The sequence below is a fragment of the Echeneis naucrates genome, chromosome 11 (assembly GCF_900963305.1).
Source record: "Echeneis naucrates chromosome 11, fEcheNa1.1, whole genome shotgun sequence".
Taxonomy (NCBI): domain Eukaryota; kingdom Metazoa; phylum Chordata; class Actinopteri; order Carangiformes; family Echeneidae; genus Echeneis; species Echeneis naucrates.
Window position 1 is genome coordinate 6,329,464 of NC_042521.1, and position 68,772 is coordinate 6,398,235.

Here is a 68,772-nt window from a genome sequence, read left to right on the forward strand (position 1 = left end):
TTCCTCAAGCAGTGACGTCATGGAGCTATGACTTGCTTGATTGGCTAAGAAATAATGTGGTTTTAGGACCGGGAGGCGCCCAAGTCTGGCATTTGAATCTGAGCCATCTGGACCAATTGTGACAAGGTCCATTAGAGGAAATGATGAGTCACAGGAGCCAGCTGACAAACACAGATGCGGCTAGATGAGCATATAAAAACAAATGAAGTGAAGTGTCTGAGCAGGTCATGGAGGACAACACGAGCGGTCAAATATGTTCCTTTTTTTGCTAGGCACATCACATCCACTTCCTCTCCATCTCTTTGGTTGCCTTGATTTTACATGCATTACAGTTTAACAGGGCAGCATGGCAGCATAGTGGTTAGCACTGTTGGGTTCAGCTCCCAGGTCTGGGGCCTTTCTGTGGAGCGGGTTTCCTCCAGGTACTCCGGTCTCCTCCCACCGTCCAAACACATCATGTTTGGGTTAACTGGTGACTCTAAATTGTCTGTAGGTCTGAGTGTGAGTGTGCGTGTTTGTTGGTTTGTCTGTCCCTGTGTGTTGGACTGGTGACCTGTCCAGGGTGACCCCGCCCTCACCAAAATGTGAGCTGGCATTGGCTCCAGCAACCCCCACGGTCTGGAAACAGATAAAACACTGATGAAGGAATGATACAATTTACCACAGATTAGGCCTTTATACTTCAGTTTTTCCATGATCCAAATATATGCTGTAAAAAGTAAACTCAAACTCTGATCTGCAAACTACCCTGATGCAGAATCTCCCATTATTGGTAGGTCGACAAATTGTTATTCATTTCATGTTAACTGTAAACTTTATAGCCTCATTTGTGGCCTCATTTGTAATTGCACATTTTGTTTTGACTCAATTATCTCAACAGTGTTCATTTTAGTTTCTTGTCTTGATTGCGCATTTCCTTTCATTGTTTTCTCAGTTTTGTTTGCCTTTCACTTTGCATTTCAGTATTTGTTCTGCAGTGTAAAAAACACAACAACAACAATATTCTTGAATATTTTGACATACATCAGCGGCTCTGATGCAGTCTTATTGTTACTTCAGTTATTTTACTTTGTTTTCATGCTTTTAATGTCACTACATTGAGACTTCATGTGACCTGTTGGAAAAGAGGATGAATAGAAACCAGCCTTGACTGTACAACATTAGTGCTAATTGAAGCTCAATCTGTTACTGAAGGCACACATTATATATGAGAAGTATAAAGGAAAACTGTGTGCCACGATACAAGTAAAGTGGAATCTCACATCCCCTTGCCAAAGCTACAACACAAATAGCTTTCTTAGAACAATTGGCAAGGTTTTAAAATCAAATATATGTTGTTGTTTTTTTATTTAGAAATGTTTTTTTGCGTTGCTCAAGCTGGATCTAACATCCCATATCTGTCCTTCGACCCACATGAAGGTGAGACCAGACAAGTGGGAAATAAATAATTCTTTCAAGGCACAAGAGCGACATCTCCTGGAAAAGAAGAAAAGGACCCCTCTAGAACAACAGAGCAAAAACTAACAGGGGCTCTATGTGGTTCTCTTAAAGACAAAAAGAATCACATACAAAATGCATCATAATTCTTCTGTATTTGACTTGAGTTATAAACCTCAATTTGACTTCAAGGACATCAATTATTTTATTTAATGAAATTAATGGGAAGGAACATATACGACTTAGTTGAATAGTTGAAATTGCAATATGTAATGCATTCAAATCATCATTTTCCAAAGAACTATTGTTACCTGAGACTATTACCTTACACTTTAGTACTTCACAAATCAAATTCAAGTCACAAATTTGGAATAATCATTGCAATTTAGCACATTATTGGTTTAGAGGTTGTTGAAAGACTCACTTATTCACTTATTGTTTCTCAACAAATTATGATAAGGGCCATTTAGAAAAAGTCAAACAGGGAGGAATGATAATATTAAGTGAACTGCTGCAGAAATTGAACTGCATGCTCTGTTGCACAGTTTTAATATCTCATTTGATCTGAATGCATTAGACGTAACCCCCATGTTTTACAAATCAGGTGCAGGTACAGAGGGAATTACCGTCTTGTGGTTTTATGCCTCTGCCTTCCAGCTAAGTTGCAGGAAATATAGTCACCATCCGCCCTTCCTGAGATCCAGTATTGATTATTCCCCAGAGGTGCTTTCAGATAATATTAAGATGTCACGCTGAAGTTGGGATATTTTTATCTCTGCCCTTCATGACAATTTGACTTGAATGTATTCATTAGTGTATTAATGTGAACGTTATTATGGGGAAACTGAGCTGACCTTTGACCACCAAATTCTAGTCAGACTCTGAGACTATTTCAATATTTGTGCCAGATTTAATAAAATTCCTTATGAGTGTTTCTCACATCTTCAGTTCATCCTTAGAGACATTGTGTTCAAAAGAACCACCCAAATAACGAATAACCCCAATAGACCTCAGGACTTTATGAAGATAAAATTAAACACCCTGCAGTGACATCGACTAAACCGAGATGAAATGAATTAAAATGAAATAATAGGATAAATGGGCCAAAATGGACGTCCACGCGTGGCCACGCCCCCCCGTCGGTTCCACGTGTTTCTCTGCCGCAGCAGTCACATGACCTCAGCTGGCGGCTACTTCCTGAGCCTCAGCTGTTTTCCTGCAGAAGGAAGAAAAAAAATGACGGATGTGTTTTGATTTCCGGCGACACGACAAAGCTGCAGACCGGAGTGTGACAGTCAGGACTGCTGGGGGGTGGGAGGAGGGCGGGGATCGAACACTGACCGTCCGTAGCGCTGATCCGCGTACACCTGAAATCTGCTCTGCTGTTTTGCGACACTGTCACCGGAGGAGGGGCGAAAAAAACAAAAACAGCTCAGTGGATGAACAGAAACAACGCCCGCACTTTCGTTTTTTGTTTCTTTGTTTGTTTGTTTTTTGCAAAAAAACAAGCAAAACGCTGCATCTGATTAGGCAGGAACAGCGGTTTCCTCATCTCATCACCAAGCAGAGGGGCTGATTGGCATTACCTCCGATTTTCGAAAACAGCCAGCCATCACCATGTCCAAATACACGAGCTTTCCAGACCCGGTGGACGACCACAACCCTTTCCAGGTAGGTGCTACTGAAGACGAGAATAAAATGAGTGTCTGCCTGTCGTGCTGCGTTTGAGGGACTGAAGTCATTGATGCTGGCTCTGTGTAATATCAGGCGGTTAGCTCCTCATGTGACATGTGAGGCCTGACTGCCCCCACTAATCTGCCCACTTGTAGCTCTTTTTAACAATAAACAGGTTAATAAAAGACCCCCACCGCTGCCAAATGGGGATTCGTGCTCCAACAAGGCAAATTTGAAATCATCTCTTTGTGTGTGTGTCTTTGTTTTGTCTGCTACAGGACCCTGCAGTGACTCAACACAGCAGCAACACAGGATATGCCACACTGGACCTTTATAACCCATTTGACAACAACACAACTGGGGTGAGTCATTTATTTGCCAAATATGAGGTAAAAGAGGGGTATACTCTCATAATCTAGAGTACTTGGTGCTATCTGTGTCTCGATTTGTTGTAAGGATGATAAACACAGTTACATTCATAGATATACAATAAAGCAAAAGCCTGCAAAATAAATTATGTTAATGTTTAATCCAAGAGTTTTTTTTTTTTTGTTTGTTTGTTTGTTTTTGGGTCATTACATATTACAGAAACACAAATCATACTTTACAGAAGCAAAATGACCACAAAACTAGTACAAGACTTCGACAAAAAAGTGATTGCTATGACACGTACACAATGATGGTAAGGAGACACAAAGGCTAAAACAGCACGCCATTCATGTTTCTTTCAGTCTTTGGGGACTTATGTTGGACTGGTGGGAGGGGCTTTGACATGTCTCTCCCCTGGGTCCCATCGTCTCATAATCCGTCCATGCCTGCTGAGCAGTCACCTGCTCTGCCGGCATATTTATCCAATTGTCAGTGTGAGAACTGGATTGCACATGAACGCACTTCACTGCACAGTTTTTGTGTTTTAACGAGCTAAACAAAGTTACAGAAGCTAAAAGAGGACGTCCAAAAAAGCTGAAACACTGGCATGTGTCTGTTCCGCGTCTCAGCTGCATCATGAGATTAGACACGAGTGATTTTTGTTGCCATGAAACTGCTTGGGTCTAAGTTATAAGTCATGACATTGCGGTTTGTTGCTTAGGAACAGCTTTGGTCCACAGCTACTTCCTGTCAGCCGTCGAAGTAGCAAACACTGCCGCAGTAGGAACCAAACTCTGGCTTGGTCAGCATTTTGAAAGTGGACTATTCTTTGAGTCCATGTGCCCAAGCTTCATGCTCACTTAAATGTTCAGTCATCCATTTCCCTTCCTCAGAGTACGAACCGTTACGGTCGGTGCGTCCACTCGTTAGCCTTGTTGTAACGTTATAATACCCAGCCATTTGATGACAGGTTATTATTCCTAAGGCCAATATTATTTTCGATATCTGTCATCTGCTAAATATTTTCCAGCCTCCACCACCGTACGAAGCCACCTCCCCCTCTGCTCCGCCTGTGCCTGCGCAGACCCCACCCAGCAGGACAACGCCCACCGAGCCTCGCAACTATGGCTCCTATAACTCCCAGGTATGCACGATTCAATGTCGAGTCGGGCTCACCTTACACATCACTATTTGCCATTTGGGTTGGATCATACTTTGTAATTCTGTGTTTTTATAGACAAAGAATCAACCCACTCAATTTCTGTTTGTAGCTGAATGACTAATCCTCAAAACACAGAACGCTGATTGACGATTGATTAATACAGCTGATTTTATGGATCCCTCCATTGCTGCTTGAAACTGTTGGTGAACTTTACCGTTATACTTAACACTTAGGATTCATACACTTGGTAGCATCTATTTCATCCCCATCGGATACTAGGTCTTTTATATCCTTAATCCTTTTCATTATTTATGACATGCACACAAGCTTTCTCTTCAAAACTTAACATGGCTGCTGCATCATTTCCCCTGTGTGCTAGACTGCAGTGAATGCAACCACGGCTGAGCTCCTGAGGAAGCAGGAGGAGCTGGAGAAGAAAGCCCAGGAGCTGGAGAGGAGAGAGCGGGAGCTGGAGTCACACAGCCTGGGACCTGGAGCCTGTAAGGGGAGGAGGGTTGGATGGATGTTTGACTCAAAGTCAAAGAGAGTGTCGTCTAGAAGGAAATCTGGTGAAATAGATAGAATTCATAGTGATAGTTTTGTCTGGGGGGGTTAGATGACGTTGAAACTTACATGTTGTTGTTTCATGTAGCCAAGTGACCTATTAGAGCAGCCAGTATCATTTTGCCAGGACTTAGACACGTCTTTTATCCTACCAACACTCTGAACACAGACATAAGCCCTCTCTGACTACCCTATACACGGCTTTCTGATGTGTTCCCTCACACCCCTGTGAATTCCAGGATCTCTTATTTTACAAATTAAGCACTGCCTCTGACTACATTGCTATTTAGGAAATGTTGATTTATCACTTGTTAAATGCTGAGCTATGGGACTTAAGTAATAATTTCCCCCCTCCCACACTCCTCTAATCTCCAGCCCGTCAAAATAATTGGCCCCCCCTTCCCTCGTTCTGCCCTGTGGGCCCCTGCTTCTACCAGGACATCAATGTGGAGATCACCCAGCGTTTCCAACGCACTGTCACCATCATGTACTACTTCTGGATGTGTGAGTTCCTCTTATTCTTACTGCTGTTCTAATGAGAAAATTCTCAGCGTAACATCAGTGTCTTCATTTAACACAACGTATGATGTGTTGAAGCTCTCCAGGTAGCTTGGGGAACCAGTTGTAAATGTTATTTAAAAGAAATTCCTTGGGCTGTCTTCACTGAATGATTTGTCAGTTCAGGAAGAGCAAAGAGAATACATTAAGAAATTAAACCTAGAGCTGACTCATGCCTTTGTGCCATCTGCTGTCCTGTCTGGAGTACAAGCCAAAGTGTTTGCATAAAGATTCTGACACTTAAGTGCTAGATTGAGGGATGTGGCAGGAACCAGCTGAAATCAGCGCTTAGGAAACGAAAGGAGATTCAGCTCTCTCCACCCAGGATGCCAACACGTGAACTGAATAGAAAAGTTGAAAATTAATAAGTTGTTGTTGTCGTCCTGTTGTCGTCCTGTTGTCTTCACACCATCACTGAAAAGTTAGAGCAGGACTAACATTAGTCTGCCGTTGGGTTCGCCTGCATTCAGAAGGTTATGTTTTAGTTCTTGCATGATTTAATTTGAACATTTATTCCATTTTTGACAAAATATCAGAACTAGGGGATGAGAAACAGAAAATCAGCAGACAGTCACAAGGCATGAAACTAAAAAGAAACCCAAACTGGTGTGATGGATAATTAATGCAAAAACTGGCTGCAGTGGCCTGGTATCATTGTGGGAACTACTTCCCTTTAAAACTATTGAATTAATATCGTTCATGATGCTTAATATTTCATTGATCATGATGTTTACTATTAAAATTGTGTGCTCTGCTATATATTTTAATGCATTAAATGTTGATAATTCTATTATTTCGCTCTTAATTTTATCTTAGCTACTAAGATCAGCTACTTATGGGATGGGATTTGTGGTAAAGCAAAACGGCAGAATTTCAAAAGTCCACTCTTTAACATCAAACTATAGAATGATTTATAACTGCTTTTCATTTCTTATACATAAGCAAGAACAATTGTTGGATCATTGGATCCCCCCCCCCCCCCCAAAAAAAAAAGAGCCAAGTCTACCTTCAGCAGCAGGCAAAGAGAAGCGGTAACAAATAGCGTCACATTGCATCAGCCAAAATCCTGACGAACTGCCCTCGTCTGTCTACGGGGGGGATGGGTTTATAGGATGTGTGTTTCAGTCCACAGCTCTGTGTTAAAGCAACAAAGAGTGAGATCCCTAAACTCGGACTGCAGTGCTGTTCCCTCTTGCTTAATTACTTCCCCTTGTCTTTTTGCACCTGTGTCATCTTTTACGTCTCGCCATCAATGTCCAGTCTGTACTTGCACGCTGCTCTTCAACGTGGTCTCCTCCCTGGCCAATTTCTGTGTGAACCCCTCTAATGGTGTTGGCCTTGGCCTTGCCATCTTGTGGGGGCTCCTCTTCACCCCCTGCTCCTTCGTCTGTTGGTACCGACCAGTCTACAAAGCTTTCAGGTGCGTACCATCACCTCAATTTAAAATCCACGAGGGCCAAAATATCAAATTTTATTCTTCACTTGCTGTTTCAAGTTTTGGGTTTTGGCTACATTTTGACATGAGAGAAGCAAAGTAAAAGCCTTACTTTGTTTCTCTAAAGGTTCACCTCGGACCTATAAAAGACACTTTTATAATGAGGCTTGATAGATGTAAATCATTTGATGAATGGCCTGAAGACCCTGATGGCCTCATGTTTTAATGGGAACTGATTCTGAGACAGAAACCATTGAATGTGGGACCAGCTAACTAGGAGACAGGAGAAAATGGAGGCAACTAAACAACCAGAAAGAAAACACAACTGTTTTGTTTAAAAAGAAGAATAATTATTTAAAGACAACACATTTAACTGTCTTGATTTAATTTACTTTTATTTCCTCTCATTTAGATTTCTCTGGTTTCATATACAAGTTTTGGTTTTAAGGACATTCAACATAATGTATCTGCATTATAATGTGTACAATAAATTGATGCAACTGAGCCGTTAATTCAGCTCATGCTCATTGATGCTTTTTTTTTTTTTTTTTCCTCCCCTAGGAGTGACAGCTCCTTCAACTTCTTCGTCTTCTTCTTTGTATTCTTTGCACAAGTGGTTGTATATGTCATCATGACTATTGGCATCCCTGAATGGGGTTTCAGGTAAGAGAAATAGTGAGCCATCCCTTGTTAGACTGCCCATTTGACGGTTCTCACACCCTGTGACACGCCAGTTACTGTGATGAAGAAAACTGTTTGAAATTGGGATACCACAATATTTTCCAGAATACAAGTAAAGTTCAGTGCAGGTTTTTTTTTTTTTTTTTTTTTTCTGGCTAATATTATTAACTAGGTGTATACCTTCCTAATTTAAATTGAATACACTGAGAGAAGAAAGATAAAGAGAGCATAAATAATACCAGGAGTACACATTTACACACAGATTGTCCTTTAATTCCATGTGAAAACATCGATATCAACTGACTTCCCTCACTGTTCTTTCTTTCTGTCTTTTATTCTTCCCCCTCACTGTGCCTTTCCCTCAGCGGGTGGATTGTGAGCCTGGCTGCTCTGAAGAAGAGTGTGCCCGTTGGCACAATGATGATGATGAATGCTGTACTCTTTACTGCCCAAACTACCATGGGAATTGTCATGCTGAAGAGGGTGAATAAATTTGTTCCCATTCAGGAGAAAATGACAGATAGCAGCTTAAATTTAGGTTGAATTTTTTAGAAGTTCTTAGTCACGCGATCCCTGTATGGACTAATTAACAGGAGATTCGAAGAACTTTTCTAAAAATGAAATTCCATGGAGCATAAGTAAATGGGACAACGTTTGAGTCTTGCTCAGTGTCTTTGCATGTATTAATGCGTATGTGAGTATCCAGGTTGTGGTCTTATAGGAAAAAACTTGAAACAAGCAATTGAGATCATAAACTTGGCAGAAAAATATTCACTGAGGTAACAAGGTATCGGTATCAAGTGAAAAAAGAAGGGGCATTTTCCCATAGACTACAGTCAGAATACACTACATAGAATGCAGTCTGAGTCTCATTTCCTTGAAATAAGATAAAGGAAGAGAGTCAAGTTTAGAAACTTCTCTGTGCAAATACTGCCACCTGCCTTGCCCAGGTGGTCCCCCTACCACCAAGCAGTCAGAATTGTGAAGAATAGCCATGATATCAGGTTCTTGGTATAATTTTCTCCCTCACAATGAGCATGATATGATAATGAACTGCTGCATGTATCATGTGTCGCTGTGCTCTGCTCCTCCCGGCTCCAGGTCCACAGTCTGTACAGGCAGACCGATGCCAGCTTCCAAAAGGCCCAGGCTGAGTTCGCCACCGGAGTCATGTCCAATCAGGCTGTACGCCAGGCCACTGCCAACGCTGCCCAGGGGGCCTTCACTGCACCACGATAGAGTGGGACAAAAGGGGCTGGGAGGGTAAGAAGGGCAGGTGGAGGGCCTTATCAACTTGATGAAGGAGCAGTCTGGTATTTATTTCCCAATAGGCGATTAGGATATGATGTCGGAGGGCTGAGTTTTTATAATATCCCCAGCAGGACCTGAACTTAAAGCGCAGGTGCATGAGACAGAGGTGGGTTTGGCTGATTTCGAAATGTGTACAGGAGGCGCTAACTATATTTGCCAAACAGGTAGTTAATATATCATAAGTGTTGACTCAAGATGCAGAAAATGGCACAGGTGTGGTATAACCAGAGACCTGTGAAAACGGTAAGATGCTGCGACTGTCTGGAAGTCACTGCAGTCTCACAAGTGTGGGTGATTTCAGGGAAAAAGTTTTATATTAAAAGAAAAAGCTGTGTGCCAAGTGGGATATTACAAGTGTGGATATTTCCCAATTTAAATGACTTGGATGTATATTGTGTTTACGAGGAGCCATGTTTGCAGCAAATGTAAGAGTTGGAGCTGAACACTGAAACATTGTCAACCTAACATTGGCTCCAAAACTGAGCAGATCAACTTTGGCGGCAAGTGCTACTTTTTTAATTTTTTTCTTTTTTTTTTTTCCTCGCTTAAGTGTAAAACTAACAAGTTTTGCTGTTGTTGTTTGGTTTTGTTATAAGTCAAAATGAGAATGCTTACTTATCGCATCGCCAAATTCATTTCATACAGCAAAGTTTATGAACGTGTTGTTTTAGTTACACTATGCTTGTCACCGTTCTGTTGGTGCTGCTTGTGGTTCTTATGATTATTACGACTACAGGTCACTGTCTTGGTTATAAAAGAAATAAATTGCCATGCTTAAATAGTCAGCTGCAGTTATCGTTGCCTTATGTTGCTGATCAAAAACAAGTTATGTGCTGCAGACAAGAGCAACTCTTCAACAGGGTCCAGTAATTAGCAGCTCCCATCACACCATCTTCTTCGACAGATGGAGTCCCACAAGTTGCCATGGAAACGGCTTCCAAGGTCAGGAGTTATGGAGAATTTAAGTATATTCTGACAGCATTTGTGTTGTTATCAGGTGAAACCTCTGTCGTTAATGATGCTCAACATCTTGTTTCCACTGTTACTAAGCGATGGTTTTATACAAACAGTATCTTGGAACGCGTTGCTAGGGAACACTTTGGTCCAAGTTTCTGCACAGAGCTCAGCTTACAGATGTAATCTGGTTTAATATTATTATTACTATGATTTTAATAAGAGAGGACCTTTTTATAGCGACACCCAGCATCGTAAAAGGAAACTGCCTTGACGTGAGTCTGACAACTTGTTGCTTTTAAAAACTTCTTGTGGCTTCCTCATCCTCTCACTATTGACCGGCTGGGCATGTTAAAAAACAACAAACAAAACAAGTGGTTAGTATTAAAAAAAAACAAAACAAAGTTTTAAAGTCTTGCCCAACAAGTTTATTTGTAAACCGGTAATTGTCGGGAACGCGCTGGCTGCTGGTTGAATGATGACAATGTGCCATCTGCCGCCGGTTCCCTGACACGTCCCGGGAATCGCCGGACAGCACAGCGGGACTTTTATGGACTGCCACACCGACGTCAGAGCCCTCCCTGCGCCGTGAAGATGGCGGAGGCTGCGGAGGAACCACAACACCGGTTTTTCTGTCACTGCTGTAAAAGTGAAACAACCCCCAAACTCCCGGTGAGTCACTTTGGACGCTGTTTTTGTTCCACACCTGATGACCCGAGCGCGGAGGGAGGGGTGGCGATTATTGGAGATGTTTTTCCTTTTGAACGCACAAAGATTTATTCCAACTATTGATTCTATAATAACACCTTGTGGGGCGGGGAGTGAGGGGGGGTAATGACACATGTGGCAGCCCGGTGCTGGGTTTATTTTGTGCGCACAGCTTGATCTTCCATTACTGAGAGAAGGAGTGAAATCTGGCGACTCACGTTGCCATATTTAGAAGCGCCACTGTTGGGGACTTTGCGCCCAGTTGTCCGCTGTCAGCCGCCTGTGAGAGGCGGAACAGGGGCTGCTTGGGTGTCACCGTGTCACCACATGCACCAGCAGCGCGTAACAGGTTCTCCATGCACCCGTCACATGTCCTGCAGCCGCAAATAGTCCCTCCAACCCGAGCAGCCCCATTTGTTTTGTTCTCCTCCGAGCTTCATTTTGGGGCTTTTATTTTCTTGGCTCGGCCGGAGGGAGCGCACTTGTTGCGCAATTCAGAGCTTTTCACGGCACAATTACGCACCGATGTTGTTCTGAGAAACAGACATCACACAAAACAAACACTGTTTGCTTGTTATAAAACTGCACTAAAGGACAACAAAGCATATTACATTATTACCACAGTTATGTGAAAGTTGACTAATGTACTCAATTCAGTTCAATTATAAGATAAACTACCGGGTGCCTATTGTTTAGTAACTAATAATATATGAAAATGCCAATTTTAGATTTTGTGGCTATTCCAATTTCAATGTGACGTCATCCATAAGATTTTGTTAAAGTATATAATTTTCGCTTTCCTGGCTCAGTTCCTTCAGGGAGTATCTTCTGCATGTCACACCCACCAACCCCCTTTCAGCCTCTGTTCCTGTGGCTGAATACAGCCAGGTCCTAAAGTCTTGTCTAAAACTCTTTGCAGCAGAGTGGAGGTGGCTGCAGCACTAGACTGACAACCACTGTTTTCAAATGAGCAGTTTTAGTGGCCATAATCGAATGTATATGTATGTTTATTATTATTGTTGTTGTTATTTTGAAGGATTTCATCTGCCCCAGATGTGACTCTGGCTTCATTGAGGAGGTGTCAGAAGACTCCAGGTAAATTTACTGCACTTTTTTTTTTTTTTTTTTTTACAGTAAGTTGAGAAAGATACCTCTCTGGTTCATGTGATTTTTAACACATATTTCAGGATTAAAAATTACAACTATCATATCTGAAAATTAAAAAAATATATAAATTTTTAAATATAAATAGTAATATGTTTTACATTTAACAGATATCAATGTCAGCCCTTTCAAATTTGTGTATTTTATGTTGCTTTCCAGTCTCCTGCAAAACAGCACATCAGTGGCCAGTGAAGAGCCAAACTCATTGTTCTCAGAAGTATGTTCTCATAAATGGCACTTTTATAACAACGCTCCGCTTTCACAAAGGATTTGTTTGACATGTTGATTCTCTGGTCTCTCTCCAAGTTATGGCAGCTGCTGTTTATGGAACGCTCTGCTCTGCTGTCACATCCACCTTCCTCAGAATCCGGTTCAGACGACAGCGAGCAGGTATCAGCAGGTCACAGCCCGTCTTCCTCTGCAGAGGGTGGAGAACCTGAATCCCCTCCCCAGTCTGAAGAACGGTCCTCAAGGCCTGCAGTGGAAGGGTATGTGGACACGGTACACAGAAACACCACCAACGTGTGCTGCTGTTAGTGAATTAGATATTATTACATTTAGAAATAGTAATCGTATGTAAACAAAACCTCAGCGTATCAGCATACATTATAATTATATAAACATTTGTATTCTTGCACATAATTTCCATTGTAATTTGTAATGTACGACTACATGACAGTCCTTGGCACTGGGGTTCGATCACCTATTTGTTATTTTCATGCTACAGCAACAGTGCTTTGGGATGATAATAAGTATTGGGTAAAATGTTTGTAATATGGAGTAGAATATAAACACTGTTTATTATTAATGGTTGCATAATACCCATGAAATGCCCATAGTATGTAAAGAACCCTGAAATCATTACACATAACTATTATTCAGCTGATAGATGATAAAGTCGTAAAGTCCAGGCGTGAGATGAAACTCTTAATGATACCATGAAGTACATGTATTGCTGTCTGTTTTTGCACTTTCAAGGATCGTGCAACAATTCTTGGCTGGCCTGTTTGCCAACAGCGGGAACCCTGGTGTTGCACCAGCTGCACTGTAAACACATTTTATTTCACATCATTTATTTTTGATTTTATGTGAGTTTGTGTGACAACAGCCAATCGATCTCTCATGTCATTCTATTTGTCCCTCAGATCCAGTATGCTACAGTTATACTCAAACCCGGGAGACTATGCATGGGGTCAGGGAGGTCTGGATGCTGTTATCACAGAAGTCAGTGATGCTGATTGCTTGTTGTCACGTAGTTTCCATTTTCTCAGATTTTTATTTTTATTTTTTTTTTAAATCTATACTTTTTTCTTCTCTGTGTTCAATTTCTACACATTTCTACACAAATCTACACTTCTGCTATTTATTTCTCTGCATCTCGTCCAGTTGTTAGGACAGTTGGAGAGCACAGGTCCACCCCCTGCAGAGAAGGAGATGATATCATCTTTGCCAACAGTTTGCATTTCTCAGGAACAGACAGGTGATCAGTCCAACACGTTTCATATAGAGACTGGTTTGATGGCTTGAAATGTAGCTTTTGAGACTTGGAGCTTTGCACTTCACAGTGTGATATTTGTACCATCATTCTCCTTTATCTCCTTTCCTCTCCTTTTCTTTAAAATTTTCCCTCCTTTCCTTTCTCGTCTTTCCTTCTTTTACACAACCCAAATATCTACAAATCTTCTTTTCTTTTTGACATTACCGCTTTTGTCCTTCCTCTTTCACTCTCCCCTTTGGTCCCCACATCTTCCCTTTCCTCGTCTCATTTTATCTCTCCTTTCCTTCCCCAGTCCTCCATCTTCTTTCTTCCCATCCCTCCGTCATTCTTTTTCTCCTCTCACTTTCTCTTTCATTCACTCTTCTTTTGTTCTTTATTGCCATTCCTGTACTACATCTGTCCTTCTCCTTCTCTCATATTCACTTTCACCCTCCTTATTGTAAAGAGTAAAACATTTAGCCATGAACGATGCAGTTAAGAATCTGTTCTCTGTATGGATAAATAAAGGTAATATAGGTCTAATTCATAATATAATTGCTTTATTCCGGCATTAGAAAGAATATTCATGAAAAGAAAAACACAGTTTACGACTGTAAAATCTGTGCTGCTAAATCTTTATGAACAGGTTAGAATTACTATGATGGACTAAAATGGCTTGTGTAACTGTCTTGTAAATGTGTTTTTTTAAAAAGATTGATTTCTGTTTGTGCCCTCTTATTTTTCCTCTTAGACAGCAGACTGGAGTGTCCCGTTTGCAGGGAGGAGTATTCATTGGGGGAATCCGTTAGGAAACTACCGTGCCTCCATTTCTTCCACAGTCATTGTATAGTACCTTGGCTGGAACTGGTAAGGATGAGAAGTGGAGGTGGATTTTGTCATCAAGGTTTTAACAGCGTGTTACACATTGTGACTTGATGGCTGTTAAGCCACAGAATACAGAAACCTTTCAACGATTAAGTGATACTTTCTCAGATTGGACTGTAGTGTGAATGCAGTTGTGTGGCTGAATTTCTGCTGACATGAACAAGTTGTCTCTGCCACCACAGCATGATACCTGCCCAGTGTGCCGCAAAAGCCTTGACGGTGTCGACAACAGCCTCCCACCCACATCAGAGCCCCCAGAAGACCGTTCCGTCACAACAGAGCAACAAGAGAGGCAGGCGATCTGAATAACGGGCCAATCAGCTCTACCTCTTTTACTGTTTTCAAGAGACATGCCGTGCACCTCAAAGCTCTCCCTCCACATTGCCAGCTACAGTAGAATACATTAAATGCTTTGCAGTCATAGGCTGCAGTTTTACTTCTCACTTGATTCATGCATTGCTGCCAAAGACTTCTATATTTTCTCCACCAACATCACCATTTTATGATACGCTACACACAAAAGGACACAGCGGTTTGCTGACAAGGTGTGGCGGCGACATGTCCTTCTCGCTACATTGACCTCCTAGGTGGTTTTCTGAATGACTGACTTTGATCTCATGAACTAATCACCACTGAGCTGCCAGTGGTAGTCAAACTGATGGGAAATCACAGAGTTATGTGAGTAGCACTTTAGCATTGAGGCTCTGGCTTACACAATTCAGTATTTTCTGGTTTTCCAACCAATCTCAGTATTATCTCGTTTATATAAAGTTGTTATTAAAGCCTAACTCTGTGACCCTTGCCCTCTGCAACTTATTTCATCTCCCTCATTATGAGTTATTCAGATTCACAAGTTTGTGTATTCATGGCACATTGCAGACTTTTTATTTAACAGACCGTTTGCCATTTTGATTGACTCTGAGTGCAAATTTATGACTTTTCTCTCTGCCTTTGTATATTTTGGTCAGAGTTAATGTAACTACTTATCTAAAATATGGCAGGAGCCATTTTAATAGAATTAAATAAAAAAACTAAATTTGAATATGGCAGTATATGTAGAATACACATAGATATAGTATAATAGCAAAAAAAAGAGCAGTAAAAAAGACTATAAACTATAAAATAAAAAATTCTGTGTTATGTGTTATTTTTTTCTTGAAAAGACTGCCAATTATAATGCAGGGACTTTAAACGATAGTTATAAGTATGTCTTAAACACACTACGAACAAAACAGGTTCCACTTTGTGTAAGAATGCAAGAAAAATGTAACGAAAAGTTCATCCAGTGTTGATGCAATGCTTAAGCAGTCTCAGCTAACCAAATCAAGATGGGATCTCTTCAAAAAGGGAAGCCAGGGTGGAAGAAAACTGAATTTTCACTAACTGTGGTGCAAAGCATCTTCATAAATATCATTCAGTCTGCTTGGATAAAGAAACTTGAAGATGTGTCATTCCACTAAACATGATGATTTTTTTTATTTTTTTTTTTATAATCACTTCCATTGGAAAGGATCTGTGAAGAGGAGGCCAGCCCAGAGCTGCAAAACCAACAGACTCAAACAGCCGACTGATCAGAGGAGATGACGGTTTCAGCTGGAACACAAAAGAGGAACAAGGTCCTTATGTGTGGGCATGAATCCTGCACAGGCTCCCTTTCTGCCCTGTGCTGTTTATGTACTGTAACATAACGCTGACTGTTGCTGGAGCCGGTTTTGACAGTTGACTGTTGCAAACCACCAAAACACAACACGCCTTCAGACAGGCCTCCAATGGCTGCACACAGTGCAGCATAATGAAACACATATTTTTTTTTTATTTTTATTTTCTGTGTGTGTGTGTGTGTGTCAACGACCACGGAGGACCGCAGAGACCGCTTTACGACGACCGACATTTGCTCTCCTTTCCTCAGACTCCTCTCCTCCTCTCTGCGCCGCTCCCCTCCGCCCTCCCCGGGCCGTCTTCCTCCCTCCCCTCCCCTCCCCTCCCTCTCCGGGACCGAGAATGCCCGTGCTGTACTGACACAGTAGCGATACGGGCTGAGCAGACATGGAGGCCCGACCGACGAGAGAGGCCCGTGCTGACACATCCAGGCCCAGCTAACGGCGCGTCGGAGCGGATTTCGGAGCATCTCTGGAGATATCACGGACCCCAGTCGCTGTAAGGAAAAAAGGATTATAGCGCCGAGGAGGAAGAAATAGAGGGAGATCCATTTCGGGTCTCTGTTGATTCAACGCAGCCGCCATTTTGTTGACAGTTAGTGTGTGTTTTTTTTTTTTTTTTTAATAACCTACACGGCGCTGCATCTGTTATTATTATTATTATTATTATTATTATTATTTTTACATCGCTGGGATATAACCTCGCCACGTCTCTTCGTCTGTATTTCGGTGGATTCAGCTGTGCGTTTGTCTTTGGATCGACGGTCGGGGGGGCATTTTTCTGGTTATAGCTGACTTGCTAGTGCATCGTTAGCCGTCGTAGCTGAGATGTAGTAACACGAGTGCCTGCGAGAATGTGACGGAGAGGTAAGATTATGTGCATCACTAAGTCCGGGGTTGTGTCACATTCACTCGGTTTACACAAATTGTGTGAAAACCGGAGGCGTTTTCGGCTCGTTTGCAGCCCACACACAGTACCTGTTAAAGCCATGCACGGCGTAAATATGTCAAAATTGTCCCCCTAAAAACTGGCTGCTGATAGATGGCTAGTTAGCAACTGCCAGTGCCATTGATACAAAATGTAGCATTGGGGGCTATTATCGGACGGCTGGTCTGGACTAGCTTGTCACAAAATAAACACAAACCTCTCACAACGCAAAGGGATTATATGAAGCACAAAATCAGCCTCCCCTCGCCAGTTACACTCCCGTCTTGGCTGTTCTTGTTCTGAGAAATTATTAAAGAGGGTTTTTTATTTAATTTAATTTATTTTATTTTTTTTTTTTGTGATGGGATGGTTTTCGTGCTGGCACTCATCTTACACCGTCGCAACTTTGTGTTTTGGAGGGTTTCGTACGCGCCGTGAAGCTGAGCATTGATTTCTGATAGAGATTTGTGGTTGCGGTCAGTATAATTACATCGTTATAACCTATTTGATGTGTTATTGTTTTTGTTTTTTTTTTTCTAATCAGCACAAACATTTGTTAGGCGATTGCAGCGGAAATACAGGCGACAAAAATACTTATTTCAGCCGGTTCCTTATGACATTTCTTATATATATATATTTTTTTTTTTAATGTTTTGATTTTTGCCAATGCAGCACTTGGAAGATAAAATATGTGGCCACCACGTTGATACACACGAAGGGAAGACTCAGCCAAATAATGTGAACACCGTTTCTGGACAATTACAAAGGTGAGTGAATATAATATCAATATGTTGCATTATTATATTTATACATATTTTTTTTTATGATGCAGATTTCCTGTATCGAATTGCATGCTCGTATTTCCCCAATCTCTCCAGCGTATCTGAATGGTTTAATGTTGACGCTCGGGTAGATGTTTGTAAAATTGTGCAGCTGGTGCATGCAGTGCTAACCTAATGTCTGTCAAGAGCTAATCCTCAGAGGTTGTGTTACCTCAGTAATCATGAGAATGACTAACCAGGGGTGAACTGGCTGAGTTAACGCCAGTGCTAGCGGTGAAGACTGAGGGTGATCCGAAGGAGGGTTCATGAGTTGTTCCCTGGAGGGGCAGTGTTGACTGTACAGGAAACCGAGAGCAGATAACGTTATTTGGGGTTTTCTCAGCCCTTCGCCGGCCAACCACGCTTTTTGCATAACGTGGGAAAGCGTGATTAATTTAAATTGTACACGCTGCAGTTTTTATTCGGTCCAAAACAGCAGCAGAGGGTGTTTTCATGGGGTCCTCTGACTGACACCTGTCAGTCCAGTCCGGTTTGATAAAGTCCCTGCTCCGATTCATTTAGACTGGAGCTCTAAAGATCACAGCCGCCTGTTTAAGTGGAGTCTGATATAATTATGTCTGACAACTTGCGCTGTTTGGTGAGGCGAACTAATGATAGTAGTAAAGGAATTTGGCTGCTTCCCCCTTAATACCAGAGGAGTAAAAGCCCTGGAAATGACACCGAGCTCCGAGGGCAGACGCCAGCCCCCATGTGAATGATGTGGGGGTGGGTGGGTTGGATACTATTGCTCTGGCCAAAGGGAAATCAGCAGTTATGAACAACGTGTGCAAAATTGAGGAGGGAGGGAGAAAGGGGAGGAAAGAAAGGGGAGGGGGCACGGGAAGTTGTTTACTACGTTCCTGCCTCCGCTGCCATTCTCTTCGTTTTTAGCCTGATATTGGTTATTGATTATCTATGTGAACTGACAATGCTTGTTCTTGTTTTTATGCCCATCTCTCCACTTTATCTCCTGGTAGTTCTCAAAGTAAAAACAAGCAGCAGACAGTCATGACTAATACATGTCCTCCGAGTCAGTAGTGCTGTTGTGCTCTTGTTTTGTAGTATGACTGTTGAAGACAAAATGACTATCGTGCAATCATAACTGCTTTGTAAATACAAAAGTACATTGATGCTTAATGTGAAAATGATATGTTTTGGTGTTAAGGCTTATCAGCCACACATTAGAAAGGGGTTCAGTGGAGTATCAGATAATTTTCAGGAGAACAAGTGCCAGTAAATTACCTGACTTGGCTTGTTAGAGGTGAGAGGAATGTTTTGAGTCTGCAGTAGACTTTTCTCTGCCCTTGTGTCAGTAGGCTCTCACACAGAGTTGGGCACTACAGTGGCTTAACTGACTCATCACCTAATCCATAGCTGCCAGTCACTTTACTGTCACACTACACACTATGTGTCTCTTTTTGGAGGGGAGGGGCAGTATATAAAAATAAAAATGAAATGTAAAGATATATATATTTAATATATATATATATTTTTTTTAATCACATTTCTTTCTTCCCTTTTTTTAATCCCTCCCTTTTATCTATCCTCCTTTTTACTGTCTATACGTATTGAGCTGCCATATCAAACAGTTTCCCTCTTTGAGGGATCAATAAAGGGATATTTTATCATATTTGCTGTCAGGCAGTGGAAGCAACTAGTATCACTTCAAGCTCAAAGTATAAAAGAATGAGTGGAGCATTTGCAGCCAGACATATGAAGAACACAGGGAACACACTGAGTTTTCGGCTGGCGATGGATTCAATATGTCTTTGATTAAAGTAGGAGCATAGTGACAGTGTTTCGTTTGTGTGCTGCATCTCCTGCTTTCCAAGTTTGTAAAACAGAGGAGGAAGAGGATGAAAAAGCTTAAAGAAAATGGTGAAAGAACCCAGAGATTGATGGAGTGTTAAAGAAAGGAAGGAGGTGTGATTTGAGTGTGGTATGTGTAGTGAGGGGGAGTGCAGTTTTTAGGCGAAATGAACTGAGTAATTGAAGAAAATACAGAAAAAGGGCGTGGGGGAAGCACAGGCCAGACTCCAAAAATTTGGCAGCATTTACTGCATGGTAAAAAAAAAACAACAATTCTACTACTATTTTCACTATCATATTCCAAAATAAACATGTTCTAAGACTCTGCGTAGGGTTGATTACTTTTTTGATTTTGCTGTGATGCTTCAGTGATATTTACTGCTTTACTTGTATGACTTTGCTGAGGTTCCATTAAGTGGTTACTTTAGCGCTCTCCACTAATGTAGGGCGCAGAGAAACCGCCGGCAAGTTGACGCTCTATCACTCACTCTCATTTGCTCCTGGCTAAGGCTGGGAAAGGCGGCTGGATCCTCTGTCTAGTCCCAGAGGGCCCAATGTGCTGAGGTCACAGTTCTGAGTTGCCTCCAAATGACTTCACCCGGAGAAAGCACCTGCTGGGGGGGCGAATCCACATTAAATCACTCAGTGACCATAGGGAGCTGTAGACAACTTTGTTGATTTAGGCTGTCTTCTAAGGAGCACAATTAAGAAACATGCTGCTCTGCCACTGCTGCTACACTAATGTAGGGTATGAGCAGTATACTAATATCACAGGCCTATTTTCACCGAAGCTAATGAGGCAATTCAAAGGATTGCTCATTTGGCATCTAATCTTGTGACAACTCAGAAGGATGTGGCAGCACTGTGGGATTAACTTTTACCTCTGTTGTGAGCATTATAGTCCTCAGGTTGACAACATACGTGTCCTTGAGTCTAAGGTTACATTTCTCAGGTAGACACCCATGGCTGTGTAAATAGGTCACATACTCTCGTAGGCTGAGGAGGGACGCAACATAAAAAGTCACCTAGACAGGATGAAGGACAACCTCTAACCAAATAGATGATAAAAAATTGTTGACCTCTATCTGCTTTGCACCATCATTCATTGTGAGATGTTTTATACTTCTCTATGTTAGGGCTCTGTCTGATTATGTCAGTGTCTGGTTGATATGTTGTGTTACGGTGACTAATGTGGAATTGTTTTTGTCTGCTCCATCCCTCCTCTCCTTCTTTCGCCCTGCGTTACCTGTCTTTATTTCTGCAGTTGAAGGACGGAGAAAGAGGGCTGGACAGCAGAGGAAGGGAGAGAAGCCATCCAAAACAAGGAGAGCTTCACCCTTGCCGTTATCCCCCTCCCCCTTTTCCCCCTTCACCCCATCCCACCCCCTGACTGAAAAAACCTACCTGGTATCCACAACATTCCCTCCCAACTAAACTTGCACAACCTGAAGGATTTGATGGATCAGAAAATTCAGGGGAGAACCGCAACTCCCCCCCCTCTTCTCTCAGGTGCTCCCACAGGGGAGCGAGAGAAGGAGGGAGGAGTTGGAAAGAAAGAAGAGGAGGAGGAGAAGAAGAGAGACAGAGAGAAGGAGAGTGCTGCCACTGTCTCAGCTGGTACCGGAGGGATGGGTGCAAGTGTTCCTGGAGGTGGTACTGGCGACCAGTCCCACTTCTCCATCAAAGAGAGCAGCCTGTCAGAGGGTAATGTCAAACTTAAGATTCAAGCAAAACGCATGAAGAAGCCACCTAAGATCCTGGAGAATTATGTATGCCGACCAGCATTCAGGGCCACTGTGAGGCATACAGGACGAGGAGGAGGCAGTGCTCGTGGAAACCGGTCAGGGGATACAGGTGATGGGCCAGGCGGTCAAAACCAGAGTCCTTCACAAGGCAGGGATAAAGAGAGGGAGAAAAGCCCCAGTGTCAACAGACCAGCCCCGTTGTCTTCAACCCCCTCTGCTAAAGCTCCAACACCACCTCCTCCTACTCCTCCTCCCGCCAGCACTACCAGTCTGTCACCCTCCCAAGTAAATGGGAGCGCTCCAGCAAAAAGGGTAAGGAAAACAAAGTTAATTTATGTATATTCACTCAGCAATGCATAAAAGCTTTGCCAAAAGTGAACATTCTTTATGGACATGCAATGTAGTAGCCTATATTTATTTTGTGTACATACTTATGTTCATTTACTTTACTTCCTTCTAATGTTAATCAATTGTTTAGGCAGTGGTCCACAACAGGGTTACCCTAGTAATCGTCATGTTATTGCACAGATAAAGACCAGAGCATAAATTGTTCTTTGGTATTCTTTGTGTCCACTGTTGGCCTGTCTCTATTCATCACTCACCGCCCCCTCTGGTCTCCCTCTGTCTGTGTCATTTATTCTGTGTCTCTGCCCGGCCATATCCTCTCCACCCCCTCCCCTGTATGACCCTTCTCACTAGCTCTCCCTCTCTGTCCCCCATCTGACCCTGATAAGTGTTAGTGAGTTGAGTGTAACACTCCCCACACACACACACCCCTGCTGACATGCCCAGCAAGCAGCTCTGATGGAGAAACTTAGCAATGAACAGAAATTTGTAAAGGGGTGAAAACAAAAATCTTGATTGATGATATATTTGTAGCTGTGGTGGTTGCCTGTCCAAAAGTCTTCAGCAGCATAGTTGTTGCTAATTTTGACAGATTCCTCTCAAATGTGTCAGTAGATAATTAGGATAGTACTTTTGTAAATCACTTAAAATGTTGTTTAATCCAATCTGACTTTATTTGTTAAGCACTTTAAAACAACCACAGTGGACCAAAATAATGTGCAGAGGAATTGATAAAGGGCAAATAAATAAAAGCCATAACTGCTCACAAAGCATAGAATTGCATATAAAATACTCTAAATTAAAAGACATAAAGCATGAGTAAAAATAACAGCTATAAGAAAAAAACTTTAAGAGAAAAACAGACAATTTTTTCACATTTAGGTGTTTTTTTTTATGTATTTTTTTTATTTTTTATTTTTAGGTTTTCACAAGAATGCAGACAGAACACAGATAACACATAGCACATATACAAAAGTATGTGCAAACTAAAACATTGGTACTAGTGTATTCTTTATACTTAAGTGTGACATGCTTTTAAATTTTCATTAAACCTTTCAAATTTTACTTACTGTCCTGTTCTGTGTTTCTTTTCCAGGTTCCACCTAAGTTGGATTGCAAGTCTGATACAAAGTCGGACACAAAAGGATCCATCACCACATCTGAGAGACCCCTTAACCTTCACCGACCTCCACCAGAAAGTAAAACTCATCCCTCTGTGAAGAAAACGCAGACTCCACTTCTCAACCCCCGGACATCCTCTCCTTCTCCTCCACTACTGGCATCAAAAGAACCCAGCTATGAAGGTGTCAAACCACCTCAATACACCTACAGCACTGAAAGTCAGAGAGACAAGGACAAGAGTGTTCAAAACTGGGGAGCACCCACAGTCACAGAAAAATTGGCTCAACTCATAGCAACATGCCCACCATCAAAGACCCCAAAGCCAGCCAAACCCACCAAGATTGACCCCACTCCTCCTCTCCCAAGCTCAGGCTTTATGGCCCCCACAGCCAAGCAGCGAGACAGGGCCATGGCCAATAGGAACACTTACTCAAGAATGGTCCATCTTTCTCCACCGCCTCCTGTATCCAGACCACCTGGTCGGCCCTATGGTTCAAGGAACAAAGACAGTGTTATGGAAAATTCACCCAGCTTGACACCACTGAGGAAGGAGGACACAGATGGTTCTGGGAAAGCAAGTAGCAGCAGTAACAACATCAGCAACATCATGAACATGAACAGCAGTAACAGCAGTAGTCGCAGCAGCAGCCCACTGACATATGGCAGTAATCGCCTGTCAGCCATGTCAAAGGACAGCAACAATGACAACAGCAACAGTAGCATTTCTAAGCCACAGTCACGTCCTGCTCACTGTCAGCCTCACACCACATCTTTGCCTTCCTGTCCCATTTCATCCTCTTCCACCACCTCAGCTGAGCAGAGGACAGTGAGTGCTGTGAGTCACCTGGGTTCCCCTGCACCTTCACAAGGACACCATGCACGCGAGAGTCCTGCCCTGGCAGAGGAAAGCAGTGCTAGGGAGAGAGAGCAGGACAGGGACAGCCCCAGAGACTTAACCAAGTGCCCTCCCCCAACAGGAACAGGAAAGTCAGAAGGGAAAGACAAAGGGGTCAATAATCAGTCACTGCGAGTTGAGAGGGGCAAGAGCTCCAGTCCAAGTAAACGAAGTCCCAACCGGGATAGTAGCCGACCTAGTCGTACTATCAGTCCCCCAGAGCCTTTAAGACAAAGGGCACCTTCTCCTCCAGAGCCAGATGGTGATGAAAGCCCACAGACCCCTCTTAGAGATGATTCTCCAGATTCATCTATTGACTCCCCAGCAGAGCAGGACAGCAAACCCTTTAAAAAACGCCGGGCAAGGAAACCACGTTGGTCCCGTATAATGAACAAGACGCAGATTCAAAGAACAGGCCAGGACAGTCCCTTTGACCAGAGTAAAACCATCATGCCTTTACCTTCAAGCCTGGAAATGCCCACTCCACCAGTTAAAAGACCTGTGGGCAGGCCTCCCAACCCAAATAAGGTCAAACCAAATCCTGTGGCACAAAGTCCAGTGTCACAGCTCTTCCCACCTCAGCCTAAGAAAAGGGGAAGACCAAAGTCTAAAATGCCAAGGCTTGACGCCCTGGCCCATGGGCACCCACCTACCAAACTGGCCCCCTGCAAGGTCTTTTCGTCTTTACTCAAGTCCAAAGAAGAGCAGGACCCTCCTGTTCTTCATCCAGAGGTGGACCTGAACCCCCCTAAACCTATGCCTAGAAAACGTGGCCGTCCCAAGCGCCTTCCCCCTACCTTACCACAGGAGGGTCAGCCTCCCACTTTGGCTCCAGAGGCAGGAGACATAGGAGACAAACGGTTCCGCAGCAAAGGAAACGGGCAGCTTATAATGAAGACTATAATAGGCAAGATCAATAAAATGAAAAGTGTGAAAAGGAAGCGTATTCTTAGTCAAATCCTATTGGGTCCAAGAACAGAGGAGACCCCTAAAGGCACTACCAGTGGGATGGTTGGCTCTGTGGAAGCTGCCACCCAATCACTGTCCACCCTAGCTGCTTCTTTTGGAGGAAAACTAGGTCCACAAATTAATGTCAGTAAAAAGGGCACAATATATATGGGTAAGCGGAGAGGCCGTAAACCAAAAGCAGTGACTACTGCCACAGCTACTACGCCACCACCAGATTCCTTTCTGTCCCCTAACACAACTTCTCCTCTCCATCACCATCAATCACAGTCCCAGCAGCACCACCAACTCTCTAGTTCAGAGGTCTTTCCCTCCCCCTCCCTCTCACAGTCTAGTGGAGGCCACAGTCCCATCAGTGATGCCAGCTTCGTCGAACCTGGCTCAGTGCACTTTGCAAGTCATGCTCACTATTCTAACTCCCATCATAGCCACAGTACATTCTCCTTCCCTCCCCCGACCTTTTCAGCTCCTAATCCTCGCAACCCAGGGCTGGGCTCGACCTCATCGTCTATGGGCTCAGCAGCTTCTCAGAAAAAGTCATCTTGCCGTGGTTACCATCATCATCACCACCATTACAGGCAGCACTACCATTATCATAAGCTTTCCCCTCCCAGGCCGCTCCATCCCACCTCCCCTGCTCCCCTGAGTGAGCTAAAGGAAGCCACTCCGTCACCAGTCAGTGAGTCACACAGTGAGGAGACTGTGCCTAGTGACAGTGGTATAGGAACAGATAATAACAGCACCTCGGACCGCGGTGAAAAAGCTGGGGGGCCAGGTGGCTTAGGTGGAATTGGAATGCCACCCGGGATGGGCAGCGGATTATTAATGCCAGGGGTCATTGGTTCAACTATGGGCCCAGGGGTAGGCCTTAATTCCAGAGGCAGACGGCGACACTCCACTATGCTTATGGAACATCCTTCACCCTCTCCATCACCCCACGGGGCAAGATCATCACCTGACCCCAGGAGACCGCACCCAGCAGCCCCCGCTTCATCCTTAATGGGACATAAGGAGAAGCATAAGCACAAGTGTAAACGACGCAGCCATGGTTGTCCTGGCTACGACAAACTAAAGAGACAAAAAAGGAAACGCAAGAAGAAGTACCTGCAGCTGCGCTCCCGCAGACATGACCCAGACTTTCTTGCTGAGCTGGATGAGATTGTCGTGAGGCTAAGTGAAATACGTATAGCACACCGTACCACAGGGCACCGGCTTGGCAGTGGTATAGGCATAGCAGCAGGAACAAGCAGAGTACCAGGGGTGGGAAGCAGGACCGGTGGTGGCATAGGAGGCACGGGTGGTCCTCCTCCTCATCATTATGTCCACAGGGACCTTCTGCCTACTATCTTCAGGGTTAACTTCGGCAGCTTTTACTCCCATCCTGCATACTCTTGTGACCCGTTGCACTATGTTCGTAAACCAGACATGAAGAAGAAACGAGGACGACCTCCAAAACTGCGGGAGTCCATGTCTGAGGTTCCCTTTGTACCTGGGCTTGGATTCCCACTCTCCAGTGGAGGTTTCTACCACCCCTCATACAGTGTTCCTTATTCCTCTGGGCCTCTGGGTTTGGGCTATTACAGAGGCTATCCTCCAGCTAGTGCCCTGTATCCTCACCCACACCATCAGTCACCACACACAGCCACGTCCCACCACTCTCACCACTCACCTTCTTTCCCCCCTCCTCCCCCCACATCCTATATGCATCATCACCACCCCTCACATCTCCTGCTGAACCCCTCCAAATTTCACAAGAAAAAACATAAGCTGCTCAGGCAGGAGTTCCTGGGAGGAGGAAGGTCCCCTGTCCTTTACCCACCCATGTCCTCTGAGCTTTCCTTCAACTGGCACCACAAACATAAACACAGACATAAACACAGAGAGCGCTGTGCTGAAGATGACAGAGAGGAAACAACAAGAAGTGCATCAGGGAACCGGGCTAATGCAGGGATTTCTGACAGTGGAGCATCAGGGAAAGAGCGAGTTGGCAGTTTGGGAATGGCAGAGTCTCTACAACGGTGTCGCTTTGGAAGAGACACCTCCAATACCAATGCCAGCAAGCAAACTACTGCCACTTCTGCCAACTCCCCTTCTTCTTCTTCATCTTCATCTGCAGAAAGGTACAAGCGCAAAGACAGCTCCATGTCTTGTCTAGGGCCCTCCAGACTTGCATTGGGTAGTACCTCAAAAAGCCACCACCCAGTAGAATCCTGGTTCAGGATGGGCACCTCTGAAGCAGACTACTCTAAGCTTTCAAGGGGTCATGTGGCACCTGGTCAGGGTCCCTTCTCAGATGGACGGACTGAAGAACCAACAGGCTGCTCAGATAGCGAGGACGAGGAGCCTCACACCCCTACAGAGGATGTAGAGCCTGTAGGCCACGAGTCTCCTAATCTTACAAATTTGTTTGCTTCTGCCCTTACCCGCACTACGCTGAAGGGGGCCAGGAGCAGGAAGACTGAGGTAGTCCCGGAGAGCTCCAGCTTTTCCCGTCTGGACCGGCAAATGAGGAAAGACCGCTCAACATCATCTGAGAGGAGAGAGTTGGGTAAGACCAGTTGGTTGAGTTGAATTGCTGAATGATGTGTATGAATAAGCTGCCCACAGTGGACATGGACTGCTAAACTGATAGACAATATTCAATAGCAGACATTGGGAAAGGTTATTGGAATCAATGTTTTGTCTATAATATCCATCCATTTTCATCTGCTTATCTGGGGTCGGGTCGTGGGATTGTGCATAATGCATTTTAATAAATAAGTTGAAAGAGTCTTATGGCAAAATGTGATTGGATGATGCCTGATGAGCTTTATGAGTTGGCAAAGCTATGGTGAAACTAGCCCAGGGTGAAATCTGTTTGATCCGGCACTGATTCCAGGAATGTGTACATTGGCAATAACTTTTTATTACTTTGCTATAAAACTCAGCAAGTGGGAAGTCAAATCTTGCTTTATATTTGCTTTGTGAACTCTGAATGTGTCTTCAAAATCCTTCATAGTATTGAGAAATAGCGTAATGGTTACTACTGGAGCCATCCATACCTCCATTGTGGTGGGGTCCAACAACACTGGAAAATTATCGGCTCTGTCTCTGTAGCTCTCCCTCATCAGAACAAAGAACACACAAAGTGGTGCAGGCTACTTATTTTAGCAGAAAGACCCTTTGAAACACACAGTGACATCCCCCTCCGAATACACTGTCAGACATTTGGTAGCTCTTACTAGTGGTTATGGGCTTGGCAAAAAACTTGTGTGTAAACTGGCTCCACTTTGAGTGTGGAGGCCACAGTTGGCCACAATTGATATGGCATTTCTGCTAGAGCTCGTCTTACTGTAGGGGTGGAGTGTTTTGTTAGCATACTATATTTAGTAGATATTTCCCTCAAAAGCCCGCAGTATGAGACCTAGTCCTGTTCTCTTCAGTACACCCAGCACCTGGGCTGAGTTTATGCTGCTGATGTAAGACATAGTGCCTCAGCAGTGTGACTCTGAGTACTTCCTGATTAAGACTCAAGTGATTGTGTGTCTCTGTGTTTTCAAAGTGTAGGTAGGATTTGTCTTGAGTATTACGCCTGTTTATGTGCATTGTTGTCAGTGAGGTGGGGAGCTGTAAGAGGCTGCATGGTCCAGTTCAAACCAAGACAAGGTAATCCTGGATTAGAGCTCAGGGACTTGGGGTCAGTCAACGGTCGCTGTCTGCATCATGAAGGTAGAGGAGGCCAAAGGTGGGGACTGGGCTGCCATACAAGGCAAGTGTGGAAAGATGGAAATAGATGCATATTGGCAGAAGAGGATCTTTGAGTGATGTGGTAAAAGGTCTGTAATAAGATATAGAATAAAAAGAAAGTTTTTACTAGTTTAATTTCCTAGACAATAAAACAAGACTAACTACTCAAGTGTCCTCCCCTCAGTGACAGTTACTTAATCAATATTCATCCTGCAGGCCCAAACACACTGCTCACATTTCACATTATGCATGACATGACAAGCTGCAGATAGGAATGGGCCAGGGTCAGTTAAAATTGTTGTCCATTCTGATAAAGTAGTTATAAGGAGTGATGGTGGTTTTAATGGGCGCTCCCTGATTTCAGTGTACCTAGGCTTTGTGGGTAGCTGATCATGGGAGGCTTTTTCTCTGCACATGGATCCATGACTAACAGAAAATGTTAGAAGATAGAATTATTTGGACTAATAAAGACTTTAAAAAACTATTTTTTTTTTTATCACTCAGTCTTTTACAGTTACCCCTTTAATTTCCTTCTTTGTATTTTTTTTACCAATTTTTCTACCTTAACCAAATTCACAGACAGAGTTGAATAATTTAGTACATTTAGTAATTGAGTTTAGAATTTGTGTCATTTTCATGAAAACTTAAACATTTTTGGTGACAAGAATTGGGGACTATGGTTTAGCAATAACATCTCCTTCCTTCTAGCCCAGAAGAGAGAGGATAAGAAGATAAAAAGGAATCTTGTAAAATCAATGGAAGGAAACTTAAAAATTCCAAGAATCCGAGCTATGTGTTTTGTGTGCTACAAAACATATGCAGCATTTATTTATGCTATCTTTTTCCAGGGTCATCAAATATTCAGACAAGAGGTGTTGCCCCACCAACCCCTGAAGGACCTGAAGGATCCCTGCACCATCGGCAGCAGCACTATCACCAATCCTCTCTATTTCACTCCCACGGCGCTGCCTCCACCTCCCTGTCTCCCTCTCAGGACTGTTGCCTGGATGCCTCTCTGCCCCACCACTCCCATCGGGCACAGCCATCTAAACACAGCTTGCACCATGTCAACAAAATCCTACGGGCCAAGAAGCTACAGAGACAAGCTCGCACAGGAAACAATGTGGTGAAGAAGAGGGGTCCTGGGCGTCCCAGGAAACACCCATTACCCTCTCCACCGCCAACCCCGCCCCCTGTCGTTGATTTGAATCAGGCTCGGCACAGGGACAGAGGGGTTGAACGGCCAGCAGGAGTTAGGGGATGGGAGGGTGACACCGTTACAGATGCTATCGAGTCAGTAGTCCAGGGACAGCGCAGAAAAGGCCAGAAGAGGAAGCACTGGGAACAAGAGGGGGATGAGGAAGAAGAGGAGGAAGAAGAGGATGGGGAGGTAGAAGAATCTGAGGAGCGATTGCCAGACAGGGAGGAGAAACTTGGCAATTTAGTGGCAAGGTCCAGAACTGGGACAGGAAGAAGCTGGCTTACTCAGGAAGAGCTCCAGCACTTTCGTGGGTAAGCAAATTTCTACCACACTGTTAACCTTTGTACTCATGAGTCTCAGCTGTGAGACAGACAATGATTCACAGTGAGTATCAATGTAAGAATTTGCTTCTGGTATATAAGTGTATTTGTCACTAGAAGCCAAGTCATGGTTCTAATTTTAGGTCAATGGAAAGCAAGCCAGATGGCCACTGCTCCCCGGAACGCCCAGGCCCCGTCTCCAGGGAACAAGCTCCACCCATGCCCATAACCAGCCAACGGGAGAAGAGACCAGCCAGACCTCCAAAGAAAAAGTTTCAGAAGGCGGGACTTTACTCTGACGTATACAAGACTGAAGAGTGAGTGCCCAAGAACAATTTTTACGCAAAATACATGAAAAAATTCAGAAAACAGTCTGTCTGGACATCTTAAAATCTTATTGTTTGTGCACATTCTGTAGTCCTCGGAGCCAGCTTCTGCAGCTAAAAAAAGAGAAGCTGGAATACATACCTGGAGAACATGAGTATGGGCTGTTTCCAGCTCCTATACATGTCGGTGAGTCTCAGTTTTTACAGTGAACCTATTATTTTCAAAACCTATGATTTGAACATGTAATTATTACTTGACTTAGAAACCAGTCTGGAAATAAAGCATAAAATTGGACAGTTCAATTGACTTTTTAAAGTTCACTTTTCCTCTTCTAATTCTGTAGGGTTTCTGGGGTTACTCATTAAATTATTCCCATAACTTAGAAAAACTATTTCTTGGAATGGAGAACTTTTTTTTTTTTTTCAGTCATTTATTTTCAGCCCTGATAACACAGCCTGCTTCATCAAGTGCCTGAACTTCATTTATATACTATATGTGAATGGGACTATTATATTTGTATGTGGTTAAAAGATACTTCCTTCTTTTTTGTTTGTTTTTGTTTTATTTGTTTAAATCACTCCTGTTTTGCTTTTTTCAGGGAAGTACCTAAGACAGAAGCGTATTGATTTCCAGTTGCCTTATGACATCTTATGGCTGTGGAAACATGATCAGGTAATCAATCACATTGACTACATTGAGTTTTTAGGGGTTTTCCATGCTTGAGAGTGAAAAGCTAATGAGCAGTTTCAACAGTTGCTCTATTACTGGCCCACTCACATAAGTATATTTTTCCTGCCAGTAAACTCCTTTGTGGTCATTTTTCTGTTTTTGTGTTTCAGCTTTACAAGAGGCCGGATGTCCCTCTTTATAAAAAGATCAGGTCTAGTAAGTATCTGGCTTTGTTCTAAGGATTTTTCCAAAATGTAACTTGATCATTTCTGTTTTTTGTTTTGTTTTTACTACTTCTCTGTTAATCCATGACACTCTGGGATATTTGCTTTATTGGTTTCTTTGATTACCGACTTCTGTAGTCTATGTCATTAGTTAAATGCGTTGTTTGCAAAATAGGGATTAAAAAAATTCTTAATGCTTCTGCTGCTGGCTGCAACTTTTAATGTGTAATGGTAATCCCCTGTCTGTGTCACAGATGTCTATGTGGATGTGAAGCCTCTTTCTGGTTATGAAACAACTACATGCAACTGTAGACTTCCTGAGGATACTGAAAAAGGCTGCCTGGATGATTGCCTGAATAGGTAATGACACAGCACAGCCAATGCGCAATTAATTATACCTTTCAGCAATCAGCACTTGCATTTAGTCATATGTTATCCTCTGGAATGCTGCTGCTAAGTCGTTTGTTTAGATGTAATACAAGTGTAAATAGTGGATGCACATGGTGTCAGGATAAAAAAAATATTTTACACATTTTCCCTAGGATGAGCTTTGCTGAGTGCTCTCCTAGCACATGTCCATGTGGTGATCAGTGTGACAACCAGCACATCCAGAGACATGAGTGGGTGCAGTGTCTGGAGCGATTCCGCGCTGAGGGGAAGGGCTGGGGCATCCGCACCAAAGAACCTCTTCGCTCTGGACAGTTTATCATCGAGTACTTGGGAGAGGTGGTTAGCGAACAGGAGTTCAGGTGAGATGTTGAATATTGTTGTTAAAGTTTAGACATGCTTTAATGCATGCACAGGTCAGAAGATTGATCACATCAGGTGTCTATCTGCCTATTTCAATGATTAAATTACTTCAGAACTCATTTATACATTTTAATCTTTCACTGCTTCTTTCCTGTTGCACTTTAGGAGCCGTATGATGGAGCAGTACTACTCACACAGCGGCCACTACTGTCTGAATCTGGATAGCGGCATGGTGATTGACAGCTACCGAATGGGCAATGAAGCACGCTTCATAAACCACAGCTGTGAACCCAACTGTGAGATGCAGAAGTGGTGGGTGTCGTGGCAGCTTTAAACCATTTCCCTACTGATGTCCTTGTGGTGCTTTTGGGTTCTTACCAAAACCTAGATTTGGCTAAGCCTTTTCAGGCGCAAGCATGAGCACTTGCCAGAAGTTGTTACTGGCGGATAATTGAGCCAGACATGGTGTAAACTGCGTTTATTTGACTGTGATGTCAAACAATACTGTGCTCTCTTGCAGGATGCAATAGATAATGTTAACACCTATTAGCATTAATATTAACTTAGGGTTTTATAGTAGACTGTCAGGTACAGCACCAGTCATAGAGTGAATTAAAGAGACAGACATCACTGAACAAGTGAAGCCGAAAGGCCCGCTGGATTGCTGAGAGTGAGAGAAGCTGATAAGAAAATGTTCGATTGTAGTGTCCTAGTTTCAGTGTCTTAAACAAGCTCTAAAAGGCACATGTGCAGCAGGTGCAGGTGCCTGTCATTGTAAATGATAAAGCACTGGTTGCAATTCCCAACCTTACTAATATGGTCCTGTGGTGATAATCCAATGAGATCACCACAGACACTCTGCCAATGTTCAGAGACCTAAATGGCTTAAAGGCCACGCACCTTGCCAAAACAATTCGCTGGTTTCCTTAGGGATTGTTCTCACAGCATGGCTAAATCCACCACGACAGGCGACCTGACTGAGCAGGCTTCTCCGATCCTGATTTTACTATGTTAAGCCTACTGAGTTTTTCTTTTGTTGTGGTTTACCTGCGTATAGTGATTCTGCACTGTGAATGAGGGCAGTTAATCCTCTGGATTTGATTGTGGACTGCTAACAGCCTTGAGAGAGTTGAATATCAAACTGTACTGTCTGGCCCGCAGTAGAGACCAGCTCATAATCTAGGGCACTGGTCTGGTCTATGTGTAAGTCCACGTGTGTCTGTGTTATATAGAGTGGCTGAACTGAAATAAAAGACTCCACAAGGATGGAGGATTTTCAGCACAAAGGCTGACGAGCCATCCATCTTGTCACAGAAGAGATTACATGCCGGGCCTTAGATACAGCTGTATTGCCTGAAGACAATGCGCTGAACCAGCTTTTTACTCCTATACAAGGAATAAATTATCAGGCTGGCAAACTGAAAAGTGTGCTTTATTCTTAGAAGAATTGGTGAATGGCTGTAACACTGCTGCATTTGGAAATGAGGAAAATGCGGATTACAATGTGTTGAGTAGTTGCAAAATTGGACCAATGAAAACCAGGATGGTCATTTTGCCTTTTGTTCCAATTTTAAAATGGTTTCAATTGAATTGTCTTTTGATCATTAATGTTAAATCATTATGTTTAATGTCAAGACAGGAACATGACAAGCAGTCTTCATGTTGAGAATGGAAGTCTCCAGTCTGTTACAGATTTAGGCAATGTGCAACTTCTGATCTTCAGCTTATGATCAAACCAATGGATGATTTGTCTAAAATTGAATTAAAATGAAGTAAAATTAATTTTCATCATCACTTTCACTAACTAATAACAGTTGTCCTGAAACTTAATTCTCAGCTGAACCACACGTGTTCACAATTCTGTTATGTAATAGGTTGACTCTGTTGTGAATGGTGATTTGGGATTGGTTGGTAAGATTTCCTATTGATATATATCAAGTAAATATACGTTTAGATGAAGTTATGTTAATATTAGTGACTGTAAGTGTCAGAACACAAGAGGGGGGTAACCTACAATAGCCTTTTGAATATTTTATTTCCTTTGACTTCAAATTGCCATATACACAGTAATGCATTGTACTTAATTAGATTTTAATGACTATTCTGCCTTAGGTCAGTGAATGGGGTCTACAGAATTGGTCTCTTTGCGTTGAAGGACATCACCAGCGGCACTGAACTCACCTACGACTACAACTTCCATTCCTTCAACACTGAAGAGCAGGTGAAGCACCAGTGACTATTTTGTCCTCTCCGTGGAACTACACTTTGGTCAGAGCAATAATCAGAGCTGCTTCAATTTTAGCAAGACCATGGCTCTGATTTTTCTTTTACTCTGCTGTACAGCAAGTTTGTAAGTGTGGCTCAGAGAGCTGCCGGGGCATCATCGGAGGCAAAAGCCAGCGGATTAACGGCCTACCTGGGAAGACTGGAGGGAATCGGCGGCTTGGTCGGCTTAAGGAAAAGAGGAAGTCAAAACACCACCTCAAGAAACGAGTGAGTAATTAATGGAAATAAAAATACAGAGAACTTGTGTTGGTTCCAGTTGACTTATAGTTTATGTTGTGTAGTACATTTGTTAGACAAAATCAATTTTATATGGCAAAAACCATGTTTAAACCTCAGTACAGTGGGTATCATAATGTTATGCCTCAGATTTTCTTAAAGTAAAAAAAGATTCCTGATTATTATCTGTTGTTATTTCTGGTCGAATCTGGTGCCGTCTCATTAAAAATCAGGTCTTGTATGTATGTAGGGCATGAATGCGTGTGTCTCTGAGGTATTCCTAGTGAGCTGCAGGGTGTTTAAGAAAGTAATTGAGAGTATCTGAAAGGGTATACATTTGAATTAGAGCCTGAAACTGAGGACCTAAAATAGATATCAAGCTATAAGTTAAGTATAAGTTCTCAGTAATGCACATGGCAGCTTAAGGTATGAACTTAAAAGTATAGGGTCAATTTGATAAGCTATTTTTGTCCAAACACCACTGAGATCGGCGAATACTTCAATGCAAATTTCTTGAACTACAGGAAGAAGAGTCGAGTGACAGCAACAAGGTTTACTCTCATCTAATGAAGCCTATGTCCAACAGAGAAAGGTAAATGCACACACAAGTTTATGCTTAGTTCGTGTTGGGTTCCTTTCACTGGAAACTATAACTCAAATGTTTTAGGATGGAACTAATTATGGAACTTTTATTATGATATAACAAAAGTTTATTAGATTATAAAATTACTAGCAAAAGTATTTTAGTGTCAGAGAGCAAGCTACATCTGACATATTGGGTGTGAGGTTTGAGTTGATGTTGGCGCCAATAGACACAAGCTGTCATCAAACTCCTGTAATCTCCCCATCAATCACCAGAAACTTTGTGCTGAAGCACCGAGTGTTTCTTCTGAGGAATTGGGAGAAAATGAGGGAGAAACAGGAGCTGCTGAAGAGAGAGGGGGAGAGAGAGAGGGATGCCAGCGGTCTGTCCATTTACACCCGCTGGGGAGGAGTGATCCGAGACGATGGCAACATTAAGTCAGGTGAGTGTGACGTTTAAAGGTATAAAGAGAATGTCACAGCAATTTGAGCAAGAAAATCTTGAAACAGTTTCAGCAGCAATAATAGAACTAGTGATAGATGTTTCCGATAAAAGCATCAATGGTGCACATGCCTTGATAAGCAAGTAAGCGAAATGTATATTATTTGAACTGAAGTAAAGCTGTATGAAAACTTAATAAACTGTGTTGATCACTGGTTTCCAGATGTGTTCCTGACGCAGTTCTCAGCCCTGCAGACATCACGATCAGTTCGTACACGGAGACTTGCTGCTGCTGAGGAAAACACAGAAGTCACACGCACTGCTCGTCTTGCACACATCTTCAAGGAGATATGTGACATGATCACCAGCTACAAGGGTAAGTTGCCTTTGTGGAGAAAAACACAGTGTCTACCTATGAAGGTTTATAAACAGACCACCAATGAAATTCATACAAAAGTTTCATATCCTTCACTGGAATACACAAACTTGAATGCACACTCAGCATGAATGCTAGTCTATCTTGTCTTAATAGCGTTGAACAAGTTCCATACCTATATGGAAGATATATCTATTACATATCTATTACATATCCTCAATAATATGACGTATAGCCAGTCCTGTAAAAGACATCTATCAATGCCTTTTTGTTTATATGTAACATTCTGTGAAGTATAAGGCTTCATAGTTTACAAATGATGACATTAATGTTATTCTTTTGGATTACCTCAGATTCAGCTGGCCAGACACTAGCTGCTCCGCTAGTGAACCTTCCATCACGAAAGCGGTAAGACTGCAAGCCAGCATATTGACTGGCTCATTCATAATGTTTCACTTTCCAAACAGTAAAGTTAATGTGTTATCTGCTCTATCAGTTTACAGCACTCACATATAAGTAACAGTTTATCTTCCGTCACGCATTTGAGCTGTGACAGTCTGTGCTTTGATTCTTGTCCATAGTAATCGCTTGGTGTCAAAACAAAAACAGCTCACTATTTTTTTTGCTGCATGGCACTAACACCTTCATAGTATCTGTAGACACATGGACATCTTAGTTTAATGGATGTTACATGTATTTGGTTTTGAAATGATTATGTTTTTAGTGTTGCCAAACCTGATTTGCAGAGAGTATCCCTGTTGTTTGTGTGTGCCATCAGGAACAGCCAGTACTATGAGAAAGTGTCTGACCCACTGGACCTGAGCACCATTGAGAAGCAAATCCTCACCGGCCACTACAAGACTGTTGAAGCGTTCGATGCAGACATGCTCAAAGTTTTCCGCAATGCTGAGGTAGGCAGGTGTTTAGACCATTAATGATCCCCTGCTACTTACAGCGAGAACTGCAGAAAGAGCAACTGTCTGTTCTATGCATGATTTAATATTTGCATCCTGTGCATCATTATTTTGAGAAGTGGCACACATACTTGCAGGCTCATCTGTTTTAACTCAATCAGCCCTATTAACCCTTACAAGCATTCCCTTGATTGTTCCTGCACCAAGTAGCTTCTTCCAAGTGGGGATGTGTTTTTACACCTGGAGCTGTTATTGAGCAACAAGAGTTGATCTCCAGTTCATCCTGTAGAACACAGATTTAGATCTTAGGTTCCCCTGGAAGAGTCCCTCCAGTAGAAACAATTAGCTGGAAATGCAGGATAAATGTCTACTAAATTATATCAAATTTTTGATGAATTTATATTAGCATCTTCATATTAGATAAAGTGGATCATCAACCACCATTTGAAAAATATTTTATTTGCGAACTCAATCCTCAATCAATGTATTTACACCCCAATTCAACAGACAAACCAGTGTGATGATTGCATGAAGGTTAAGGCTGCTGCACAATCCAGTTTTTCATCATCATTCACTCCCTGAGCATGATCCCAGATTCTGAGAGCCCAATCAATATCAAAAGGCCTCATCAAAATGATAATTTAAGCTGTTACTGTGCCGCTCCACAACATTCTTCCTCCCACTCAATCACTACTTTCCTGTCTTCTCTCACCCACGAAATCCTCCCAAATGGGATATAACTTCATGACTCCTGATCCCTGCACACGTTTCAGATCCTTTTGATTTACATTTGTATAGAGTAGCAGTTTAAACAAGTGCCACTTGAAACATCTCAGAGGAGCTTACTCTTCCAGTCAGAGAAGCTTGAAGTGGATGTCTAAATTAGAATCACCTTTTGGTCCCAAGACACTTTTTGGCAGACTGAAAACAGCATGAGGGGGATGTGATTTATTGTTAAATTAAGAGCTCCAGGGTGTTACCTCGTCAGTGAAATTCTGGCAGCAGTAAAGGCAGTCTGAAGACTTCTGCCTGCATCAGTGATGTTTATTATGCGGCAAATATCCTGTAACTCTGCAGTCAGATCACCTTGGAGTTTTGTCTTGCGTGATTAAACAGTGAGGTTGTGATTCTGGGGGTAAATGTTCATCCATTTGTCTTAAAAATTATTTATGTGATCACCTTATGCTGTTTGTGAGGTCCTATCCTTGTGTGTGTTTTGTTTAGTTTTTTTCCCCCCCGAACAAATGAAGCAGCTGCACTCATGACTGCCTTTTTCCTCCATTAGAAATATTATGGCAGGAAGTCTTCGGTGGGCAGGGATGTATGTCGGTTGCGGAAAGCCTACTACAGTGCTCGTCACGAAGCTGCTGTCCAGATTGATGAGATTGTGGGCGAGACTGCCAGCGAAGCTGACAGCTCAGATTCGCTAGAGCGGGACCATGGCCATCACCACCACGGAGGAGGAGGATCGGGGTCCCACGACAAGGACGATGACGTTATCCGTTGCATCTGTGGAATGTACAAGGACGAAGGCCTGATGATCCAGTGTGAAAAGTGCATGGTAAGTAGAAAGGTGTCATATTTCCCAGAGGGTTGTGTATCACTCCTTAGTGTATATTTGCATTACTTCTTAGTAATGCAGTGGACGCTCTATTGGCTCTTTATATGAACTGCAGTTAGTCTGCAGTCAGTAAAAGCTGGGGGAGTCATTAAGTCAAACATACATTTTTGTTTTTGTGTGATTTTAATGTTTTTTTTTAATTATTCTAGGTGTGGCAGCACTTTGACTGTATGCGGCTGGAGACTGAGGTGGAACACTACCTGTGTGAGCAGTGTGACCCTCGACCTATTGACAGGGTAGGTCTATCATGTAAAAAATCAGCCATGATCTTTGCCAAGCCAAATATCCAACCAACTTCCTCTTATCTCACTTACATGTTTTCTCACCACTGCAGGAAGTTCCCATGTTACCCCAGCCCAGCTACGCCCAGGCTGGCTCTGTGTATTATATCTGCCTCCTTAGAGATGACCTATTGTTACATCAAGGTATAGAAAAAGTAGAAACCAGTCTTAAAATGAGATATTATGTTATTTTTGTCAGATGAATTCTGTGTTAATCATTCAGTTCCTTCAGAAAATGTCCACTATAGACACTGACCACTGTGCATGTGTTGTGTGCAGGCGATTGCGTGTATCTGATGAGAGACAGCAGACGTGCACCTGAGGGCCAGCCTGTCAGACAGTCTTACAGGCTCTTGTCTCACATCAACAGAGATAAGCTCGACATCTTCCGAATAGAGAAACTCTGGAAGAATGAAAAGTAAGTTTAACACAGTGTTTATGTACCAAATTTTTCCGGTAGTCATAGAAGAAACTGCAACTCATTGTGATAGTCAAGAGTTCATTAAGTTATATTGCATTGCATAATATACTGTCCATGTTCTTTCAAACTCTTGAAGGGGTGAAAGGTTTGCCTTTGGTCACCACTACTTCCGTCCTCATGAGACGCACCATTCTCCATCGCGGCGGTTCTACCAGAACGAGTTATTCCGCATGCCGCTGTATGAGATCATCCCCCTGGAGGCTGTGGTGGGAACATGTTGTGTCCTCGATCTCTATACTTATTGCAAGGGTGAGGGGAAACGCATGCAAACTCTCACATCCTGATTTGAATCACTAAATTGGGCTGGATTTTTCTTTTTTGAATGAGTAATTTTCTGAATGGTTAAGGATGAGGTTGCTGTTTTACTTGTGTGAGAGTCTTTACAGGCTATCTATAGAAAAGTAAAGATCTGCTCGCCTGGTCCCTTTTGGAAATCTGTAATTATGAATAAGAAGTAGCATAATGCGGGTAAATTAAGTTTATCAATCCCATTATGTCTTAGATCTAAACTTGAAAGGCAAACAAGGCAGATTAAATCCCCAGACATTTGACAAAAATTACAATAGTTAGCTAATGCAAAATTCTTGTCTCCATACAGGGCGGCCGAAGGGTGTGAAAGAACAGGATGTGTACATCTGTGATTACCGCTTAGACAAGTCAGCTCACCTGTTCTACAAAATCCATCGAAACCGCTATCCAGTCTGCACCAAGCCATATGCCTTCAACCACTTCCCCAAGCGGCTCACGCCCAAAAGAGACTTCTCGGTGAGAATTACAACAGTGCTGCGAGGGTGGGGCTGGGATTTATTATGGATTTCTATAACTTTGAAAGATCATTTAAGAAAAGAGGTGATATTACAGCTGTCAGCAATATATTGGGCACAATCACAGGTGTAATTGAAACAAATGAGAAACAGTAGTGAAAAATCACACCAGCTTAGTTTTACATGCCCAAACCACATAGGAAGAGCTTACAGCGAACTACATTCAAAAAAGCAGTTTTTTAATTTGTTCAATGCTCTTGTCATGTCAACATGTTGAACTAAAACTGTTTAGTGTAAATCTTCATGCTAACAGATGATGGCACTCTGTGCCTCTTAACGATAATATTTGCAGCAGGGTTAGGGTTTACACTGGAAAGCTCTGTGAAGTATAGAGCTGTGTTAAATTACAGGTGAATTTCCAGATCTTCACTCATTTGGCAGTTTCAACCCTGATTATCATAATTGTAAGGCACCTAAATAGAATGTGGATGAATATTTCCAAACTTTATTGTATTTGACCATGGTATGATTTACATTTTTTTTTTCCAGCCTCATTATGTTCCTGACAACTACAAGAGAAATGGGGGCCGCTCGGCATGGAAGAGTGAACGGCCCAAAGGAGCTGGAGGCTGCGAGGACGATGGCTCTTCCTGTGACCGGGGTGAAGACTTCCTGCCTGAGACAGAAGAGGGTAGAGGGGTCGAGGATGATATAGACATGGCTCCAGAGGATCCAGAACTTCTCTCAGCGAAGCCCAGGAGATCGGAGCGAGAAGGGGAAGGAGATGAAGATGAGGAAGACGAAGAGGAGGAAGAGGAAGGGCACGAAGCTGAAGAGCGCAAAGAGCTGGAGGAGGTTTCAACTGAGAGGATAGGGGAGATGCTTGAACTCCCATCCTCCTCAGCATCCTCACCTTTACACCACCCAGCACTAGGCAGGAGGGAGGCCCAAAGGGAACGACTTAACAAAATTCTGCTGGATCTTCTGCACAGAACACCCAACAAGAATGGTGAGGGACCGGGAACAAAGCAGGGGGCTAGGTCAACATATAAATGAGGGTAAAATTCAGATCATTTGCTGTGACATATCATCTTGAATAACATTTTATTTTTTAAATGGGTACATTTGATAGATGAGCAAGAAACAGTTTGTTCCTCCCATGTTGTGTTTCAGTCTGTATTTCTCAACCTTTAAACACCAGATCTCTGGCTCATCTCACAGTTTACATGATGATTCTAGTGAATTGATCCTGCAGACACCATTTATTTTAAGACAGTCTCACATACACCATCCTAATGCCAAAGAGAATGTATTAATCCACCACTACACATAGTCCCTCTGAAATGGGCTTTCACATTCTGTTTAAATCCCAGTTGTTACACAACATTATGGAGCCCTTTTTTTTTATTAACTTTTTACAACTTTACATCTTCAAAAGGAACAACTGCCTCACAGATCATAACATTTGATTTTGATGTTTTGCGTATTTTGTAAACTATATATATAACTTATAAAATATCACCAGCCGTATCATATAAACACAGTACCTGCAGCTGCTTCGCAGTAATATCCCTCATGCCACACCACCATGCCATATCTTCCAGCATGAAGCAGCTGCAGGAAGTGCTTGCTGACAAAGCATGGAAAATGAGCAGGTTGAGAAATAGTTTTCCTCTTTATTTGTTGGAACAGGAACAAAGAAGTGCTCTAAAACTTGGAATGACGTGGAGTCTGTCTTACAAAGGAAAGAATCGAATTTGCCAACCAGCCCTTCCAATATGACACCTGAACACACCACTTCAAAGTCTAATAGGTGATTTCGGAGCTAAAACATTTTTGGACACAGTTTTGCAGGCCTATGCTGTCAGATTTTTGAGCACATTGAAGCTTGACACAGCAGTAACAGAAGATACACCTTTGCCTACCTTTACTTCCATTGCTTCTTTGATAGAACAACCTGTGTCATCTGTTTCTACCCCAGCTCCTAATCCAACCTTTCTCAATCTGTATTACTCTAACAGCCATAGATGTCACCTATCTCTTGGAGGAAGGGGCAGGCCGGCGGCTACGGCGAAGGACGCTTGGATTTGGTGATTTCGTTGGGAGGAAATAATGTTGCTACGTGCCTGTCAAGCACACTGCCTTTCACTTTGTGAGCGCTAGGCAGAAAATGGAGAGAAAGCAAGGAGAATGAGCATTGTTGGTTATCTGACCATTACAGACCACAATGCATCCCTGGGGCCTCTTCCAGTTTACCTCTTCCAAGACTGTCATCTCAACTCTGAGAGGGTGGAGGGGGTTTGGAAGCGCTGACTCCATGGCTATTTCAGCTTTTCAAGAGTTCTCAAGGAGCACTAAGAGAGAGCTGACCCAGACTTCTTGCTTATTTAAGTAGTATGATGCAAAACATGTTTTTAAACGAACATAGAGGAGGTAACCCATGCACTTAAATGCATTGAACATGATTCACATGGGTAGATGTATTCCACTAGCAAGCATCGGAAATGACACAAGTGGTACTGAAAAAGGGTAGACAGAGGGGGGAGGGGGGCTGGCTAGTCCTTTTGGTCAGTGGGAATGTGAATGCTGGAGAATTGTTCCCCCTAGTGGGACCTAGCTGCAATGACAAATGTATCAGGTGAACGAAGAGGAGGGTGGGGACAGAAGGGGGAACATGGTTTAGTAGAAATGTAAGTTGAGCGGTGTGCTCAGATGCTGCTCTTGAGAAAGAACAGGTGTGATGAACTGCACTTTTGGTACCATGGATATTGTGAAGCTCTGTGTAATGTATCTATAATGAAAACACACTAACACTCACAGTATTGGATGATGCAGTCTGAGAAAAAAAAAAACGAGTTAAAAAGTCTATTATCTTTTCCCTGTTATACTGTAGTAACTCATTTAGGAACTGAAGAGGCTGGGGTGTGTTTGTTTTTAAGAGTAACGGGAGGGGAGGGGAGATTGAGTGTGCGCTTTTGTCAGTCAAAGTGTCTTGTTGAGGTTTTACTTTTTTCTTGTGAGGCAGTCAGCTTCGCCCCTCTTTTTTGAAGTAACATGATTCACCAGCTTAACTAAATCAGGCGTGCGGGGGGGACACTGGCTTTAACTGTAACGCCTTACATAGCCGTGCTCTCTGACTGCCTTGCGTGCGAGTGTGTGCGTGCGTACACACTTACTGTGTGTCTCTACTCTGTCAGATTTCTTGAAGATATACCTTTTTAAAAAAAAAAAACAATAAAAAAATTAAGGGCTCGATGGCAATTAACAGTTTTAAGAAAACTATGGAAAACAATACCTAACATGAAATGTATCGTGATGGTCATATTTTCTTATATTCTGTGAGATGGGTGGGGCGGTGTATACTGTATATTGGGAGGGGAAGGGACTTAGGATCTCTTTTTTTGTCTTTAGACTGTGTTCCTGGTTGCCATGGAGAATGTTTTAAAGAAACAGGAAATGTGATATTCGATGAGATTTCATTTGTTCCCCAAATGCCTCTGCTAAAAAAAAGGGACAGCCTGCAATGTCCCAGTGCGGTTAACTGACAAGAGACGTGACAAGAATGAGACACTGATGGAGGGCGAGAGGGATCGGGAAGCTGTACAGTGCCAAGTTATGTAAATATATACACTTTACATTGAGGAGTGTCTCCAAAAGCAATATCTTGAAAATGGATTTTGTTTATTATTGTACTGTACAGGACTCAGCCCTAAATGTATTATGATTATTATAATGATAATATTATAATTTCTTCCGTTTGTATTACTATAATGAAGACACTTAAGCTCGGAGGAAAATGATTTTTTTAATGTCCAGAAAATCTCACCGTAACTGTCCTGACGACATAAAAACTTAAACTGAGTTTTTGTTGCCTATAAATGAAATTCTTCTATGTACTGCATGAGCGATAAGAATGTCAAACGGACACAGAAGGCATTGGGACATGACAGTGACTCAGCAACGACACCTTTGTCACTGAATATTGTTAATAATATTACTTTTAAGGAGAAATGCACTCCTTGTCTTTTGCTGCAAAGTGTTGAACACTAAAAAAACAAACAAACATAAAAATGTATTTTAAAAATTTTAAACGGTGACAGAAACAAAAGTAAAGCTGTCAGCCCAATATCATGCTATTATTTTTGTTTTTCTTTCAAATAGGAAATGGTTCCGTTTTGTGATAGCAGTCATTGTATGATGCTTGTACTTGTATTTGTGTGGTTTGTGTGATTCGTTTAGTTCTTTTTAGACAATCACAAAATAAGATGCAAGCATTGTAAATGGCAGACTGGCGGACATTTTGTGATGTGTACAGTTTGTCAAAAAAAAAACTTCTTCCACTCGTTAAAAGTTTGTAATTATGATTCTTAAGTCATGAAAAATGCTGTTGGTTTTTACTTTTTGTTTTATATTTGTTTTTGGTTTTTTTTGTTTGTTTTTTTAATAAAAAGCACTACATTATTGTGAATACTCATCATGTTGTTATGCTTTGAGTGCTCTTAAAATCGTTGTGGTCTGTAATAATCAGAGAAAAAATTCACTTACATTATATCTTGATATCAATTAGTATTATGACACTTTCTAAACAGCTCATTGATTATAGCATTGCTGGTGTAGCTTGCAAAAGAAAAAAGAATACCTTTGGATTTTAACCATTGCAGCACACACACCTTTACACATCACAATTCATTGATGACTGATGAGTCACAGATCAGTTGTCTGGCAGAGCCCCTGGAAGAGAGGAAATCATCAGATGGGGGGACAATATAATTATATTCCTATCTTTTCTTAGTGTGGGCTGCTGAAAGCTCAATGAAACCAGCTAATATAAGTAAATACTTCTCCCCCTTTACCCAGCTCACAGTGAAAAAAAAACTACAATATCAGTTTTAATCTCAAGACAGAAACATGATTTTTTTTTTAATAAATTAGAATAAAGAACAACAATGAAAACCAGCTGCTTTTCATAACAATCTTAAATCCTATTGGTCGTTTCTGATCGTGTTCTCGCGATATTTCAGAAGTAGCACACCGACAAATGTCCCTTTAAATGTAAAATTTCGCCTCAGCACTGACATTTCAGCAGGTCCACATCAACCATTAAAGCAATTTCAGTAAATACACATCTGTTCATCACATCTGTCCTCACCGGAAACCGGAAGTAGACTTCGACTTCTCGGCAGTTGCCATGGTTACGCCAGTGACGCTCAGACGGTAGTTGACAGTGACCACAGCAGCGTTAATGGAGTCACTACGAGTTTAACTTAACTTTGACACACAAAAATGTCCAGTAAGAAACAAGCGAGAGACAAAACTGAGAAGGCCGATGTTGAGGATGAGAAAAATGCAGGTTGGAGAGTTTTTCCTCAGTCTGTTAGCATGTAGCTGGCTGCCACTAATGGCTCCAACAACAGCAACAAAAACTTATATTTTTTATTAGTTAGACAGATTTAAAGAGCAGTTCAATAGTTTAGTGGAGAAATGGTCTACAATCAATGTCTTTCTTTAGTAGAGGTTGCTTTTTCATAGCATCAAATTTTATTTTATATGCCAAAACGGTACGGATTATGCAGAAAACGATATATATTATAATTAATAATATATTAGTGTGTCTTGTTAAAGGTACAGCTCATTTTAACAAATTAACATACTGCTGAATAGACTTAATTTCCCTCCAGAATGAATACAGTTTTAACCCAGAGGCACTCAGGCGTTTAGTCCAGTTCTTTAGCTTTTATCGTTGTGGACTGGGGCCTGCATATGGGAAACAGGATTTTAACACAAATTATTAATAAAAATAGAACTTCTCAACAGTGATAAGATCCTTTCTCATTTTTTTAGGACAGACTCCAAATGAAACATTACCTGCTCAGACCTTCGGTAAGTAATTTAATCATGCTGTTTCAGGAGACAGCTGAGAGCGGTATGGTTAATTCTTTAAATCCACTAAATCCACAGATGAATATCAGTGCTCCGGCAAAGTGGAAGTTGACTTCCCTGGGCTTTGTGGTCTTCTGGACATAAAGGATATCCCAGCTGTCAGGACCAAGCAATCAGCTCCCCCCACCTTCAATGAAACTGAAGGAGGGGATACCAGTAAATAACATTACCTGATGTCAGATCTACACAGGAAAACAACTTAACCACAGATCAGTATATAAGATGATATAAGAATGCGCAATAATTATTTATTTTATATTTCCAGCTTCGGTTCACTTATAATCAATGTAATTGTACTTTCAGCGGTAAGCCAGTCCGAGATACCTGCTGAATATTCCTGGTCTAAGCCATGCCTCCAAGTGGAGCTGGAGAATGAGGACTCCCTGAGTGCTAAATGCTTGAAGGTGTCTGGTAAGAGCCAAATGCCATAGAAAAATGTAAGACTATTTTAATCTGGTTTTATATTTAGATTTTCCACTTTTTGCAATCTACAGTCAACAATGACAACTGTATTTCGTTTCATTCATAAAATTTTGTCACATTTTTCATATAATATACACACAGGGTGGAAGGTAAATGAGCAGATTGCCAGAGTGCTACAGAAGATGCTTCCCTCCTTAAGACAAGTACAGAGCCTTCAGTAAGAAATGAGCTTCTGCAGCAAGGTTGGCTCCTGTTAAATCAAAAAGGATTACAGCTCTCATTGTTTGGTTCTTGTTTGTTTGTGTAATCACTGCGTTGCAGATTTTGGCAGGCAGGGCTCTCAGATCGAATGGTAATCTCCCTCATTAGCACGATATCATTGTGCTCTAACCTCAGGTGAGTGGATTTTAGTGTTATTCACACTGTGGGTCTGTTTTGCAGCTCCTCACATCACAGTTGAAAAAAAAAAAATCAGGGTTGAAGAATGGAAAACAAAATTTGAGAGAAAATTGTGAGAGAGCACATTATAGTATGTAGAACAATCGCAGCCAAACACTGATGCTAGTGGTTACTGATCCACCTCCTCTCTGATATTTGTTAGGGTTGTGACATTAGAGGGGAACCCTCTTCCAGAGTCGAGTTATCACCATCTCCTCTCTGAAAACAGCATGTGAGCTGCCTCACAGTTACACATTTCACATGGTTATAACTGAGCACAAACATCCCATATTCATTGTGCGTGTTTCTTCCATCCAGCCTCACTCACTTGTCCCTGCGAAATAACCAGATAGGAGATGAGAGCGCTCGTCTGCTAGGAGCCGCTCTCTCTACCAGCAAATCTTCAAACAAGAACCTCCTGTCACTCAACCTGGCATTCAACTCTATTGGTGATGTGGGTGCTGCTCATATTGCACAGGTATAGCACAAAACTGTTTGCCCATGCATATTCCCATCATGAGCACTGAGGTGAGGTCTTGTTTTGCCTTTCAGGGCTTGCGGTTGAATTGTGCTTTGCGCTTTCTCTCGCTGTCAAACAATCGGATTGGAGACTCAGGAGCTGCCCATCTGTCTACAGTATCCATTTACAAAAACATTAGACATGAGAGATAATGCATTTAAATCAATGCTTAAGTTGTTTTAAATTATATTCTTCTTAGAGAATTATATTATCAAATTTAATAAACATCCAATGCTTAACACTTCCATTTGCAGATACTTGGCGAATTTGCTCTAACTCATGAAGAAGTTGTGGAGAGGAGGAAGCTGCGTCTGGAAAGAATGCAGTCTGTAAGTGTAGCAGTGTGTAACATCCACAACCACTCTACCTCAAATTTATCCTCGTTGGTATGTGTTAAACTCTCTTGTTGAAATCGTAAGGACCCTGACATTAGGTACTTCACAAAAATATCAAGTGGTTCTTACGAGATTGTTGATTGACCCAAGCAAGTGGAACTTGGTTGTATAAATCCGTTGATTAAAAAAATAAAAAAGAAAAGAAATGTTTAATGCATTGTGCTGCAGAAACTAAATAAAATTTTATCCGTTGTATAAAACAAGCCATTTTGGTATTTTTTAAATGAAAATATTATGGAAAAGTATTTTGTTGAACTTTGCAATTCTCTGCTACGCTTTATTTATGCAGTCAACTATAGAAGTCGATTCTGGCCAAACACCAGAACAACTTCCCTCAGTGCCCAGCAACACTTCACTGAGTATCAGCAAAGGAGAAAACAAAGGCATCTCCAGAAAAAAGGTAAGATGTCAACAAAAGAATTATTCCAAAATATTTGGTTTGCCATGTTCTATTAATCCTTTACAATGGATTTTTTGTGTCTGTTAAATTACAGGAAGCATCCAAAAAAGACGAGAAGCAAGCTGCCAACAAAGAGAACCCAAAGTCTAACAAGAAATGTAATAGCTTTCGTCACAGATGAACTCTTGTTTCATTATCCTCTGTCAGCAGGGGTGTTAGTCTTAACATGGCTGTCTCTTTAAATCTCTCCTAGCCTCTGATGTAAAGGCACCTCATAGTAAAGGTGGCAAGCCAGGGGGTAAAGAAAAACAACTAACTGCACAGGAGGTACCAAACATTTTCTGAACCCGTGTACCAAACACCATATGGCTATAAACATGCACAGTGCACCGAACAGCTGCGTGTAATTTCCTTTGTTTCTTCTGCAGGATCAGCCATGCGCTGCCCCGAAGGAGGTTCATCTGATGCAATATTTTTTTTAGTTAAAATTTTGCTCTTGATAATGAGATGACTGAAGCATTTGTGAAGCATTCACTCCTGTCTTGCCCTCCACCAGGAGGTAGAGTTGGTGGAGATAAGAAACCCCCTGCTGGAGGAGTCATTGCATTACAAGGACGGACAGCTTTTCCTGCCTGGCAACTCCACTCTCACCTCTCTCAACCTGGCAGGTCAGCAACTGTGGTGTGAAGGAATGTGGTGCACCAATTCTGTTGTGAATGTCCCAGAATTAATTTGCAAAGGCTTCCCTTTAGACACTTTAGTGTGCATTCCTTTGTTTTTAGGTAAGGTTATGTTTCATCTTTTACTGAATGATTTTTGAAAAGGTACATAAAATGCTTATGTTGTGTATTTGTGTATTTTATATTGTGTAGGAAACAGAATCACAGAGAAGTCACTGCCTCTGTTTCTTACAACACTGAAGATGCAAGGGGAGAGAGGAGGCCTGCTACGTCTCTGTCTGCAGGTGTGTTTCAGCTGACTCAAGCCAACAATGTGGTCATAGTGATGACACATTATTTTTTGACTAGGGTTTCCTTTTATTTATTATAAAAAATTCAAAATTCATAGATTTAAAAAAATGTATTATGATTATGATTAAAACATTTGATGTGATTTACATGATGTGGAGGAGGATAAAGGTAATTTTTATGATGATTTCTATATTCCCTCGCTTTCAGAGAAATCGCTTCCCACTAGAGTGTGAGACCTACGTGAAGATCGAGGGACTGATAGCACTCAGACATCAGAGAAAAAACAGTTCTGAAGTGAAAAAAGAGGAGGGACAAGGGGCTTAGTGCTGAGACAACAGAGATATAATGCATACCTTAAATTTGTTATACAACAATAAAAAATGCTCCAATTTTGTTTTAGAACAAGACATGAAATTAAAAAACGGAAGGATTAATAGTAACAACCTTGTGGTGTGTAAATAGGCAGAGGCTGAAGTGGAGGAGATTAAAATCCGCTGATGCATTTTGCTCATGGCCAAAATTTACAAGTACAAAGCATGCGATAAATATAAATTATCCTGTTCTACGGTATCTCATGGTTACTAACCTGGGACTCAAATAACTCTCACTCTTCAAAAAAAATTTGAAGTAAATGTTTTCACTTATTTACAACTGACTCCAACTTCTTGTGATTCAACTTAAATTTTCTTTTAATACATTTTTAGATGCAAATTTTTTGCCATTTAAGTATATAAATGTTTAAGCTTTTAGTGTCTCCAAAAGTTATATTTTATATACCAAATGTATCGTCTCTTTGGAAATGTCAAATAAACAGATCCAAATAAATCCTTATTTTTTATGTTATTTAATGAAAATAAGGACATTTACAGAAGGAAGGAAGTGTTTTGCTTTAGTCCGCCTCGGCTATGGTGGGTGAGCAGGGCGGAGTTTTGACCTCACCAATATGGCCGCCGCGCCGCTTGAAGACGTCATTTCCGGCCTAGGCTCAACGGCACCACCAATATGAAGCCTTCGCTTCCGGTGAAGCCTCCTTTTCGGCAGCGGCTATTTCCTCGCCAACATGCCAGTGAGTATCAGAGGCCGATGGCAAAGGACATTTTCACCGTTTAGCTGGATGTTGCGGGACCACCGCACGATTCAATGTTTACATAAGAGTCCAGTGACCGATTTGGTGTCGGTTTTAGAGCCCTTTGTTGGGTTTTAGTGCAGTTTTTAACCGATAATTTTCCACGTTTGAGCGCATTGCGAGCGCGTTGCGAGACAAGATGGCTGCGCGCACACCGCAAACATGGAGCCAGTTTAACGGGAGATCCAAACGGACAAATAGCCCGGAGACTTGAGAGTCATTATCATCCCTGAGTGGATGTTGGTGGTTTGATACCGAAATCACGGTACAACTAATCTCAAAATATTACAGGAGTTAACCGCGATCGATGGAAATGCGCAGCCGGCATTACCTAATCCAAGAAATGTAGGCCAGCCGATCAGCCTTTACGGTTAGCTGCACAAAACACAGCTAACACAGGGGCTGGTCCCGTTGCATCTGTCGTTTTATTTTAATGTAAAGTGCACGATATCTTTGGATATTTTCTATAAGGATCGACATTTTTTTTTCGATGAAATCCACGTCTCCTTTTGTCAATTCATCCTCTTTTTGTTTCCTCCTCTAGCTTGCAAAAGACTTGTTGCACCCATCCCCTGAGGAGGAGAAGAGGAGGCACAAGAAGAAGCGTCTTGTTCAGAGTCCTAACTCTTACTTTATGGATGTGAAATGTCCAGGTACAGGTTTCTTCCATGCAGATGTGTATTTGGCTGGAGTAGGTGTTAAATCGCCTCAGTTTGTGTTAACCAGTGTCTCGCTCTCATCCCCCAGGATGCTACAAGATCACAACGGTGTTCAGCCACGCTCAGACGGTCGTGCTGTGTGTAGGCTGCTCAACAGTCCTGTGTCAGCCCACTGGAGGCAAAGCCCGTCTCACAGAGGGTCAGTATCACCCTGCCGTAGCTGTCGAACCAAGTGCACCAAAGCCTCTCCGAAGTTTGAACTGTGATGCCTTTTGTTTTTCCACATCAAATCTACTTCTCTATATCAGACTGACACGTAGCTGGGGTTTAGGGTCACCCTTACATTGTAACTTGTATAGAGCATTATCTTATCTACAGTTATGTCAGTGTGCTAAAAGCCAAATACACCAGCAGATCTTTTGGATCTTGGAGACGACAAACTCCCATAACTGTATATTTCACAGCCATATTTACCTGCCCAAACAACTGAAATTGTTTTTCATGAGGTCAACTTGTTGGTGTGTGAAAACACACATTCAGAACCCTCATGCTTCACTAATATTTAATCCAATATTTTCTTTTCAGTGGGGGGAAAACCGGATTTAGCATGTAGCATATGAAATAGAGATGCTCCAATTGGTGCATGACAATCAATAGTGCCTCAGTCTTCAGCTGTTGATTGAGTGAAGTGTAATCATAAACCATCATTTGATCTTATTTGCGTATGACAGGTAACAGATTTAGCTCTTCTGCAGATGGTTTTTGTGGGATTTGGCTGGTACAGATACTAAATTTGTTCAATGAATTGTGTAAGTAATGATGGCCGCACTGCTAAGTGACTGGACTTCCTCTCTCATGGTCTTCCAATCTCATTCCAGTGCCAGATCAATCTCAGTTAGCAGAAGGGTTGAGCTAGACCACTGGCTTCCCCCTTTCGAAGGCTGAGAACAAATTTTTTCACTCTTTGTGAAACTGATTTTCCTCTATAATTGAATTGTCCTGTTTCTGGCTTGAGCTGCTGTGTTAGATGGAGTTGTACTTCTTTCCATGGACAGCTGTTTTTAAAGAAGTTGGTCATGGAAAGAGATGTCAACCTAATCAGTCACATGATACAAAGTCTGGTATCAGCACTGTGGCACAATGGGAGTGTGCACTGCCTGCACTATTTCTATCCTGTATGGCTTCTCTGCTGTCAGCAGTGTCTGACTGTCATTGTCTCACCACTGGCAGGATGCTCATTCAGGAGGAAGCAGCACTAGCTTTTCTCTCCGGAGCTGAAGGGGAGAGGAGGGGATGGACCGGTTGATATCAGCGTCTTGACCCAGCGGTCTGATCTGAAACGAGGCCAGGAGACGAACTAGAGGAACAGGAGAAGTTCCACTGTTCACGGCCATGGATCGGTTGTTGCTGTAACTCCACCCTCCAACCCTGTCTCTCTTAATAAAATATTGTTTTGGCTAAAATAACAGTTTGTGTGTAGTTACTTTACTGTGCTGGGATTGTTCAGATATGCAAGGTGGTGTTTTAATCTTCATTAGAAAGTGTTACACAAAGATACTAGTACAGAGTCATGAGGGTTCTGTAATCACATCTTCAGTTTAAAATAGACTGAGTGTATGCCTTTTTTTTTATTTTATTTTTTTTATAATTGACTCAAAAGTACCCAATTTATATATAAAGCTGACAATGATAATGGAGTAAGTACAGTCCAGGTTTCATTTGGGGTTTCAACTTTGCAGAATTGAATTATCAGATTGATTATTAATTGATCTATAAACTGCTTTAGCTGTCTAAACAATGTGTAACCTGGAATTTTTTTTTAAATGGGGAATCAGTTTAATGTTCAGATTGGTTGCAGTTTGATTTTTTTTTTTTTTTTTTCCTCTTTTGAGAAAATGTACAAAGAAAAATTTGTTCTATTTTCTACACTTTAGTTTTTGGATGTTTATACAACAGTAGCCTACATATTTCTGATACAATTTTATGTCACATCTGTACAGCCTTGTTAAACACACCTGTCTGTCCACTTCTATGTCCAGACTCAACCATTGTAGCAGCATTACAAGCAGACACATTTCCCTGGAGTCCCCGTCGCCTTCCTCAGCCTTCCTCTACCCGACTCGCACTTTCTGTCTTCACCTCCCTCTCCCTGAGCAGGTGGCGGATGGAGGAGTTCTGTGTGGACAAGGTGCTGGACAGGAGCGGCATCAGGCTCCTGAAGCCTTCCCTCAGCTCCTCCACGTGCTTCTCCAGAGTGTGAATGTGTGAGTCCAGCTCCCCCCTGCAGCCCTGCACCTCCGACCGCACGTCGTACAGCAGGCTCTGCATCTGCAGTGGGGTTGGGAGCGAGGTGGGTAAGTTCCACGGGGGAGAAGAAAGAAATGTTAGATACTGCTTTGCTGATGTGTTCACAGGATGGACTACAAGAGCATGCCTTCACTTGCCTCTCTCACCTTGCAGAAGTCTACTAAAGAGTTCCCCTGGTCTGCAAGTATCCTTTTCTCCATCTTCACTCTACGCAACCTGGAGACAAAGTTAACTATTTTCAGAGGAGACGTTATAAGTCAGTTCACCCACCGTAATCTTTAAACAGTTTTGGTGGATCCGTAGTCTACACAGAGGGGTGAAAAACTTTTGATTAACAAATTCATCTCAGAGTTGGGAAGATTTGTTGGAGCAAAATTTCAGAGTACTGAATGAAACAACAGTGAGCCAAACTTTCAAAATCCATTGAGTTTAAGATTTGGATGAAATGAGCACTTACATTGACTGTCCACTAAATTTTTATTGGCTTCTCGCAGTCTGGCAAGAAGTAATACAATATTTTCCATCTAAACCTAAAGCCAATTCATCTGAAGATAAAAGCACAAAAGTTCATCTTTAACAGACTATTATTATTATTACATAAGTATGAACCCCTGCACTTTAAATGAGTGGTGCCTGTTCTTACTGGTGGATGGCAAGAAGTAACTTCCTCTGGTGCATGCGGCATCTGGTGTGATCTCTTTCTCTTGACAGCTTAGTGTGTTTGTAGATAAGCCAAGTCTCCCTCAGCACATTTGCTGCAGCAATTTTTATCTGGTGAAAGGATATGCAAAATCACCCAAGAGCAATTTTTTAAAAATGTTTACACATCCCCTCAGAGAGCCATTATTTATTGCACATGCTGAATAAGAATAACTGAATGGAAAAGTGTACTCTGATCATTTGGCATCAACTTTCAAACTTGAGATCTCATAAATAAAGATTATTGTGCTGTACTGGACAAAAATGTCTTGTTTTATAATTTTTTTCAGATTTTTCACTTTTTTCAGAATTCAGAATATTCAGAATATTTTACAACAGGTTGTTGTGCAGATGTCTATGTCTAAATAAAAGACAGCTTTACAGTGTGCACAAAGTATCAGTATGTTGAATAAAATGAGATGATATGAAGTATCTAAAGTTTGCTAGTTAAAATTGTCTTAAGGTGAGCAACATGACAAAAAAAAATTAATGACCTGAGAGGTTACAATCTGTGGAGAGTCCCTTTTTTCTCCTTTGGTTAAACTGACCATACAAAATGGCCAAACTGAGGGATGATTTGCTTTTTACCCTCTTGGAAATGTGCGAGTCCATCATGAAGTTGTGAACATGTTTCTCTGCTCTGGTCAACTCCAGCTTCCTGGCAACTACAGCCACCACCAGGACGGTGCAGCCTGCTCCCTGAGAGACACACCATCAGAATCAAAATAATCTGAGGTGAGTGGGTTCTTACTCTGAGCTAACGTGCTACGTGTTTACCATTATGCCCGTAAGGAGGCAGATGCTGCGTCCACAGTAGGTGTGAGGCACCACGTCTCCGTAGCCAATGGACAAGAAGGTGACTGACACCATCCACAAGGCCTCCATGTAGTTGCTGCTGAGGTCTCTGTAGTTGTGGTGTCTGAAAGAACAAACAAACTCATTGTGCCACCTAAGTAGAGCCGGTTGATCTCGACATGGAGGCCACTGTTTTCATGTAGCTTTTATTTTTTCTGTCTTAAATGCCGCTTTACTCAACTGGTCCGAATGATGTTGTCGAACGCCTACTTTCACCTGACTGACACTTCTGTTTGCCGTAACCGTCTTTAGCATGCATTACATTTTGTGTAGATTCATAAAATAAACTGTCACAGTCAAGATTAGGTGATATGCCAGTGTCATCCAGCTGGAACAGATATATCAAAGCACAGCGATGGTGGGATTTGCTGCTGCAGCAGAAATATTTAAGTAATGCTGTATATATTCTGACATTTAAACAGTATTAAATATGAAATATATAGAAAAGGTTGGCAGATTGTCAAACCCTCACTTACCTCTCACAGACATGTAAGCCCCAAGCTGCCACAATCCACAGAGAGACACTGAAAATCATCAGCACGGTGCCGGGGTAGGTGGTCATTAATGTTTTTCCCACAAAGCGAGTGTTGAAGTGGATCTGAAGATCACAAAGAGAATACATAATGTCAGGATTTTGACAGTAAGGGCCTATTTAGGATATCAGCTGTCAGCTTATGGTTAGATAATACAGAGGAGATGAGGGAGAAGAAAACTTGTTCTCAATCCGACTTGATACACAGATCGTAGGTTTGGTGTTTGGCGCAGAGGGGAGACGAAGGTCATTTTCCTCACTCTTAGATAGCATCAATAAGGGAAGGGGATTAGCTGGGTGGATATCAGTAACTGTGGAAAAAAAAGCAGACAAAGCAAAGGAGAGCCAGCGAGGGAGCACTATGATTCATGGGAGGAAAACTGTGATAGTCACACATCTGCAGTCCTCTTGGCCCACCCAAATGGTTATAGAGGAATATTGACCTTAACATCTCATGACTCACGTCCCACGGCAGGTTGCTGACTGCCACAGTTTTTATTATTGCATCCAAGTTGAATTTATCACATTACTATCCAAGCCAGTTGAGTCCAAAGCTAGATTCAGAGCCCGAAGGTGACCCGCCCACCTTGTTGAGCGCCCCAATGCTGCGGGATGCTGTGTCAGTGAAGAGGCGGCTGTGCAGCATCATGGCCCGGCCCAGCAGGTAGAGTCTGAGGAACATGGGCAGAGCCAGGATGATCTCCAGCTCCGTCTCTGACGCTACACGGGACACGTGAGGCCTGGTCTGCTGGAAGTACGTCAGCAGACCCACCGGATAGGGATGAATGGCCACCACCACAAGCTCCAGGGCGATCAGGGCCAAACGTTCAGTTGTCATGGCGATCCGCCAATCCTCTGCGCCAATGTCATTAACATAGAGCTGCCAGAGACACAGAGAAACAGATTTTTGTTCTTTTGAGGAAAATATGTGACACTTCAGCCCTCAGGTCCACTCTGAGGCTATACACTGTCACAAGGAGGCCACAAGTAGACACAAACAGTTGAACCAGCTGATGTGGAAACCTCTGGGAAGGATTTACTGCAGATGATATAATATCTATCTATCTATCTGTTATATAGTTATGAGTGGATAAGTTAGTCACCTTTACTTCACAGCAGTGATACGCTATAATGAGGCCAACCAGAATGAACGTAGACAAACTTATGACGGACTTGAGCACGAGGGAGTAGATGGAGCTCTGTGGGAAACAGACACACAAACACACACAGAAGCAGGACATCATTGTCAGCTGATGGCTGTTTGTCTTTGCGATATCAAATATATGAGATGACATCTGTGATCCTGTGTAATCTTCTAATCTTACATACATTTAGATAATCCACTTGCCTGATAAAACAAATATTAAGGACATACTATGCATTTCCCTGCAGTTGTTGGCAGATCAGTTTCCATAGCAACTCAACTGATTTTAAAATGTATGTAATTCAGCCCCGTAAAAGTTCATGAATTACTGAATACACAGACACAAAATGATGAGAAGTTATTATTCAGCATGTGATTTCTCAGGCACTGAGCTTCTTTGATGAAAAATCAGTGGTCGGCTCCTCTCAGAAAATGTAATAACTGCTGTTTTATAGTGTGTGTCCACTCTCTGACCTTGCTGTAGACACTCCAGGAGAGCTCCGTCTCCATCACCATCAGCACCACCCCAAATATCCCCACCGCCAGGGCGCTGTCGCTCAGACGCTGCCTCCTCAGAAACAGAGCCCTCCTGTGAACCAGCCGCCAGCCGATGCTGTGGGTCTTCCAATAGAGCTCGTCCTTGCTGTCTGTCTTGTGCTTTGGACTGTGCTGAGGACTTGGGCTGGTATTTGGACTCGGACACGTTTCTCCTGGCAGCAGACCGTCGGCCTCACACGGGTCCTGATGATACTGGGATGTCTCACTGTGTGGCTGGGGGTCATCTTCTTTGCTGGTGATGATGATCTCTGGGAGACTCGGTTGATCATACATCTCCAAGGAGACGTTCCCCGACTTGCGGCGTCCTCTGGCCTCAATATCCTGGACATCTAAATATGACCTGCAGGGACCCTTAAAGGGCGATCCGCAGGGAGAGATGGGGACGTCAGTGAAAGAGGTGACTTTCTCCTGGAGTCTGTGAGATCCTGCATTTTTGGCTTTGCACTGGGGATTTTTCTCCTTGTTTTGTTTACTTCCCCCTGACTTTTTCTCACATTTCTTCTCTTTGCCTTTGGCCTTATCTCCTCTCCTGCTGGAGCGAGGTGAAGAGGTGACATAAAGGTGGCCGTTGTACAAAGGCGTGGTGGCCATGGCCTGGGTTCTGTCCAGCCACACGGTGTGATCGGCCGCTGTTTGCACCGTGTGGTGTATCCCGCACTGTGGCGAGCAGGCCTGAGGTGGAGGAACCATCCTCTGTGGGAGGAGGGGACGCTGGTCCTCCACCTCGTCTCCATCCACCACCGACAGGTTCATAGAAGGGGAATGCTCCATTGTGAGTCTTTTTAAAACGGTATGTGCAGAGATGGTGGGAAAGATAAAGAGATATTAATATCCCTCAAGGCACTGAATACAACTTAAATGGTACTGGGAAGGAAAACTGCAATTTTATCTTGATTCATTCAGGTTTTCTTGTTGAGTTGTCACCATAGACCTCTTAAAATTTTCACACTTTTTAATTTTGCCAAATTTTTTAAAAAAGAAAATTCTAATTTGTACTATTTCACTGATAAGAATTGATTTTAAAAACCTGAATATTTTACATCAATATAATATTTAACTATAATTTAATCACACTTATTTCTCTCAGCACTAGATAATCTGAATTTATTTAGCTTTGCACGAACACGAACATTAAATAATCTTTTATGAAGATGATCTTCAGTCTTACCTTATCAGCCTGCTCTTCCAATCTACAGAAAATTTCTACAAGGATAAAAAAGGCCTTAACACTTATGGAGACAACTGAGTTGGTGATTCCCCAAAGATGCTGGTGCTCCAGTCTTATTTAAAAGTGATGTTCTCCCAATAATGCTGAAGGTCAAACGTTCCCCGCATCACAGAGAGATCATCCCAGTTGAGTCCTGTTGCAGTTTCCAAAAATGCAAACACAGCACTTGCATTCAGACGACTTTTGAAATTGAAGGATGAAGACAGTAAGTGTGATCAGATCAAAAATATTCCACACGTCCTCACTCTTCATGTATGAACTTTTCAGCAGTCCATTAGCAGCCCAGCTATCACTGAGCCCCTCCCATAGATCCAAGCTGAGGTTATGAACTGCATATGACGACAGATGAGGTAAATACTCGAGAATATCCATTACATTTTCAGCTCTTTATTCCCTTGTTTGTCTATGTTCCCTGCTTTATGAGCGTCCACCATCAGGGCTCCCTCCTTAAAGCTGGAGAGGCTTAATGATGGCAAAGACTCTAAGTTGCAGATGTTGCTTAGAGCAAAGGAATTGTCTGTTAAGAGATTATTTTTGTGTGTGTGTGTGTGTTTGAGCCTAGATTGACAGATTTCTTCCTCCCTTTGTGCACACAGAGAAGCCTGCTCACATATGTGGCCCGGTGTCAGCCTAAAAAGATTCATGCAGTCTGATAAGAAGTGCTATTATATCACAATTCATTTCATCTGTTATTTCATGTTGTCATTGTCATGAGCAAAGACAAAATGTTTTTTTTTTTTATTTTTTTAAATAGCCTAAATCTGATCTTCAATGAGAATAACGGTCCTCAGTATCAATTCAGAAGATTAGTATTGCAGATTAATCAAATGAAAGAGAGATCTGATACTTATGAGCTTATGAAATATCAAATATGTCACTCCTTAACCGAACAATATGCACAAAGCAGGATGAAGTATAAAGCATTAAAGTCATAACAATGACATTGAGCATGATTTATTTATCTAAATCCATGTGACAGATGGGTCTTCAGATAATAATGCTTCCTCCAAATGGAGAGACCTAAGGAGCGAAGGGTGGGCGGAGTGCATCCGGATAGTGGCAGGATGTAGAGCGGCGTTATTTAATCTGAAAACAACATGTATTTAATGATAGATAAAGGGCGACGGAAGATGTGGTGTGTGTGACCGTGGACAGTTGGGAGAGCAAAAGCATGGCGAAAGTCTGATCAGCCAGTTTGATTTTAACCTCCTTAGACATCCCTCCAGATGTAAAATAGATTAATTATGCTAAAACCACTCAGTTCTGCTCAGAGACTTAACCAGATGCTGCTGTCTGGATTCTTTTGTTTTGATATTCTGCCGGCAGGGAGCTCCCGACTGTGTGCCTCAGTGCGTGACTGTCAAACTACCCCTTATGGATGGTATCTGGTGAACATGGACACTATCTAAAATCCCTGAATAGATCTAGAATTGAAGATGTGAGTATTTACTTTGCTGAAATACGAAGCAAAATTCCCTCTGCCGTGGTGACGCCGACAATAAATGTTCTTAAGTTATGTTGTCCTTTAAATAACAAGATGCTGAAAGGATATATGCACATCTGCAAGGCTTCAAATTAATTCAAACTTCCAGCCAAGTGCCTGCAAATCCTGGCTGCTGTAGCTCATAGCTAAGTATGTCAATTCTTCTTGCCTCTGTGGCTGGAAGCCAGCACATTTTCAATTAGTCTCTTCTATAGCAAATCATCCTTTGGCTGCTAAGAGACTGAAATTAATCCCGGATATTTAGAGTTTCCTAATTGCTGTGGCTGGTAAGTGGCAAATCTGCTTCATGCTCTTCATATTAAAGGTTTTCATCCTGACCATCTTCTGGTCGGGATATTAATTACTTCAGCCTGTAGAGAAGTATTGCCCCAAAGATAAATAAAGCCCCATTATGATGACAACAGCTGTAAATCTATTTGTGTTTTAAAGATTAAAAGTTATGATTGGGGCTGAAGAATAGTTGGACTTTTTGAGAATTCCGCCTTAACACTCCTATTTTGGATTGAACAGACAAATAGTTTTTATTAATGAGCTTTAGTCGTGGTGGTGATGTGATTTTTGTTAGTTTTGGATCTATTATCCACTGTGCATCGTCTTTATGCCAAGCTAAGATAAGAGTCTTCTGGCTGCAGCTTCATAGTTAGTGCATTACACATAAAAGCCTGCAGCTTGAAGATATGTTTGCTGCCAATGGCATAATGCACCTGAATCAAGAGTAGCAGAAAAGCTTTGTGGGTAATGTATGCACCAGATTCAGTTTCAATTTTTGATTCTCTCCGTTGAAAACTGTCCAAGACTCATTATATCGGCTTCGGGGTTTGCAGAGGCAGGATTTAATTGTCTATTGTGCAAACTTTATCTACTCAACTCCATTCAACGCAAAAAAAAAGGCCAAGCTGACAAATCAAACGTCACAGGCGAGTGGATGTCTTTGCTAGTTTTGTCGATAATACCCTATTAAGTGGAGGGGACGTGTCAGTGCGGGAGATGGCCTAATCCAATCAGCAGAGTAATTAGAAATACACAGCACAGCAGCCCCGATGGCTGCTTCGTCAGGGGCACCATTCAGCATTTAGCACAGAAACAGATGAGCTGTAGTCATGCCAGGACAGAGCCATGGTCTTTACTGCTTCACTGCCAAGAGAATAACAATCAGGATCACAAAAAGGCAACAAAACAAAACAGAAGGCAAATATGAAGAGTTTTAGTTGTGGGTTTGGGTTGTTCACATGATGTTTATGGGCTAATCCTCTTGATGCCCCCCCACCTATCATCATCACTGATATGGCTGCTCTGTGTTTTCATTCATTTGCCTTTATTGTTTCCTAATTAGCATTTAGCCTAGATTCCTCCTCGTTAACACACCCACCAAAAAGGAAAACAAACACAAAAAAAGAAAGTGTTGCTGCGCTGCAGTAGGAAAACACACCAGCAGATGTCCCCCCCACCTCAGTGGCTGTAATGTGTGTTTCTGTGAAGTGGAATGAATGTTGCTCCTGGCAGCTCCACACACTGGAGCTTGGTGCAGAACAGCACAGGAGTCTTTTCTTTTTTTTTTTTTTTTTTAATTCTTTTTAGGAGATGGACTCAAAGTCAGTTTCGCCCATATTTATGTAGCAATATCGCAGCAATGCAGCGGCAGCGGCAGCAGCAGCAGCCTGATGATCCATCGCTCATGTCCACACTGTGTCCTCGCCTCACGCCTGCTGCAGTTTTTCCTGCTCTAAACTGTGATCTCAGTCATCCCTCTTCTCCCCTCCGAGGGGCCATCTCCATCCTCTGAGAGCAGCCGAGCATGAGGGCTCTGGGTGTATGACAGGCTGCACAGGAGAGGGGTAATTCCGAAGGGCAGTAGAAGTAATAGGGTAATCTATTATACAGTCCAACTCTTTCTTCCTCCTCCTCCTCCTCCTCCTCCTCCTCCTCAGTCTTTAGGTTTCTCGCTGCCTCTGCCCTTGCATCAGCATTTTGTGAGGACAAATGAGAAGTAGAGTTTAAGTATGCACATTGCCCTCCTGCAGAGCCCAGCACTTTCTCAATTAAACACTGTTGTCCATCGGCAACACTGATCCAAACCTGCTGCCTGCTCATGTACACACACACACACACATACAGTCCAGATCCAGCAGCGTGTGACCATAACCACTGTAGCGTGTTGTCATATGTTTGACCTGCAGCCATATATTTTTCAACACAAATCGTGACGCACATGTTAAGCAGCCCCAATACAGTGTGAATGGCCTAACTATGGAATCAGTAGTTATTAAGTTTTAAACAGTGATTTATCGTCTTCACATCGAACAGCGAGGGGAAGAAACTCTGAAACCAGATAAAGCTTAATGTGCACAAATCAGGACTTTCACCTGACAGCTCCAGCATTTTTTTTGCTGTTTCCTCTTAGTGTCTCTGTGTACAAACAGTCTGCCCAGTTGTCGCCCTTTCTTTTTCCTGTTTCACTGCTGCTCCTCACCTTCACCCGTTGATCTGTGTTCATTTAAAACCATCTGCTCCTTTCGTGTTTATTGAAGTCAGCTGGCTGTAGACCAATTAAAACCTGTCTCTCCTCCACCTCCTGCTCTCTCTTCTTAAACCCTCTCACCCCCATCACTGACATTTTTCTATCTTGTGCTCTCCATTTTAGTCCCACCTCCCCCAGAGACTTGGAAGCAGGGGGGGGACCTCATCTCCTCCTCCTCCTCTTGCGCTCCCTCTCTTCCAGCACACGCTCTCACTCCTTCCCTCCGATGCTGACTGGATGCAGACTGGGGGGTTTCCAGCAGCTTCCTGAGTCCTTCCTCTCCTCTCCTTGCCTTTCCTCCCTACCCTCCTCCTCCACTTCCACCTTCTCCTCCAACGTCCGGAGCGTCTCCTCTTCTGCCCCCCCTTTTTTTCCTGCTCATCACCACCAGGATGTGGCACTCGGTGGCTCTGCTCCTCTCCGGATTCTCTGCTTTGATCCACGGTGAGTCTGCCCTCTTCTTTCTGTCTCTCTCTGTATTTTTCAGGAATGAGATTGCAGCAGCGACACTTTTGTCTTAAAGTGTGATTTCATAAACCAAATCAGCAATAGGAGTGGCTGATTTTGACTTGATGTCTTGATCTTTGAAGTACAGAAGATTTTTAAAAGACTCCAGAAAAAGGAAAAGTGAGAATCTGGCTCACCTGTTTGCTTACTTGTTTACGTCTCGGGGATTTTTTCATTGACTGTGTTCTTATTTCTCTGGACAAACGTGCTACCTTGACCAAGGCTGCATGAGATGTTTTAATGGGCAGATTAGATTGACATCTCGCCTGTGCAGCGGCAGATGGCAGAAACAGTGTAAAAGAATCAGGACCATCATCACATTTCATTGCTCTTCTTTTCTCGAACCACCACCGAGCTGCTGCCGCCTGTCTGCGTGCACATCAGAGGGTTGTGGCCGCACAGGAAACAGGTCACAGATCAATGAAATTGCACATATAAATCCTACAATCTTCCATCTTGCCCTCCCTGTTGTACCGTGGACGTGTTGCTGCAGTCAAGCTGACGGGGCTCTGAGCAGCAGAAGTCGTAGCTGGATGTAAAAGCAGAGGGTGGGTGACAGAGGTGGGAAGAGAGCGGCTCAACTTTCCCCACAGGCACATGTAGCAGCAGTTAAATAAATGCTTTATAGTTTCTTTATTCTCCAAAATAGGTTTCAGGGCAGAAAGTCCTGCAAATAAAAGACAAGAGGACACTGAATGTCAGACAGAAAGCGTCGGGCAATATTTCTGCAGACTGAATTTGAAAGATAATAACTACACAAAAGCATGCAGGGCTTTGCCTTCAGTTTAACGTTGTGCTGGCTGTCACTAATGAAAGCACTTCACAACACCACAAACTACGTGCAGTATCAGGACAACCATTCAACCATTCAAATCCTTAAATTCCCCTGAATCAGAAAACAAAAGTCATTAATCTGCCGTTCACCTCAGTTAGGTTAAACATGCCAGACTGAAATTTCCAGTTTTCTTTGCTCCACCAATGTGAGAAATTATTTTATGATAATCTTATTATTTAGAAATTGTTGGGAAATTGACCAGAACATGAAATGAATTGGTGAGCTCAGATAGAACGTCCTTGCTGTTTTACGATGGTCCAGTCAACAACGTCTCACTAGTTAACTCAAAGTTTACCTTTAAACTGTTCCTTGGATGGACACAGATTCATCTTCACTGCCTGATAAGGTTTTTCATGTTTCTCTAATTAGATTCTCTTTCTGCTCCCTCGGATTTTCTCTCCTCTTTGTTAATTTCCATCTTTATTTTCACTAAGTATCTCAGTCCGACTGAAAGAGCTGCATCTTAACTCCCCGTTTCATCTGCAAAGCTTTAACCATAAAAGTCGAGATAAATGTAACTAATGACAAATGATCCATTTTTATTCCTGCAAATTTCATCATTACATTTCTAGTTTCTCTTAATTTTCTGTCTCATCTTGTTCTTCTGGGTGTATTTAGATAAGAGACTGCAGTTCCCAGCAGCTAAATCTCCTGATTTGGTCAGCAACATGTTTTGGTTATTTTTCTATTTTGTATTTTTTATTTTTATTTTTTTTGTTGTTGTTCTTATTTTTATTTATTTATAGATATACTTCAGAATGTCATTCGAGTCTCTGGTGAACAAAGTTTTCCTAAAAGATTAGTGTCATTTGCTTGAATGCGTGTTGGTCTCCCAGAGTGTCAGCTTTAAATTCCTCCCATGTCGTCCACCTCTTCAGAGTCGCTGCAGGGTCCTCACCAAAGGAACCTGCTGAAGAATCTCCTGAAAGACTACAACCGGATGGAGCGCCCGGTGGGAAACGACTCCCATCCTCTCACTGTTTTCTTCTCCATGAGCTTGATACAGATCATGGATGTGGTAGGTGTGAAAATAGTTTCCTGAAATACAGAATGATAAAGATCTTCTCTCGGGGAACGATAAGTGTTTGTAACCTCAAATCTGATTTTGATAATTAATATGGAGATTAGTTGCAACATGATGGATGGATGGATGGATGGACGTCCTGAAAAAATGAAATTCAAATCATAGTTCAGTTCCAAATTAAGCCTCCTCTTTGTTTATGCATGAGCAGTGATGTTGATGATGTTGATTTTATAGCAGCAGGGTCTTAAAAAATAATTTGTGTGCATTTCTGTGATGATGATATCTTACTCATATAAAATATTTGACTATTTTGCAGGATGAGAAGAACCAGGTGTTAACATCTAACATTTGGCTGCAGATGGTAAAGACCTAAAAGACTTTGACTGTTATGTGAGAATGAATTTGCTGCAATTATGGGTTTAGATGTTTTTGTTGTTTTTATTTTTATGTTTTTACACAAAGTAGTGATGAGGAGACTGTAAATCTCAGGATATTGTCTCCATAAATGCAGGTGTATTTGCAGTTGTTTTCCGAAAAAGTTCCCATATTTTTTTTACATAAAACAAATAAAAGTCGTATTTTGCCTGAATTATATGGATAATATTTGGGATATATTTTTAAACTGCAAAGGAAAAAAAGAACAGAGGGAATTGGTGATAAAGTAGCTTTCTCGTAGTCCACTCAGATACAAAGTGTTATGATTGTGTTGTTGTTTTTGTGTGTGTTTAAGACTTGGTTCGACCATTACCTCCAGTGGAACCAGAGCGAACATCCTGGAGTTAAAAGCCTTCGCTTCACCACAGATCAGATCTGGACCCCAGACATCCTGCTGTACAACAGGTAAGTCCTGAACACACACCTGAAAACACAACACAAAAAGTAATCAACAAAAAACACCCTTCCTCACACACATGTCCTTCCGCAGTGCAGATGATGACTTTGACTCCACCTTTAAGACCAATGTTCTTGTGAACTCCAGCGGTTACGCCAAGTATCTTCCCCCAGGTGAGTCTGTCCCCATCATCATTTCACTTCCTCTTCCCCCCTGCAGCTGCAATGGAGGCGTCCCCCCCTGTTTGTACGTTGACATTAATATTCTATTAGTTTAAAACAACATCCTTTTTTTTCCTCACTGCTTCCAGACTCCCAGTGCTGGGGAATAAGAGAAACTCGCTTCCTCTGCTTCCTGTCTTAACCTACATGTAAGACCTGTGGAAGCCTGTGAGAGTAACCGCTCCTCTGGGATCCGCACGTCTCTGACTTTGAATTTTCTCTGTCATTTTCTTTATACACCAGATTACAGCGAGCTGAGATTGAATCCCTGGTGTTAGTGGGGGCTGAGCTGAAATTGCCCTCTGAAGTCGGGGATTGTGAAGCCAGAAAGCCACCCTATCAATTTCATTCAGTGGCCCATGTTTATTAATAGGCTTGTGCTGGATGTAAATACAGCTCCCTAATGCTGCGATGTGGATGAGAGCCAGTTGGGGGAGTGGGGATGTGGGGGGGGATAAAACCACTGTGCTGTGGTTTGGCACAGTAAAGGGAGGCGTTTTTTACTGCAAAATGCAGGAAGAGGGAAGGGGGGAGATGGAGTTAATGGGCAGAGAAATAAAAGCAGATAAATGAAGAGATGTAACCGGATTGGTCGCTGTTCCTCAGCTCCACTCATACTGGTTACCGTGAGTCAAGAAGAGGCAACAGGTCTGCGGGAGGGGGGCAGGCATGCAACGGCAGCCTGACACAGTGAATTATTTAGAGTCTGCTGCTTACTGCAATTTGCAGGATACCTCTCGTAGCTGCAGAGGTAAAGGTGCTGCGATGTTTGGCTTTCATGGTACAACAGGTATTTTTAGCTCAGGCTGGTGTGAGGTGACATTGAGGAAAAATGGAAACCGGTCTTTGCGCCTTGTGATGTCTCCTCTGAAGTTTTTCTTGCATTTTGTGTTTCATCTTAGGAGCTGCGTGTGCTGCAAAAAAAAAAAAAAAAATTGTATTTATGTGTGTTGCTGGATGTCTGAGAGAGGCAGATTTCCTGAATATAGTGAGCACAGAGCAGCTGACGACTAATGCAAAGCCATCTACTTTTAACTGATCAGTGTAATTTAGAGGTTTCTGTCTCAGGCAGGCATCATTTTTATTTATTTTCCTCAGGAGCTCATAATGGGAGTAATTATAAAGACATCATTCCCATTAAGCAAAGCCAAAGAGGTTGATGTTAGCAACAAAATTTTACAGCACATGGAAATTGTGTCATTTCTGTGATCAAGCTCTGCCTTGAAATCACCAACCTGTGAACCTCTTTACTCTTCTCCCGTCTCTGCTTTTACTCCAGCCTGAAGGCTGATTTGCATGTCGGCAGCCTCATAATGAATGCCTTTGAGACCTGTAAGGCTTCATTGGCATTTTGGTTCCGTGTGTGCGTCTGAATGTCTAAACAGACTTGATTCATTTATTTCAGTAATTACTTTAAGGGCTGGAGTCGAGGCAGCCGGCGACCACTGGGAGGATCACCGTGATTGTGCGTCTGGGGGTGGATACCAGCATGCCAGTGTGTCTTTATGATTTTGGGTTTGCATACGCTTTTGCATATCCCCTCGAGTGCATTTATTTTGCATGATAAAGATGGTAAATCTGATTCGGCTGCTGTGCATAATCTTTTCTTTTTCAGTGGATGTTTCCATTGCTGAGACTCAGCTAACAGCTGTGTGTGCAAGAAGCACGCAACATTTGTTTGCAGAACAAAATAACTGAACCCCGTGAGTGACAATGCTGTTGCCAAGTTTTTTTTTTTTGTTTTTTTTTGGGAGGTGTTTTTTTTGATGGGAGGTTATTTCTTTGTGCTCACTTCTCTCCAGGATCTAAACTAAAAAAAAAAGGAAACTCTCGGAAGACTTGCGCAATCTTAATACAAATCCCATTTACATTACATTGTATTTACACACTGTGTTGTGCTGCAGTGCTTTCCTACCACTTCGGTATGAAAAATGTGGTTGGGTTAATAATGAGGTGTTCAAGCTGGCTAAATTTGAGATGGTAAATTATTCATCTTGATATTCAGGATATGTTTTCTGCACAACACGAGTGGCTCTCAGATTTTTTGATTGTCAGCTCTGCACAGGAAGCTGCAGGGGTCAAAATTATCACTTGTGACAAATGATTGTTGAGTTTTAACTCCCTTCTTCTTTCCTGTTGTCCTTTTTGTCTCTTTCTCAGGAATCTTTATGAGCACATGCAATGTTGATGTCCGCTGGTTTCCTTTTGACATTCAGAAATGTGAGCTGAAGTTTGGCTCTTGGACGTATGATGGTTGGCTGCTGGACCTTCAAATGACTGATGCCGATATTTCAGGCTACATGCCCAACGGAGAGTGGGACCTCATGGGTGAGTCGAACAAAGTCTTTGGGTTGTATCCTCATCACAAAACATCCAGCCATATAGCAGAACAGTCACCTTGTGTCCTTTTCCCTCCAGGAGTCCCTGGCACCAGAAACGAGGTTTTCTACGACTGCTGTAAGGAGCCCTACCCAGATGTGACATTTGTTGTGACAATACGGCGGCGGACGCTTTACTATGCCCTGAATCTGCTCATCCCCTGTGTGCTGCTTTCGTCTATGACCTTGCTCATCTTTGTGCTGCCAGCTGACTCTGGGGAAAAGATCTCTCTAGGTGAGTCGACTACAGCTCTCAGAGATTGAATAGATGCAAAGAAGGCAACTGCAGTGGAGCAAAAAGAAAACTCTTTGAGGATGCACATATAGCAAGGTGCACGCCGGTCTGTCCACCATCTATAAACACCTTAATGTTCACATAAATCAGGCCTCCTTCAGTGTGATAAAGTAGTATTTTTTTCAAATAAAAACTCTTCTGTGTTGAGATTTGGACCAATAGTCACATTATGAAGCCGTTTGGGGCTTTATTTCTAATATACCAAAGAAGGCAGCAACCTCCCAATTGCTTGTAAAAAATAGAGCTGTAAACAACACAAGTGTGTGTCTGTCTTTTAAAAAAAAAAAAAAAAAAAACAACTCTCCTGGCAAAAATTTTGTGGACAAAGAAATACATGTAACATATTTAAATTTTTGCACGATAAACTGTATTTAGATGAAAACTTTAACAAAAAACACAGATTTATGATCAACGTGATTTGTATTTCAGATTCATGTTTTATGAAATCCTCATGACTTCCTGCTGCCCTCCAGGTGAATATAATGTATTTTAAAGAAGACTTTGGAATAGATGATTTACAGCATAAATCACATTACTAAATCCAATGGGTTCATAATCCACGGCATAGTGGAGGAGGGTTGTGTGATGTGTTTCAATTTGGATTTTTGAATTTTG

General features: G+C 42.3%; 7 protein-coding genes and 1 non-coding gene across 9 annotated transcripts in view; 7 read left to right on the plus strand and 1 right to left on the minus strand.

Moving 5' to 3' along the window:
* The first annotated feature begins 3,054 nt into the window (after nt 1-3,054).
* On the plus strand, nt 3,055-9,995 carry scamp3 (secretory carrier membrane protein 3). Its single transcript, XM_029513899.1, has 9 exons — nt 3,055-3,108; nt 3,390-3,473; nt 4,511-4,624; nt 5,022-5,142; nt 5,582-5,710; nt 7,025-7,184; nt 7,761-7,862; nt 8,246-8,363; nt 8,982-9,995. The coding sequence occupies exons 1-9, from the start codon at nt 3,055-3,057 to the stop codon at nt 9,117-9,119; spliced, it is 1,020 nt and encodes a 339-aa protein (XP_029369759.1). The 3' UTR covers nt 9,120-9,995.
* A 556-nt stretch (nt 9,996-10,551) lies between these two features.
* On the plus strand, nt 10,552-15,426 carry rnf115b (ring finger protein 115b). The gene is made up of 9 exons (XM_029514518.1): nt 10,552-10,817; nt 11,890-11,948; nt 12,177-12,234; nt 12,324-12,505; nt 12,996-13,064; nt 13,163-13,241; nt 13,404-13,497; nt 14,246-14,361; nt 14,562-15,426. The coding sequence occupies exons 1-9, from the start codon at nt 10,740-10,742 to the stop codon at nt 14,682-14,684; spliced, it is 858 nt and encodes a 285-aa protein (XP_029370378.1). The 5' UTR covers nt 10,552-10,739; the 3' UTR covers nt 14,685-15,426.
* Nucleotides 15,427-16,369: 943 nt separating this feature from the next.
* Nucleotides 16,370-43,137, plus strand: ash1l (ash1 (absent, small, or homeotic)-like (Drosophila)). 2 transcript variants are annotated; one of them, XM_029513683.1, is made up of 28 exons: nt 16,370-16,536; nt 17,638-17,732; nt 20,860-21,652; nt 22,782-27,216; nt 29,243-29,906; nt 30,059-30,232; nt 30,334-30,428; nt 30,841-30,914; nt 31,082-31,127; nt 31,390-31,495; nt 31,678-31,884; nt 32,051-32,197; nt 33,998-34,106; nt 34,229-34,378; nt 34,912-34,979; nt 35,246-35,412; nt 35,635-35,787; nt 36,141-36,195; nt 36,566-36,698; nt 37,987-38,262; nt 38,472-38,558; nt 38,657-38,747; nt 38,883-39,021; nt 39,161-39,333; nt 39,683-39,849; nt 40,398-40,857; nt 41,541-41,661; nt 41,870-43,137. In XM_029513683.1, exons 3-28 carry the CDS (start codon nt 21,053-21,055, stop codon nt 41,940-41,942), a joined length of 8,970 nt encoding a protein of 2,989 aa, XP_029369543.1. In that variant the 5' UTR covers nt 16,370-16,536; nt 17,638-17,732; nt 20,860-21,052; the 3' UTR covers nt 41,943-43,137. The 2 variants fall into 2 exon arrangements, with proteins under 2 accessions (XP_029369543.1, XP_029369544.1); XM_029513684.1 differs by lacking the exon at nt 41,541-41,661.
* Nucleotides 43,138-45,131: 1,994 nt separating this feature from the next.
* On the plus strand, nt 45,132-49,259 carry lrrc71 (leucine rich repeat containing 71). Its single transcript, XM_029514809.1, has 16 exons — nt 45,132-45,198; nt 45,807-45,944; nt 46,092-46,199; nt 46,353-46,428; nt 46,533-46,607; nt 46,813-46,881; nt 46,968-47,127; nt 47,202-47,285; nt 47,424-47,498; nt 47,854-47,964; nt 48,059-48,122; nt 48,218-48,291; nt 48,393-48,419; nt 48,521-48,632; nt 48,837-48,928; nt 49,143-49,259. The coding sequence occupies exons 1-16, from the start codon at nt 45,132-45,134 to the stop codon at nt 49,257-49,259; spliced, it is 1,449 nt and encodes a 482-aa protein (XP_029370669.1).
* Nucleotides 49,260-49,445: 186 nt separating this feature from the next.
* On the plus strand, nt 49,446-52,188 carry rps27.1 (ribosomal protein S27, isoform 1). The gene is made up of 5 exons (XM_029514810.1): nt 49,446-49,462; nt 49,962-50,001; nt 50,606-50,714; nt 50,809-50,919; nt 51,951-52,188. Exons 1-5 carry the CDS (start codon nt 49,446-49,448, stop codon nt 51,977-51,979), a joined length of 306 nt encoding a protein of 101 aa, XP_029370670.1. The 3' UTR covers nt 51,980-52,188.
* Nucleotides 51,544-51,673, plus strand: LOC115051552 (small nucleolar RNA SNORA35). The gene has a single exon (XR_003841285.1). It is a non-coding gene; the product is annotated as a small nucleolar RNA SNORA35 (small nucleolar RNA).
* A 632-nt stretch (nt 52,189-52,820) lies between the features above and the next one.
* On the minus strand, nt 52,821-57,586 carry LOC115051419 (small conductance calcium-activated potassium channel protein 1-like). Its single transcript, XM_029514812.1, has 10 exons — nt 57,009-57,586; nt 56,732-56,951; nt 56,217-56,312; nt 55,700-55,993; nt 55,058-55,179; nt 54,504-54,645; nt 54,315-54,425; nt 53,671-53,798; nt 53,174-53,243; nt 52,821-53,048 (listed from the first exon to the last, which is right to left on the minus strand). The coding sequence occupies exons 1-10, from the start codon at nt 57,584-57,586 to the stop codon at nt 52,821-52,823; spliced, it is 1,989 nt and encodes a 662-aa protein (XP_029370672.1).
* A 4,871-nt stretch (nt 57,587-62,457) lies between these two features.
* chrna11 (cholinergic receptor, nicotinic, alpha 11) overlaps nt 62,458-68,772 on the plus strand; it is a 12,431-nt gene continuing 6,116 nt past the window's right edge. Inside the window, exons 1-7 of the mRNA XM_029514472.1 lie at nt 62,458-62,509; nt 64,286-64,425; nt 64,748-64,792; nt 65,162-65,271; nt 65,357-65,436; nt 67,645-67,812; nt 67,903-68,097. Coding sequence (XP_029370332.1) covers nt 62,458-62,509; nt 64,286-64,425; nt 64,748-64,792; nt 65,162-65,271; nt 65,357-65,436; nt 67,645-67,812; nt 67,903-68,097 — 790 coding nt within the window. The remainder of the gene's footprint in view (nt 62,510-64,285; nt 64,426-64,747; nt 64,793-65,161; nt 65,272-65,356; nt 65,437-67,644; nt 67,813-67,902; nt 68,098-68,772) is intronic.

Coding starts and splice junctions, on each gene's coding strand:
- scamp3 (XM_029513899.1), top strand. CDS start 3,055: ATGTCCAAATACACGAGCTTTCCAGACCCGGTGGACGACCACAACCCT. Junction 3,109..3,389: donor ACGACCACAACCCTTTCCAG/GTAGGTGCTACT, acceptor TGTCTGCTACAG/GACCCTGCAGTGACTCAACA. Junction 8,364..8,981: donor GAATTGTCATGCTGAAGAGG/GTGAATAAATTT, acceptor TCCCGGCTCCAG/GTCCACAGTCTGTACAGGCA.
- rnf115b (XM_029514518.1), top strand. CDS start 10,740: ATGGCGGAGGCTGCGGAGGAACCACAACACCGGTTTTTCTGTCACTGC. Junction 12,235..12,323: donor CAAACTCATTGTTCTCAGAA/GTATGTTCTCAT, acceptor TCTCTCTCCAAG/TTATGGCAGCTGCTGTTTAT. Junction 12,506..12,995: donor TCAAGGCCTGCAGTGGAAGG/GTATGTGGACAC, acceptor TGCACTTTCAAG/GATCGTGCAACAATTCTTGG.
- ash1l (XM_029513683.1), top strand. CDS start 21,053: ATGGATCAGAAAATTCAGGGGAGAACCGCAACTCCCCCCCCTCTTCTC. Junction 27,217..29,242: donor ATCTGAGAGGAGAGAGTTGG/GTAAGACCAGTT, acceptor ATCTTTTTCCAG/GGTCATCAAATATTCAGACA. Junction 39,334..39,682: donor TCTCTATACTTATTGCAAGG/GTGAGGGGAAAC, acceptor GTCTCCATACAG/GGCGGCCGAAGGGTGTGAAA.
- lrrc71 (XM_029514809.1), top strand. CDS start 45,132: ATGTCCAGTAAGAAACAAGCGAGAGACAAAACTGAGAAGGCCGATGTT. Junction 48,123..48,217: donor CCCAAAGTCTAACAAGAAAT/GTAATAGCTTTC, acceptor AATCTCTCCTAG/CCTCTGATGTAAAGGCACCT. Junction 48,292..48,392: donor AACAACTAACTGCACAGGAG/GTACCAAACATT, acceptor TTTCTTCTGCAG/GATCAGCCATGCGCTGCCCC.
- rps27.1 (XM_029514810.1), top strand. Junction 50,715..50,808: donor TATGGATGTGAAATGTCCAG/GTACAGGTTTCT, acceptor CTCATCCCCCAG/GATGCTACAAGATCACAACG. Junction 50,920..51,950: donor CAAAGCCCGTCTCACAGAGG/GTCAGTATCACC, acceptor CACCACTGGCAG/GATGCTCATTCAGGAGGAAG.
- LOC115051419 (XM_029514812.1), bottom strand. CDS start 57,586: ATGGAGCATTCCCCTTCTATGAACCTGTCGGTGGTGGATGGAGACGAG. Junction 54,646..55,057: donor GGCTTACATGTCTGTGAGAG/GTAAGTGAGGGT, acceptor TTGTTCTTTCAG/ACACCACAACTACAGAGACC. Junction 54,426..54,503: donor GCCTCCTTACGGGCATAATG/GTAAACACGTAG, acceptor TGTGTCTCTCAG/GGAGCAGGCTGCACCGTCCT.